We start from the raw sequence: 72,089 nt of genomic DNA, 5'->3' as shown, positions 1-72,089 counted from the left end.
CGCATTGGTTTCACTCCTAGAGAGGGTTTGGTTATATATTCTATTGCATATGTTGATGGTAGTCGAGGTCGAAGACCTGTGGCCCACAGGTTGAGTTTCGTGGAGATGGTTGTGCCTTATGGAGATCCAAATGATCCCCATTACAGAAAAAATGCCTTTGATGCAGGGGAAGACGGCCTTGGAAAAAATGCACACTCACTTAAGAAGGTTTAGAATTGTAATTCATTATATTTGATTTTTGACTACTTGCTGTCCCATGGAATTTAATGTGTGAAACAAAACTACCACTCACAGGGGTGTGATTGTTTGGGATATATCAAATACTTTGATGCCCACTTTACAAATTTTACTGGCGGTGTTGAAACAATTGAAAATTGCGTCTGTTTGCACGAAGAGGATCATGGAATATTATGGAAGCATCAAGACTGGAGAACAGGCTTAGCGGAAGTTCGAAGGTCTAGACGATTATCAGTGTCTTTTATATGTACTGTGGCTAATTATGAGTATGGATTTTACTGGCACTTTTATCAGGCAAGTTGAAGACTATTTTGTTTGTATGTAATAGTATGCATTCATTTCTATAACTGTCAATTTGCTGGCCTGGAAAAAGTTTTAGATAAAAAAAATGTATAGGCTCCCTTCATAATTATAATAGGATTCTACCTATCATTAATGGTTAACGCATTCTGCCTTTACTGTCCTCAGGGCAATTTCAAGGTTTTCATATATTGAAACTTCTTTCGGCTTCCTATGTAGGAGCATCTGTTTATCTCATTTTTTTCTTTAAAATAGTGGTAACTGATTGTCAGCTCTCTTAACTTGTATGTTATATGCTGTTACAGGATGGAAAAATTGAAGCTGAAGTTAAACTCACAGGAATTCTCAGCTTAGGAGCATTGCTGCCTGGAGAATTTCGAAAGTATGGTACAATGATTGCCCCAGGTTTATATGCACCTGTTCATCAACACTTTTTCGTTGCTCGTATGGACATGGCTGTTGATTGCAAACCTGGTGAAGCTTTCAATCAGGTACACTGCTTTGATGCTTAAGAATAGCATAGGATCTTAAGATGCTTAAGAATTAAGTAGGGGATCATCTTTCCCACAATTATTTCTCTGTCACATCATCAGTAGCTGAGACAGAAGGTTTGGTGGCCTGGAAGCATTAGGAGGGCAGCATTTAAGGTGCTATTTGTGTGTGTGTAATTTTCAATAATGAAGACCAAAAATAACAATAGTAGTAGTTAAAAAGGACTTGTCAATTAAAGAAGTAACAAAAATTGTGATTTTGGATAGAATAGAATGGAGGAAAAGAATATGGATAGAATAGAATGGAGGAAAAGAATACATATGGCCAACTCTAACTTATTTGTGGAGGATCTATCGTCAACCATAAAAAATTTGGAACTAAGGCTTTGTTGTTGTTGTATCATATTTAATAAGGGGAACCTTTGCAGCAACTCTTTAAGAGTTGTTCTCCATGGTGTTGGTGTGGTCCTCAAAAATTCAGAAGCCTTTAACGTGCAATGCTTGTTGGTTATTACCCATTCATTTTCTTAGAAATAATGCCTTGTAATCCATAATCTATAAAGGCTGGAAATAGTCCATGTAAGTTGTAGAGGAGGATGTCTGTTAGAAACAAGGACTTGATTCCTAGAAATGAAATTATCTCTAATGGATTCTTGTCCTTGATTAATATTTGGTTAACATGAAATGTCTAGTTGCTTCTCTGTTGTTTACCTCATAATATCATATGGTTGTTTTCTTTCCATCATTTGTAGGTTGTAGAGGTGGATGTCAAAGTTGAGGAACCTGGAGAGAACAATGTCCACAATAATGCATTCTATGCTGAAGAGAGACTGCTCAAATCTGAGTTGGAAGCAATGCGTGATTGTAGTCCTTTGAGTGCTCGCCATTGGATTGTAAGGCATCCCTATCCTAGTTATAGAGCTGTATTATTAGTACTTTCTATTCATGTGACACATCTATGGTCCATTATTCCTTGTTTGAATTCCTTTAGTTGAATGTGATTTATATCAGCACTTTCTGACACAATTTATAAGTGAGATTTATTTTGTCTAGAGCAAACTTAAAGACAAATCAATCTTGTGTTTCCTTGCATTCAAAGTGATTTTTTCCCCATCTATGTAGCATGATATAATCTGTAGGGTTTAAGAAATGACTTGTCTCATTACAGGTTTATGTGTTACTTAAACAAATTGTGTGAGCTATGTTGTGCAGACCAGAGGACTGATTGGGCTTAACACTCCATAGTTTGCTGGCAAGCCCAGGTGAAGGCCCAATCAACCAACATAAAGTAATTCATTTTTGCCTTGGGTAATAGCAATACAGTATGTTACCAGGTGCAATTATTGACATTACAAATTCTTGTAAAATATGTTGGTCCATTTAGCATTTAAATTCTAGGTAATAATATATGACAGAATTGTATCAGTTGCGGTTGTTGTCATAATAAATGCATGTAAAATATTATTCTACCTTATTGATTTTACTGACTAAATACTAGATAACAGCATGGCATCAAGCACAAGTAGTCATAGCAATTGCTTGTAAAATGTTTTAGTCCAGCTGTTTGACCCAGCTGACCAAATGAGCTCGTTGAGCTTAAATGGGGTTTGGAACTTTTTCTGCACTTGCTCTAAGTCTGGGCTGACATAAATTTCACTGAAAAACTCTTGCATAATTTTTTCATAGAGTTGCTTAGTCCCTATGATTGACAATGTGTGCAATTTTACACTCCAGGTAAGGAACACAAGAACTGTTAATCGCACTGGACAGTTAACGGGTTATAAGCTTGTGCCTGGTTCGAACTGCTTGCCGTTAGCTGGTGCGGAAGCTAAGTTTCTCAGAAGAGCTTCTTTCTTGAAGCATAATCTTTGGGTTACACCATATGCTCATGATGAAATGTTTCCTGGAGGAGAGTTCCCTAATCAAAATCCACGTGTTGATGAAGGATTGGCTACATGGGTTAAGCAGAATCGATCTCTGGAAGAAACAGATGTAGTTCTATGGTTTGTCTTCTCTCTCTTTAATGTTATAGAAGCAGCTCTTCCTGTGTGAATAAGCCTCTATGTTATATTCTCTTTCTTTCTTTTTTTTCTTTTTTTTTTCTTTTTGTGTGTGGAGAAGATCTATATTATATTCCATACGCATACTTTTTCATCTCATACAATTTCTGGTTTCAGGAATTTGCCTAAGATAGAATCATAGAAAGCTACCAATGTTGTTTAATGTTGATTTTTGCATATTGTTGCTTTTGGAAAAGTACTAACATGAATTGTCTCTAAACTTTACCCCTTTGTTCCTATATAAGTGACATTTCCTTTAAAATATGATCGAGAAAGTTCACCAATTGTAATATTTAAATATGTTTTTCCTTTTTATTCCCTGCATTCTTCTTTCTGTTTCTAGGTCCAATTCAGTATCATGCCTGATTGCAATTTTTTCTGCTAGTTAACAAGTAATTTCATTAAATGCAGGTATGTATTTGGAATCACACATGTCCCTCGGTTGGAAGACTGGCCTGTAATGCCGGCGGAGCGCATTGGTTTTATGCTTATGGTATAACTTATTAATCTAACTTTTCCCTTCAATTTTCCTTTTTTTAGTGACACTCATATATACAGCATGGTCTTAAGGATACTAGCCCACATTTATTTAAAATGGTTGTATATGCAGAATTGATGTAAATATGGCACTTTCTTGTTAGTAGAGTAATCTGAAATCCAAACCTATAAAGGAACAATTTTGGATCACTATATGCCACTTTGTTAATTATAGTATGCCACATTTTCTATTTATAACCTTCTTCTAGAAGTGCAACTAGTAGCTGCTTTATTCCGCACATAAATGTGGATATTTTATGTCAATTCTCTTTCTGATCATGCTTCCCGAATCGTCCTTTATGTGGTCTCATACTTGATACTGATTCTGATGGTGTTTGTGGATGCAGCCTCATGGGTTCTTCAATTGCTCGCCTGCGGTAGATGTTCCTCCCAATGCCTGTGAATTGGAAGCCAAAGACAATGATGTCAAGGACAACGGGGTAGTCAAGCCAATTCAGCCTGCGCTGCTGGCAAAGTTGTAACATCTTTTCTTCCTAGTCAAATTTGTCTTCCAATTTAATAGAGAGGACAATAAGGTAGCCAAAGCCAATTCAACCTGTGTTGCTGGCAAAGATGTCAAAGTCTTTACTTCCAAGTCAATTTGTCTTTCAATTTCATAGAGAGATGTCATAATGGTTCTTCCCGCTTCCTCTGTCTAGTCTTACCTTCCAAGTTAAGCTGATGAGTTTATCCCCACCACCCTCAATGTAGAATTTCAAATAATTTACAGACTACTTCAATCTTTTATAAATCAGAAAGCCATTCGTGCTATGTGATTTCGATTTGCCTTTTTACTTAATGACTATGGTCTTAAATGTAGACTAGCATGTAACCTGTGCAATGCACAGGATTTATTAAACGTTATTAATATTTTTTTAAATCTAGATTGTCACTTGTCAGTCCATTGAAAAACTTCTATCTATAATCTTACTCTATGGTTCAGACTGTTAAACATGTAGATGCATGGTAAGTATGTTATCTTAGAATTATACGGCGACAGTTGGGAGTGGGTGAATTAAAAAGATTTGAATGAATAATTTAATATGCTTAAATATGTGCACAAGTTTAGCAAAACATTTTCGTGTGAAGGAAAAAGGGAATAAAGGGAAAAAGGACACGGAAATTTCCTTTGCTTTCTTATAAGTCGAATGATTCATGAACCATTATTTCCCTTTCGGCCAATCATTATCTTCTTTCTTGTTCTATAATATTTTCCTTAACCCAAAGATTCGTATACATGTACGATCCTTGTCATCAGGCCGACCCTAGGCCGAGGCCATGGCCTAAGGCCCCATAACAAAGAAAGGCCCCCAAATTAATATGGGGCTGTAAGAGCATTAGCATCAGCAGATGCTAAAGCCATATCTAAGGGTATTTTAGCATTTTAAGCTTCAAAACATGCTACATCCCGGAATGCTAAAGGCAAGTATTGTAAAAAATTTACAATACTTGCTACAGTGCAATTCTATCTTTAGAATTGCACTGTAGCAGAATTCTAAACATAATAATAATATTTTAATCTATTTTCCCCCGAAATTTCTCTCTCTCCCTCATTATTTCTGTTTTCTTCTCTCTCTCTTCCTTTCTCTCTTTCTCATCTGCTCTCTCCTCTCACCGAACATCTTCCTCCTCCCACCATCAACATAACACATCACAGTGGAGGAAACATTGATCTGGGTTGATCAACGATGGAGGAAACGTTGATCTAGCGGCGGCAGTGGCGGCGGTTTCTGGGTTTTGATCGGGCTTGATTTGGGTTTTTTTTTTTTTTTTTTTCCTGTTGTGATCGGGGTTGATCGGCGGTGTCTGGGTTTTTGTTCCGGTGGGATTTTGATGGTTGATTTGGGTTGATCAACGCGGCGGTGTCTGGGTTTGGGTTGATCATCGCGGCGGTGTCTGGGTTTTGATCGGGTTGATCTGGGTTTTTTTTTTTTTTTTTTTTTTACTGTTGTGATCGGGGTTGATCGGCGGTGTTTGAGTTTTTGTTCCGGTGGGATTTTGGTGGTTGATTTGGGTTGATCAAGCGGCGGTGTCTGGGTTTTGATTGGGTTGATCTGGGTTTTTTTTTTTTTCCTGTTGTGATTTGGGTTGATCGGCGGTGTTTGGATTTTTGTTCCGGTGGGATTTTGGTGGTTGATTTGGGTTGATCAAGCGGCGGTGTCTGGGTTTTGATTGGGTTGATCTGGTTTTTTTTTTTTTTTTTTTTTCTTGTTGTGATCGGGGTTGATCGGCGGTGTTTGGGTTTTTGTTCCGGTGGGATTTTGGTGGTTGATTTGGGTTGATCAAGTGGCGGTGTCTGGGTTTTGATTGGGTTGATCTGGTTTTTTTTTTTTTTTTTTTTCCCTGTTGTGATCGGGGTTGATCGGCGGTTTCTGTGGTGGTGTGGTGATTGATGATGGTGGAGCCGTGGAGGTGGTGGTGTGGTGATTGATGATGGTGGAGCCGTAGAGGTGGAGGTGTGGTGTGGTGTGGTGTGGTGGTGGTGGTGGTGGTGGTGGTGGTGGTGGTGTGGTGATTGGTGATGGTGGAGCCGTTGGAATCTGAAAAAATGTGACGGTTGGAAAGTAGTAGTAGAGAAAGATTAAAAAATAATATTTTAATAAGAATAGAGTTTTGGGATGTGGAGGTATTGTAAAATAAGATGGTATAATGATAAAGTGAGTTTTTAGAATGGTAAAATAGGATAGCATTAGCATTTTCCAATGCTAATGCTCTAAGGTTTCTTTTTTTTTAAATGAGTTACTTGTACCTTTTCTTAAAAAAATAAAATAAAATCTTATAGGTCTTATAAATTGATATTCACCGATTACAATTAGTAATTTAATACTTTTTTTAATTAAAATGTTACATTAGTTTGTAAGTTTTTTATAGTAAAAATTTGTAGTTACTTTAGCATCTTTTCCACACATAAAAAAATTATGAATTAATAGAAATACAATACAATCACCAATTCACCATTAAGTGAACGAAAAATGCTAAAATTAATACAAATTTTATGACAAAAAACTTAACTGATGTGGCAGGAATATAGTTGGTGCCACCCAAACAATATAATAAATGAATGTTTTGAATAACTTTTTTTATTAGTGACAAGTCAATTTGTAAAACCTATATAGTAAGTATCTCTAGCTCACTTTGGGTGAATTAGACTTATCAATTAGTAAGAATTAATAATAGATTCGAAATAAAAAATTATAATATAAAAAATAAACTAAATATTATTTAAGTGATATTTTTTATTTATAAGATTTAAGTGATATTTAGATATAAAAAGTTCTCTTTAAAATTTTCATTTTAGGTCTTAAACTAACTTGAGCTGGCCTGCTTGTCATAAGATTTTTTATTTTATTTTTTTTAACCTGTTTGCTTTTCAAGGATTATCATTCATAGATGCTGACACCTCATGCCATTAAAAATTATAAAAATTAAGAGTAATTTTAATAATTTTTAGGTACTCTCAAAGCACAAAGAATGATGCTCCATCTTTTTATATTTATGGTGGAATCCACTACAAACATGAGAGTAGGGAGCACCATTTCACCAACCCTCGAAAATATTTAAGAATTTTTCAAAAAATAAACGTGCAAAATGATGTTTAACACTACACAGCATAGATTTATTTACTTTATTCATTCCCTTTAGCTCATGAGGATGTTCCATTATATAAAGTATACTTTCCAAAAATTAATATAGTAAAATTTAAGGGACCTTGAAATCTTCGCCCCAAATTTTAGAGCACTTTTCTTCCTAGAAACTAGTCATAGTTGATTTGTCGTCACTCTTTGTTCACATTTTTTTAATATACCCAGACCAAACATCCCCTTAATTAAATAGAGAATTATAAATTATTAGTTTACTATTTATTAATCACACACAAACACAAACGCAAACAACTTGGTTTCTATACTTTCTATTATTAGGGGATGTTTGGTAATATTGTTCTAATAACGTTGTTTATATTTTTTGAAAATACATGTGGGTGAAAAAGTATGTGAAAATACGTGTAATGTTATTTAAATACTGAAAACTTTTGTTTGAAATACACTACCAAACAACAGTTTGTCACTGCTAGTCTGCCACTGAAACACTTAGAGGGTGTTTGGATTGGGAGCATCTCAAAACTGAAAAATCATAACTCAAAACACATAACTTAAACTCATCACTCATATCTCAAAACTCTATCTCACTAAAAGCCCAAAACTGAAAATTTTTGTTTGGCTCCAATATCTCAAAACCGTGCCCCACATGTCAGTACTCAACTTTTTCACTTTTTGGTGGAGCCCACGGCCTGCACAGGTGAGAAGGGCAGTTTTCTCTCGTGCATGTCCTCTTCTCTCTCTTTTCACCCAAAATACTGTTTTGTCTTCCTATGTACACACAATCACCGAATGTTAGAACAAAGACCATTGTTTTTTCCTTTTCCTTTTCCTTCTCTACACTTCTGCCTCCATATCCCAAAGACCCATTGCCTGCAAACAGCCAACTCGATTTCTGCTGGTGAGTTCCTTTTCCTTCTCTGTTTTATAGGCTATGGTGGACGAGATTTGCTCTTCTTCCTCTGTCCTGAAAGAACCCCTAAATCCCCCAATTTTGGTTGAAACCCATCTCAATCAAACACCTTTCTCCGTTTCTTCTAGGCCAATCGTTTGTAGTAGTGCCCAAACCCCATGGGTTTTTCCTTTCCTTTTCAACTCTAGGCCTTTGTTGTGTCTGATTTCCACTTCTTAATCTGCCCCCAAAGAACCTGAAAATCAACCAATGGGTTATCCATCTTAACAATATAATAGGTATATTTATTCTCCCCACTCATCTATTTTCCCTCCATTTATTTATTTGTTACTACTAACTCTATGTTTTATTTTCGTTTGTGTAGGATTGAGTTTGCTTAGCTTAGCTTTTTGAGAGTATAAGCTGAGGTGAGCAATTTGGATATTTGGTTTCTTCTTAATTTTGAGTTTGCTTGTGGTTGTGATCTGTTTAGTTAATACAAATTTTTGTTTATGATCAGAGATATTACACCTGAATTCGAGTCAAATGCAACTGAAATTGTTATCTTGCTATTAATTTGAATTGGTTGTGATCTGTTAAATACATCTAAATTGGTTGTTATCTGTTATGTTTGATAAAGAGTGCAAGGTGTGGAAACTTTAAACTTGCTGCTTTGGCTTGAGTTCTTTGGATCAATTCTCTCTCTAATATTGGTGCACTGCTGCAAGATATATTACTTTGTAAAATTATTTGATTTAAAATCTGTACTCAAAAAACAATTTTGGCTTGGTTGAATACTTGTCAACATAGCCTGGGGTTGCATTTCATGGATGGTTTTCATGTTATTGCATTCTACTGGTTGTAGACAAAATAAGTATTTTACTCAGAGCACTGATGTTTTGAGTAAGCTGTTTGGTGTTTTTGAACTTGTTAAAAATGGTTCCATGAGTGGAGAGGATAAGTGTGGCATTTATTGGTGACAGGACAGGGTATCTAGCCATGATGTTGATATCCAATTTGCTTTCACCATTCTATTTTTTGTGCAAGTTTTCTTTTGTAGTTGAAGTACCAGAATTCTTATAAGATGTTAATTTCTATGCAGGAGGAACAATAGCCAGAAGATAATGACTGAAAGTGAATGCATTTTGACTTCTACGTGGGTCGTTCAATTGGAATGGAATGTGGATTGTTTGTGTCCATACTCTTACAAGTGGTGCTTTTTGAAACAGCAAAAACATTTGGCTTTGTTGTTGCTATGATATCTTATTACTTTCTTAATTAAGACTTTATTAGAAGCTTCATGTTTAGTTATGGTATTTTTAGTTATGTTGGTGTGCATGTTATGGGTTGCGATGAGTGAATGGGGAAGTTGGGTTATGAGTAATGTCATCTGAAGGAAGAGAGCAAAAAATGAGGGAAAAGGTAGTGTAAAACTCAGTGCTTAAGCTAGGGAGAAGCCGAAAAAAGGGAGAGTTCCAACAGTTTGAAGGTGATGTGACTACACACTACATCGGGTCCCACATAGTTGAAACTAATAACGAAAATGCCATCAAACTCAGTTTTTAAAAATTGAAAACACCAGTAAACCTGTTCTCAGTTTTCATTCTTATATTTCAAAATTTTGAGTTATCAGTTTTGGAAACAAAGAATGAAAACAAAGCCAAACAAAATTTCACTCAATGGGGCCCACGAAATTTGAGTTTTGAGTTATATAACTCAAAACAACCCAATCCAAACATCCTCTTATTCATTCCTTTCCTTATCTAATGGCTGAGGAAATGAGTCTGCAGGAGGTACTCTCACTGCCAATCCTACTAGCTGATCAAGTGAGCAAGTCAACTCAAGAAGCCTAGTCATCAAAACTCGAGTGTCTCGACTTAGCAAAACAAGTCGATCGACTCTCACAGATGCTTCGATCCATAGTTCGACTCCTATTAACAACTTCTCAATCTCACCACCAAACTCTGTAAAAGCAGCCCATCCATCGAATCGTCTCTGACGTGGTGAAGAATCTCGATCGAGCCCTAACTTTGGTTCGAAAATGTAAGCACAATGGTGTACTTCGACATGAAGTGGCTGCCCTCAATCTTCGATTCCGACCGTGGAACCAACCTTTCTTTGCCTCCAATAGCAAGCAACGACCCGTTTATGTCGTGGGTTTGGGCCCACACCGCTATGGTTCACATGGGTCAGCCGAAAGATCAAACCAACGCGGCTCACGAGCTTGCTTCTCTGGCCAAAGACAACGATCGGAACAAGAAGATCATCGTCGATGAAGGTGGGTCCCGCTGCTTCTCAACAACAACAACAACAACAACAGCTACGAACACAATTTAAGCCTAGTTCTCCACCTACTAAGGCAATGTTGGATCAACTTTTGAGAGTGATTCAAGATGGTGATAGTTGGACATTGCAAATTTCGGCGATCAAAGCTATTGGGTGTTTGGCGAGGACTTTTCCGACTAGGGAGACAAGGATTATTAGTCCTTTGATTTTGCAGCTTGGGGATAAGAATGTGGATGTGGCGACGGAGGCTGCTATTGCGTTGGGGAAGTTTGTGTGTCCTGAGAATTTCAATTGCTTGGAGCATTATTTTGGAGTTCGATGGGGTTCCGTTGTTGATGAAGCTTTTGAGGGCCAATGATTGGGCTCAAATGCACTCAGTTGTCTTGTTGTGTTATCTTGCATTGAATGTTGGTAATAGTAAAGGTCTTGAACAAGAGCGAGCATTGAATGCACTTGAAGGGGCTGCTCGTTCTGTTGTGGCTCAAATCCTAGTTTGAGGGACTTGATTGCTCAAGCCATGGATCATCTCACTCTTTGTCAGCCTGGAGTTCCTATTAAACTAACATACAATTTTTCAAAGTATCAAAAATTTCAAAATACAGTTATAAACTTATACTTCTACACCATAAACAAACAAATAAAAAAAGAAATAAGTTCATCTAAACACAAATTTTTATCAAAGTTTTTAACTTCTTGTACAATAAAATGAAATAACTAGTCTGTTCTTATTTCGGAGGGGATAACTTGGGTGTTAAGTATGATGATGTATAATCTTAAGTAAGCTACTTGTCTAAATATAGAGCTTTGGAAGACTTGCAAGAAGAAATTCCTATGAAAGGCCACCAATGAGGTACTGGCCTAAGTGTTTTCAATGCTTAAGTCATAAACTTCTCAAACTAAAGTAAAAAGGTGTAAATATAGAATAAGTGGGACTTTTTCTCATACCTATGCAATTGCATAAGGCAGTGTTGTCTTTATATTGGCAACCTAAGTGATGTTACCTTTATAAATGTTTCATTTTATAATTGGAATGCAGTTATTACATTGGTTGTAACTGTTGTGATGTTGTCGAGATACATGATTTTTTGAAACAAACATAAATTAATAACATATTAAATGTATTTCATCGGTTACATTTTTATTTTCTAGTTTAGCGAATTGCATGGTTGTCCATTTAGGCACATGAGTATGATTGTAAATAGTGACTGTGAGAATTGTAGGTTATAGTCCATCACAATACATTGATTGAAAATCATGGGGGATTATTTGGATAATTTTAGTCTAAATTGAGTGATAAGAGATCCAATAAAAGTATTTAGTTCTTAATACATTTCTCTCACTTTCAAGTTTCAAAACTTATATATTTCTCTCTCCATTGGAAGTCAAACCCCGAATCACAATTATCACATTGGTTGTTCAGGCACATGAGCATGTTTGTAGATAGTTACAATGAGAATTGTAGGTTATAGTCCATCACAATACATTGATTGAAAATCATGGGGAATTATTTGGATAATTTTAGTCTAAATTGAGTGATAAGAGATCCGATAAAAGTACTTAGTTCTTAATACATTTCTCTCACTTTCAAGTTTCAATACTTATACATTTCTCTCTCCATTGGAAGTCAAACCCCGGATCACTATTATTGCATTGGTTGTAATGGTAGTGAGATCACTAGGATACATGATGTTTGGAAATGGTCATGAATTAATGACATATTAAATATATCCCGTTAATTACGCTCTCTTGATAGTCATGAATTAATAACATAATAAATGTATTATGTCAATCACGCTTTCCTTATTTAGTTTAGCTAACTGCATGGTTGTCCATTTAGGTGAACAAGCTTGGGTGTAGATAACTACAACGAGAATGGTTGGTTATAGTCCATTAGAATACATTAATTAGAATGTATTATTTGGATAATTTGAGTCTAAATTGAGTGATAAGAGATCCGCTAGAAGTGTTTAGTTCTTAATACATTTCTCTTACTTACAAATTTCAATACTTATACATTTCTCTCTCTCTATTGGAAGTCAAACTCTAGATCACATATATCACGTTGGTTGCAATGGTAGCGGGATTGTTGGAATACATGATGATTAGAAATTATCATAAATTAATGGCATGTTAAATGTATCCCGTCGATTATCATGAGTTAATGGCATATTAAATGTATTCTATTGGTCACGCTTTGCTTATCTGGTTTAGCTAACCACATGGTTGTCCATTTAGGTGAATGGGCCTGGGTGTAGATAGTTACAACGAGGATGGTTAGATATAGTCCATCAAAGTACATTAATTGGAATGTATTATTTGGATAATTTGAGTGTAAATTGAGTGATAAGAGAACCACTAAAAGTGTTAAATGCTTAATACATTTCCTTCACTTTTAAGTTTCAAAACTTACCTTTCTCTCTCTCCATTGGAAGTCAAACCCAAATTAGAGTATTTAGATTGATTGTATTAGTAGCAGGATCGCTAGATACATGACGGTTGGAAATGGTATTATGGTCATGAATTAATGGCATATTAAATGCATCTCGCCAGTTACGCTTTCAAATCAATCATAAATTAATGACATATTAAACGTATCACACTTTTAGAACAATCATGAATTAATGAAATATTAAATGTATCCTGCTGGTTACGCTTTTATGACAGTCATGAATTAATGACGAACTTGGGTGTAAATTGTTACAACGGAGATGGTTGGTTATAGTCCATCAAAGTTCATTAATTGGAATGTATTATATGGATAAGTTGAATATAAAATAAAATAAAATAAAAGTTGAGTCTAAATTGAGTGATAAGATATGTGTTTAGTGCATTATACAATTCTCTCTCACTTTTAGGTTTCAATACTTATACCATTTTCTCTCCATTTGAAGTCCCCCTTGATCACAATTATTATATTAGTCATACTGATAGTGGGATCACGGGGAAACAGTCATGAATTAATGGGATATTAAATATATCCTGCGAGTTACAATTTCATGATAGTCATGAATTAATGATAAGTGATCTACTAATTTACTGCATAAATACATGGGTCTGGCTTACCTCCAGTAAAAATTTAACATCACCCATTACTAAACCAATGGTGGAGATTAAAACCCAATGCCACCTCATTAAATTTCAAGCAAAAACTAACAGAGCCCCACCCACAAGATTAACACTGCTTCTAACGTTTGCTGCTACCGTGAATATTAACATTTAAATTTTAACCAACACATCGTTCTCTTCACAACACAGCAATATCATCCTCTTCACAGCACACCAGTGAAAAGAAGAATGCTCATTGACTCTTAAAATTTAAAACATAGCGCCAAAATTGAAAACTATGAATAAGAAAAATATGTTTTGCCGCCCAAGTTCTCCCTCTCTTTTTATTTATTTTTCTTTTTTCCAGCCTGCCAAGCAGGAATGACAAATCCTCATATTCCTTTTCCATGTTCTAAGAATCCTAGTGATCTTGAAGGGGATGATATCAGTTCATTGCTTACAAAGTCTACAACTGGTAGAATTGAAGCTTTTTCTACCTATCTTTGAATGGAGCAGTGAATTCTTAGTTTTGATTGATTGTAAATAACCACTATTTTTAATTGTTAGAGCTAACAATTTATGCTACTTTTTGGAGCTCAAAGTTTGTAATTTTTAGAGCTCATAGTTTATGTTTTGTTTTGGTTTTTTTCTATTTTTTATTTTTTTGTGTTGGATCTTGAAGATTGTAATTGTGGAACTCACATTTTATGCTATTTTGTTGGAGCCCAAAGTTTGTAATGGTCAAAGTTCTTTTTATCTTTACTGCTACTCAAACAATTTATGCAAATTAGAAGAATAGTATCTTTTTGAAGGAAGAATAGTATGTTGTTGTGCTATTGGCTTGGAGGAAGAATATATATATATATATACATATTAATCTATGTTGTTGCTATTATAAAATCTCTAATAGGTGCCTAGTGCAGTGTTGTAGCTGCTGCATAACTAGTGCAATGGTATAGTTGTTGCATAACTGGTGCAAGTGTTGTAGCTGTTGCAGTGCTGAAGCTATAGCGTACCATTAAGACTCTTCCAAGAACTATTCTATCAAATGTTTTTGTTAAAGCTTTATTAACCTCAAATATGCATATACACCATAGCTGGATTAATCCAGCAATTTTGTAATTTGCATCCTCTATATCCTTGAACTATGTTATCCATGAAGAGACTTCCAACATTAATGAAATTTTTTTACTGATCTAAAAAGTATATTGACCAAGAGGTAAATATAACTAACTAAACTTTTGACATAAGTGAATCCACTGTAATTGCTAACAAAGCATTTTCATAAGATACATTTGTCTTTTTTTCTTCTCCAAAGAAACTTAAAAACAAAAATACAAAAACCAGATAACACAACAATCAGTTGCTTCAGTTTGCTAGTTGGCTCTGGCATGCTTCCTTCAAATATAATACTTCCTTCACAGTTTATGCTGTGTTGTGAAGAGGACGATGCGTTGGTTAAATTTTAAACGTTAACGTTCACAATAGCAGTAAACGTTAGAAGCAACGTTAGTCTCGTGGGTGGACTATGTTAGTTTTAATTTGCTTGAAATTCAATGAGTGGCATTGGGTTTTAATTTCCACCCTTGGTTTAGTAGTGGGTGATGTGGCAGCTTAAGTTTAAAACAAAATGAGATATCTTGTTAAATTTTTATTGGAGGTAAGCCAGACCCTAAATACATTTCTCTTACTTTCAAGTTTCAATACTTTATATACCTTTCTCCATAATAAGTCAAACACTAGATCACAGTTTAAGGATAACTCTTCGATAATACCAGTGATACATAGTAATTGATTAACCTCTTGGAGACATGATTCAATCCCATGTCTCTAATAAGGGCATCTTTAGGGTCTGGCACTCGTGTAGGCATAACATTATTCTTGTTGCATTGGACCTATAAAAGTTAGCATTATAAAAATCTAATTAAATAAAGTTAAGCAAAAAATTGTCGGAACGTACAACAAGAATGAAAATTATACAATAATGCAAATTAATTAGTAAGTTAACTAATCTAATTATGCTTAGTGGAAGTTGGTAAGGGAGGTCACTCATGACTCAACTTTGATTAAAGGAAAGCATCAAAATCAAGTGGATAACTATTCTTTTCCACCTCCACCACAAACAATGACCTCGCAAACACGTTGGTATTAGTAGGATTGTCACAAGGGTCATTGAGAAAAAAAAAATGATAACATGTTATTTAGACTATGGAAGACTAAATAAATAAATATATTTAAAGTTCTGCTTCACTTTCATGAACCAATAGGTGTAGATGGAAAATGTATTTTCAAACTGATAAGATTTGGAAGATTGAGATTATATGATGACCAGCCTATATGGCTATATTTAGTATAGTCACAGTGGCTCTCAATAGTCATAAATACCAGGTTATCAAAGAAGATAGACATAAATTCCACAAATGTGTTAACCAATTGTTAATTAACCACCACGAAAAATAAAAATTAAAGAAGGGAAAAAGGAATAGGATGCACTTTTAAATAAATCTTTATAAACAAAAAGATGTGTAAAGGATGATTTTAAGAAAGGGAAAAGCTAATAGATGTCCAAAGGTATTGGTTTTAAAATTTTTTATGGGAAAAAAGTTACTATATATTCTTTGTTTTAAAAAAGTTACATGCCCCCCCCAATTGAAATTATATATATAATTATTTTAATATTTTTAAAGTTTAGTCTATAAAAATAAGAGTTGGCCCTCCCAAATATTTGAATTAATCCAATGATGCTCTTAAAAAAAATAATTGGTCTAATAGTTATAGAGATATAATTTTATTTTTCGCAATTCTATTTTTTATTGTAAAATATGCTTTTACATCTGTTAAATATTTGATAAAGTTTGGCATCAAACATGTTTAAATTTATCTTTTTTAATCCATTATGTGGTGATTAACAAGTTATCGACTCATTAAAAAAATCTTTTCACTAAAACTACACATGAAATGTGTCTTTAGTTGACACATTATAGGTTTGAGCAAGATAGTTTTAAATATGTTTGAAGCTTAACTTATTTTAATGTCTTTAGTTACATATTTTTGACATTTTCATTAGTTCAAATGTAAGATTTTTTACTTTAGTATAAAATTTGATAATTTGTATTTAAAATGAAACATTTTAAGAATTTCACTATGAAAATGAAAAAAATGAATTTTATTTTATAAAGATCATCATCAAACATAACTTTGATTGAAAATACTACTTTTTTTTTTTTTTTTGGATGAGTGTATATATATAATTTATCAAATAAAAAAGTGTGTATATATGTGTGTATATATAATAAAAAAATGTATATATATATATATATATATATGAGAGTTGTCTTTATAAATATATTAATGTCATAACTTAGTCCCCTCAAACAAAAATTTCTGACTCCATCCCTGCTAGAGCGCACTAGGACAAGAGGTTGTGGAATAAACTATGGAGATTGCACGTACCACCGAAGGTGCTCAGACGTTCTTCCTACTCAAGCTAATATTGCGCGACGAAGACTCCCTATTTATCCTAGCTGTGCAATCTGTGGTCAGGCAGAAGAATCAGTTTGTCATGCATTATGGGAATGTCCGTTAGCCACCAATGTTTGGGCACTGGTTAAAGGAAAATTGCAGAAAAGCTCGGCGGTAGTACAGGATTTCCACTCCCTCGCCAGACAAATGGAAGACAAGCTCACGGGTAAGGAAATGGATCGTATGGGCAATGGTTGCTTGGTCCATTTGGAACGCTAGAAACTGTTTCTGTTTTGAGAAGAAGCAGTCCCAACCTGGTGACATTCTCCACAGTGCCATGTCCCTATTACAAGACAACCAACGTCTGACTCAGCACCTAGCCGGACAGACTCACCCAACGTGATGGGACCTCAGTGTTTTATGTAATGTAATCTCCTTATATGTTAAAAGTGGACCACGGAAATTGTAAGATACTATGGGGTTTCCCCTGTTCTTTCATTAATAAAATTCTATCTTCGGTGTCAAAAAGAAAAAAGAAAAAAAGAAATCATAATCCAAAAATTTCTTCAAAATGCTAATTAGTTACTGTATAAAAATCCACAACATAAAGAAAGATCGAACAACTCCTGACGGAGAATTTTACACAATAGTATGCACAAAGAAGCAATAATATTTTATATTAAAAATATGGGGAAAAAAGTTGAATAATGAAAGTTGTTTGACAAGGTGATTATATTAGAAATCACCATCAAAAGATAAATCAATTAAGTGTGTAGATTTAAGTAAAGCCCAATCAATTTGCTCTAATTAGGAATGATGATGACTTATTTAAGTGCAGAAATTTAAGTAAGGCCCAATCAAATTTTTCTAATTAGGAATGATGACGACTCGGGTTTGGATTTGGACAGTTTGCCCAAATCTTCTAAATATTTTAATTACTAGGCCTATTGAATTTAGGACTTTCATCCAAAACCCATCTCAACTATATCTAAACAACTCTTGACTAATTAATTCCTTAACATCATGATTTGAAAAATGAATCATACTTTTCAAGAGGAAGGCTAAAAACTAAGTCAATATTAGCAAATATGATTTGAGAAACTTTATTACATTTTTTATTCAAATAATCCTTGAACAATGAGATTCTCTTCATTTTTTTTGAAAGACAAATCCTAAATAGCATTTTGACCTGTTTAGGGTTGTCCTAAAGTGTATAGAAAATGAATGGAGCCTTTTGACTGCAAAGGAGAAGGTATCTTATATGCCCATCTTATGGAGCGCACCTATCACATAAGACGCATGTATAAGATAATTTTTTTTAGCTCAGATTCTCCCTCTCTTTATAGCATCTAGTGTACAAAGAAAGTGGAATATTCTTGCAATATTGCTAAGGACAACCTATAATTAAGCACAATGGTGGCTCTATGATTTTTTTTTTCTTTTTTTTCTAGGGGGTTAACAGTGGTGAAGCTAGAAATTTATCATGGGGACAAATAAAAAAAAAAAAATATATATATATATATATATTTTTACATGTGCAACTTCCATATTATATACATTATACAATAATCTAAAATAGTATTCTAAATATAATTTAGTATAAATATAGGTAAGAAAACAACCATTGAATGCATAAACAAATATAATTAAATAACTAATAATACACGTGGTCAGTCTCTTAGAGTCAGACTAACGGTAAATGTGAAACTAAGAAGAAAAAAAATAGTAACTGATATAAGTTTTAACTTTTGAAGTGTATGACTTCTTAACCATACCGTGGTCAGCCTCTTGAAATTGGAGTAAGCATTAAAAGACTTTTTGGATTTGGAAATCTATAGAGCATTTATCAAATTACTTGATCAAATAGAGAGAAAAACTAAGAAAACATAGAAGGGAAAAAGAAAGATAGAGAGAATGAGGAAAGAATTACAGATATAGATACAGATCTATTGGTTGTAATAATGGTGTACTTTTTTGTTGATGAAGAAGAAAAATGCAGGAAAAAACAAATTTTTTTTTGTTGTCAATGGAAAAGTAAGCCAAAGTCTTGGAAATTTTTTTTTTTTTTTTAACGAATGAGCAAAAATTTGAAACATTTTTTTCTTCTTATAAAATTAAATATTTTAAGAGTAGTGCTATTGACACAACACTTTCACAACAAACCCTATGACTTAAGTTAGGCTATGACTTAACTAAAGTAGTGTTTATGGGTCCCCTACTTGGATCCCACATTTTGTAGGTGGAGTTGTAATTTGGTTATGACTTAACTCATCCAAGGTAGTATCTACATATCACCATTTTAAATCCACACATTTTATGGACATGTCTAGTTATTTCATACAATTGGCTGCCAAGTGAATAAAAGCCGCTATATATGATCATGTCCATTTAAGGAGATGGTATCTCCTATAATATATATATATATATATATCTTTTTTTTTTTTGAGAAAGAGTTTCAACCTATGGCGTCCACTTCTGATGATAACTCTTTATTATCAATCCAAGACACCAATTAGTTTTTGGTGTAGATAGGGATTGAACCATTTCCTATAATATATACATATAGTGAGTCTCTTACAATAGGTGGGTCCACACACCTATAAAAGGTTGTCATAACTAGTAACCCTTATCTATTTTTTAAAATAATAATAGTAATAAAAGATGTTCTAGATAATACATAATATTCACTTTTTTTTTTTTTTTTTTTTTTTTTAGAAAGAGTTTCAACTTATAGCGTTTGTTCTTGATGATAGTTTTTTATCATTACACTAAGACACTAATAGATTTTTGGTGTAGGTAGAAATTGAACTTCAAACCTCTTATTCAACTACCAAAGAATTTACCAGTCCTTGAATTATCATAAAATATAAGAACTTATAATAAATAAGATAATAAAAGACCGCCCATAGATTGGAGCCTAAGTTGGGCTGAATAAACTATAATTTAATTCAATCAAATTAGTGCGTATGGATTGAAGTTAATCTATAACTTAACCCAAATGAATTACTTGGTGAATAAAAGTGGCTATGATCATGTACTTGTGCTCATATATATCCTCTTAATTTCCTTTTATTTATTTATAAACTCTTAATTTTTTTAATTAAAACGGCAGTGATAAACTCAAAAAAATAAATACGAACCCCAACTTCAAAGAAAACTTTCTAAATGTCAATGAATGATCCCTTGACTCAGGCTCTGTTATTTTGTCACACCAAAAAGCAAAAGAGTAAACATCAAATGCAATAATTCTCATAACTTTGGCCTTTAGCCACTGTACGAAAAAAGTGAGGGCCAGCCAAGACATATTTACAAGAAGGAAGTCCTTATACGAAAATAACACAAATCTTTGGTTGGCCTTATCGTGCTAATATCAAAACAGTATTCCTTTTTGGCCCTTCATCTCCAATAGGCTCTTTAAAATCATATTTGGAGAGCAAACACACAAAAATCAATCCTCAATAGTCTCTCTAAACTCCAATTATTATTATTATTATTATTATTATTTTATTTTAGAGTTGCTACTGTAGTTTTCTTGATCTGGAGAGCACTGTAGCAACTCCAAATCATTCTTCTCTATTAAAAAAATACCAGCTAGATTAAAAGATTAGTTCTTTCTCTTTTTCCTTTGTTTCGTCACTCTCTCTTGATTGTAATCAAAGAACAAAGCAACTCTCTCTCTCAGAGCCTTGAAAAAAAAGAAAAACCAAAGGAAATTAATTTCCGCTTGATCCACTACCAAAGAAAAGCCAAAGGAAATTGAGATCAAAATAAAAAATCAGGGGATTTTTTTATCCCAGGAAGAAATTTGAAGGCAAAGATCTCAACCTTATAGAAGTTTTAGGAACAAAAACATGTAATTTATTCCTAGATCTACACAAATCATACCATAAAAGAAGTTAATTTCTTCTTGATTCACTGCCAATCGTCCAGATTAATTTCCGCTTGATCCATTGCCGATCTCCACTAGCCATTGTCTTGAACTTATGATTTTTTGCTTTGATAGCATGTTAAATTATCAATTGTCCCAAAAGTTTAAACTATTGGGATACAATAAATTTAATTATTTAACCACATATTTCTAACACACTCTCTCTCTTTTTCTATCTCTCCCTCTCTATTTTAGACGAGAGCTATTGTTTGTGTGGTGAAGAAAATAAGGGTAAACTAAAACAAAGATAAGTTATGACTGATTGTTTGTGTGGTGAAGAAAATAAGGGTAAATGGGTAATAATAAATGGGTGAGATCTTTCAATAAATGGGTTAATAAATAAAGGGGTAATCATAATAATAATTCAAATTAATTTTGGTGATAAATTAATAAAAATAATAATCAAAATTCATTAAAAACGAATAATAATAATCCAAAAAGGTAAATTTTAAAATTTTTTAAAGAAAAATTTAATGAATAGATTCATTCCATATTACATAGTGTAGGGACACGGTTCTCAAGCGGCCCAACAATGACGTTGGGCTCGCGCGTGATGGATCCCTCACAATAAATTTTGTAGAGAGTGGGCTTGAAAGGCTGGAGTTGGGTCACGGGGCGTTGGTACAGACCGGACATTAGATAAACCTAGACCAGAAAAGGCTTTGGTCCGGTTATTAAGCCCATTAACTTTATGAATTGAGGGATTGGGCTCCATGGATCGTGTCCGAGGAGCACTAGTGTATTCTCCGGTTACCCGTCGATGGGTTCTCCCTGGTGGAGCGCGTATACTCTCCGGGCATTCTCATTCTTAGAGTATTTTCCAGGAAGTGAGATGGAGGATCCTCCTCCTTTGTTACCTTGTGTTTTCTTTTATACTAGCCTACGTTCATTATCCCCCGTCCACGTGTAGGGTCGACTTTCCCAGGACAGAGATTTGTCCCATCAGTTTAATCCCGAAATTGTGGGAGATGGTCAATAAAGCCTAAGAATCCGGCTCTGTTAGGTGCGGTGTCATGTCAATGAAGGGTATTAAGGACTATTTCCCTGAGATATTTTCTGATCTCTTAAGTTTGCTTGTATTCCATTTTCGTCAATGGGATTCTGGGTCTTCCGAGGACTGAGCGGTCCTCGGACATATCTTTGGGCCACTTCGGGCTCACTATTTTTGGGCTTGGGCCCTGGCCTCCTTTAGTTTGGGGCCTGTGGACTCCCTATAAGCGAGCGAGCCGGGCCCATAAACTATTGGGCCCCACACATAGATTTGATCAATTTCAAGTTATATAGTTTGAAAAATATAGTTGTTGGGAATGAATAAAAAAATATTAAAAAATGATTAAAGAAAGAAAAAAAAAATAATGAAAAAACAAATTTAAATGGTATAGAGAAAGGGTTTAGGAGTCTATTGGAAGGTGTATTTGAAAAGTAAGTAGACAAAATGTAAAAGTAAATATTCACTCTTCAAACAGTACAAAAATTTAAAGAGACTGTTGGAAATGCTAATACATGTCCATTACCCCCCTCTCCTCTTAAGCTGATTGCTCTATTAATCCCACCATCTACGTACTTATCTTATTCCCCCCCCCCCCCCCCCCGGGGGCCGCCGCCCGATAAGCCCACATAACTTTACATTTATTGTTTAATATAAAATAAATATGAGTCCACCTCTTTAATCAATAAAGATGGGTCAAATTATTAACTAGCGTGAAGCATATTGGTTTAAAGGCGCATTATTGGCGTGATGATCACTTTACAAGTATAAAGATGAGTTCGGTTCAGCTTTTTGATACTATACTTTTTGAAAAAGTGGTGGTTTCAAAAAGTGCGATATAAAATTGAGCTTTTTTAAAAAGTAAAGCGTTTGGTAAAGGTTGTGAAAAAGTACTTTTTGAAAAAGTTAAGTGTTTGGCTAACATTTATAAAAGTGACTATTTGAATGGTAATTACCAAAAAAGACAAAATGTATATATAAGGGAGTTTATTTCATACTTAGTATCAACTTCTTAATAATAATAATAGTAATAATAATGATAATAATTACTTCTTCTTAATAATAAATGATTCTCTTAATAAAAGATTTTGTAAAAAAGTATTTGGCTTTAGCATTTCTCTTTTCAAGAAGTGTTATATTCATAATATTTTTGTAATATTTTCACAATAAATCTTATATATTAAGTTGTTATTGGTTTTAATTTGAATTTATCGCTTAAACTGCTTGTTTACTCATCGATAACAACTAATAACAACCTATCACTTATTTCTTAAAAAAATAAAAAATAAAACAACCTATCACTTAAAATGTTGTGAAATAATTTGTATTCCTGCTTTTTATATTTTCTTCAAGGTTGCTTTACCCAAACCCAAAACCTTCTTCTTCTTTTTTCATTCACTTGTTCACTTCTTGCTCATCTTCTTTTGTCTTTTTCTTTTACTTTCTTCCACACTTTTCATTTCATCCAAATTTTATCATCTCTCACCAGCCTTCCTTTAATTTCTAATTTGTTCTTTTTCTTTTCTCTATTTTCCTTCACAAACACACTCTTAATCTTCAGAGGGCAAATAGATGGATATTCTTTTCTTTCCAAAATTAACAAGCTTATTTGGAGGGTGTGGACATGAGAGAGAGAGAGAGAGAGAGGCATGTTTGGTGAGTTAGGCTTGGCAAGTCCGGCAAAGAGTTTGGTCAATAACAACATTGATTTTCTAATGGTAATATGTGTTCAATTATTGAGTTTTTTGTGCTTTATGTCTTTAGAATAGAGGGGTAAAGTTGGGTTTTTAAGAAAAAGCTGTGGGCAATTTAGAAAAAAGGGTATATTCAACGATAATATTTATGTTTAAACTAAAGTGCATTTTGCAATTGCAGCTCAAAGGTAGCCACACGAATACCCAGAAAAACACGGTTTGGGGGAGAAAACATGCTTTTAAATTTTTTTACCAAACATATTTTTTCACTTTTTGGGTTGATAAATGCACGTTTTAGGCCAAAACGTTGAACCAAATGGGCACTAAGTGCTTGTGAGGTGTGGGGGCAAAAGTCGAGATTCAAATCTCCAAGAGGGAGTTTCACATACATATACACTTCGATTAGGCTAAAGTAGAATTTCTATCTTGTAAAAAATAAAAAAATAAAAAAAATAAAAAAAAGAGAGGAAAAGTTAACCACTGTGCACCCTTAATGCAGTGGTTATTTCACAAGTATAAGTACTTATAGGATAGGAGACAAGGGTCAAAGTTCAATTATAAATATTATTTTAAAAAATAATATTAATAAATTTAGAATAATCAAGTATTTAAATTCAATTGGAGACTTCAATAAACTTAAAGAATTGTAAAGTATCTTATCGTTGAATAAAATATTTGAGATTTGAACACAGTCTACACAAAAAATCAATTGATATCTTGACTTAATGATAAAGAAAAATCATCATGAAAATGATATTATAGGTTAAAATTGTACCATATATATAAAAGTATTGTAGTAAAAGTTAACCACTGGTAGGACGGATCGTTGCTCGTGGTTGTTCTCGTTGGTGTGGTTTCTTTCAACGTTGGGGCGATAGGTTTTTTTTTTGGTAGTAAAAGTTTTTCTACCATGGCTGGCTTAGAGAATATGTGGTCTCGTTTCACTCTGGATGATGAGGAGGAGTATGGGGCGGAGGTGCCAAAACCGGTGGAGGCGACGTTGCACCGGTTGGTTGGTCGGTTTTTCACGAAGCGGACTTTGAATGTAGAATCTGTTGCACGCACCTTTAAACCTCTGTGGAAACCAAATGGTGAACTAAAACTCCGAGATCTTGGTGAAAACATCATCTTATTCGAATTCTCAGATTCGCTGGATCTTGCTCGGGTTCTTGAGTTTGAGCCGTGGACTTTTGATAAAAATATAGTTGTGTTCAGAGAAGTGACTGAAGTGGAGGAAGTTCCTTCATTGGAATTCTCTATGGTCAATTTTTGGGTCCAGCTGCATAATCTCCCGCACACAAGTCTTAACCAAGCTACAGGGGAGGCTATTGGTAAATCTATTGGGCAAGTTATCGATGTCGCTGACCCAGAGGATGATGGGGAGGGCGGTGAGTTTCTCCGGGTCCGTATCTCCATTGACATTACTAAGCCATTGCCGAGATGTCGTAGGCTTTGGTCTGAAGGGAAGCAGCTTGGTTGGGTGGGGCTCAAATATGAACGCCTTCCCAATTTTTGTTATTGGTGTGGGCGTCTATCACATGGAGAAAGAGACTGTGAACTGTGGCTTAGGGGTAAGGGTCGTTTGAAGAAGGATGAACAACAATTTGGTGATTGGATGAGGGCGGAGATGCTTCGAGCTTCGAAGAAATCAGTTGCAGTTATTCCAGGGCGTGCTCGGAGTCAGGCACAGTGGTGGAGGAATCCAGGCAGTAAGGAGAAAGCTTCATCCACAAACTCCGGTCATAGAGCAGAATCAAGTTCGGAGCATGAGGCTGTGGTTGGGGAAGTGGGTTGTTCTCTTCAGGAAGTAGTCATGGAAGATGCTATCTCATTCAAGCCGGTACAAGAAGGTGAGGTTGTCGCAAAAAGTAGTGGGGCCGTGACTAGTATTTCAAATGGGGTAAGCACTGATGGTTTGGCTAGAAGTATTAATGGGTTATGTGTGGCTAATCACGTTGCTAGGGAATTTCCCCAGGGACATTTGACCCCACCCACTTTTAGTGGGTTGGTGGACTTTAATAATAGCCATGCAAAAGGGGCTCACGTAAAGGCTCCCTTGGGAGATTGCACAAACCAGCAAAGTCCTTTTTCTCAATCTGCTTCTCTCAAAACTTTTAAGAAGCTTGCCCGTAATATTGTGCCTAGTAATGAGGGGATGTCAAATGAAAGTGTACTGGTAAAACGCTCTGTATTGAATCCTGCAGAAGTTCAGGGGGGTAAAAGACAGCGGGTGTTGGCTGAAGGTAAGCATTCCAAGGAAAATATTCAGGTGGAGACTGGTTCCCAGTCCCACCCAGCCCAATGAGTTGCCTTAGTTGGAACTGTCGTGGGCTTGGGAACCCACAGACAGAAGATGAACTGGTTGCTCTGGTTGGCAACAAAGATCCCAAAATGGTTTTCTTGATGGAGACAAAATGTGAGAAGTCTACTATTGAGAGAATTGGCAAAAAAACACAGTTTTCAAATAATTTTGTAGTTCCACGGGTTAACAATGGAGGAGGTTTAGCTCTACTGTGGAAAACCGACCTTCAGGTGGATGTTCAGTCTCATTCTGAGCATCATATTGATGTCATTATTGACCATGGAGTTGATGACGCCTGGTGATTTACGGGTTTCTATGGAGACCCTGAGACCGCCAACCGGGAAAACTCCTGGTCCCTACTCCGAGAGCTGAGTAATCGGTTCTCTCTCCCTTGGATTTGTTTAAGTGATTTTAATGAAATTTTGTTGGCTGAAGAGAAGCAAGGCTGGCTTGTTAGACCGGAAAGACAAATGCAACTTTTCAGAGATGCCTTGGATTTTTGTCGGTTAAAGGATTTGGGGTTCAATGGGTTTCCCTTTACTTGGTGCAATAGGAGGCCGGGAGATCATAACGTGTGGGTTCGGCTGGATAGGGGTGTAGCTACTGTGGATTGGATACTGCTCTTTCCATCTACCCGTGTCCATCATCTGGATGCCTTTCACTCTGATCACAAACCTTTACTGTTATGCACAGATTCAGAATTTAAACGTTTCTACCGCAAAGGTCGTCCATTTAGATTTGAAGCAATGTGGATAAAAGAGGAGTCTTGTGAAAGTGTGGTTCGGGATTCTTGGGGTGTTAGCAATGAGGCTGTCTTGGCCTCGGTTTTCAACCAGAAAATTTTTATGTGTCAAGAAAAATTGAAGGAGTGGAATCGGTCCACCTTTGGTCATGTCCGAAGCACCCTATCAAAAAAACTGAAGGAGTTGCAATTTGTAGAGGAAGCAGGTGGGTACACTACAAACCCAAACCGGGTGTATCAGCTGAGGAGTGACATTGACAAGTTGAAAAGGAGGGAGGAATGCATGTGGAAGCAACGGTCTAGAACAGCTTGGCTGAAGGAGGGTGACCAAAACACTCGGTATTTTCATTGCAGAGCTAGTCAGAGGAATAAGAGGAATTACATTACAGGGTTAGAAAATGAGGATGGTTTGTGGATGGAAGATGAGGCTGAGATGGGTCGGATTGTTGAGAAATATTTTCAGGAGATGTTTACTACTTCTCAACCTGATAGTTTTGATGCAATTCTAGATGGGATTGAACCAGCAGTGACAGTTGAGATGTGTGCTGCACTTGATCGTGAATTTCAGGCTGAGGAAGTGGACCAAGCTCTTAAACAAATGGCACCTCTTACCGCCCCGGGCCCTGATGGTATGTCTCCTATTTTTTATAAGACTTATTGGCATATAGTTGGTAAGGATGTAACTACTATGGTGTTAAATGCTTTAAATTCTGGTGTGGTTCATGAGTCCCTAAATCCTACTTTCATATCTCTCATTCCAAAAATAAAGAACCCAAAAAAAGTCTCTGATTTTCGACCTATCAGTCTCTGCAATGTGGCTTATAAGTTGATTTCAAAGGTGCTGGTTAATCAATTGAAAAAAATCTTGTCAAATTTGGTTTTTGAATCCCAAAGTGCCTTCCTATCTGGTAGATTAATTTCAGACAATGTGCTGGTGGCATTTGAAACATTGCACTATCTTAAGAGAAAAACCCAAGGTTAACTGGGCTTTATGGCACTAAAACTTGATATGAGTAAGGCATATGACCGAGTAGAATGGGTCTTTCTGGAGAAAATAATGAGGAAATTGGGTTTTACTGATAAATTGGTGACTCTCATTATGTCTTGTTTGACTTCAGTTTCTTATGCTGTCTTGCTCAATGGCCAACCGGTGGGGAACATTAAGCCAACTAGAGGGCTCAGACAGGGTGATCCATTATCACCCTACTTATTTTTGCTATGTGCTATGGGATTACAGGGTTTGTTAAAAAAGGCAGAAGCAAATGGGGATATCAGAGGTGTGTCTCTATGCAGGAATGGTCCTCGGGTTTCCCATTTATTCTTTGCTGATGACAGTGTCTTGTTTTGTCGAGCAAAGGTGGAGGAGTGCCAAAATATTCTTGATTTACTCTCGGTCTATGAAAGAGGTTCAGGGCAAAAAATAAATAGGGATAAAACAACCATTTTTTTCAGCACCAATACCCAGTCAGATATGCAAACCCAGATTCAAAACATCCTAGGTGTGCCTGCTATTCGCCAATTTGAGAAATATTTGGGATTATCTGCATTGGTAGGCAGAGCCAAGAAACAAAGCTTTGCCTATATCAAAGAAAGGGTGTGGAGAAAGTTACAAGGGTGGAAGGAGAAGCTCCTCTCTCAAGCTAGTAGGGAAATATTGATTAAATCTGTCATTCAGGCCATTCCTACATATACAATGAGTTGTTTCAAACTCCCCAGGGGGTTGATTAAGGAATTGGAAACACTCATTAGGAAATTTTGGTGGGGATATGATGGTAACAGTAAAAAGGTGCATTGGGTGAAATGGGAAAAGCTATACGAGGATAAGGGGAACGGAGGTATGGGGTTTAAGGACATTGAGAAATTCAATGATTCTTTATTGGTGAAACAAGTTTGGCGTATGATAAATCACCCGGATTCCTTGTGCCATAGAGTCTTTAAAGCTAGATTTTTTCCAGATTGCTCGATACTTGAAGCTAAGGAGTCTAATACTGGATCCTATGCATGGAAGAGCATTTTAGGTGCTTGGGATGTGATTCGAAACGGAATGGTTTGGAGGATAGGGAATGGGAGCTCTGTTAGAATCAAAGAAGACAATTGGTTGCCGGACAAAACTCACAGAGGTGTTGTATCACCTATGCCCACTATTGAACCGGGTGCAAGAGTGAATACACTCATCAAGACCGAGACAGGGGAGTGGAATACTCCTGAAATCCAGCGCTTATTCTTGCCTCATGAAGCAGCCATTATTTGTGGTATTCCATTGAGCACCAGACTTCCACCTGACCGGATCATATGGGGCCTCACTCCTTCTGGTACTTTCACAACTAAGAGTGCTTATAAACTTTTAGTTTCCCATGCTTCAACTAACCTTGCAGGTACATCCTCGTTGGTGCAACAAAATAAATTTTGGAAAGACCTCTGGCAGCTAAGAGTCCCTAACAAAATCAAGCATTTTGCTTGGCGGGCGTGTAACAGCTCCCTCCCAACCATGGTCAACCTTCAACGCAGGCACATCTCTGTTTTGAGTACATGTGAAGTTTGCGAGACTCAGCCGGAAGATGAACTCCATGCACTTTGGTCCTGTTCGAAGCTTGCTGAGGTGTGGAGCTCTCTCAACTGGACTCAACAGGCTACCGAGTTACAGGTCTCCAGCTTTAAGGACTTGATGGAGCATTTTATGAAAACTGACGAAGACTACAGGAAGGAGATTTTCATCACTGTGGCATGGATGCTGTGGAATCGTCGTAACGCTTCAAGAGTGGGGTGGACCACCCAGCCCCTGCATAAGATCACCCAATTGGCGGGAAGCTTACTCCAGGAGTTTCTTCATGCTCAATAACCCACCAAAGCTAATCTTGAGCCTCCTCCGATCCAGCAATTTCAGCAATGGCGCCCACCTGACGCGTTCATTTACAAGGCCAATTTCGATGCGGCAGTGTTTAAGTCGGAAAACAGAGCTGGCTTAGGTGTGGTAATTAGGGACTGGCGTGGGGAGGCTATTGGTGCATTAACCACATCAGTCCCACTAGCACAGACAGTGGTTCAATTGGAAGCGCTGGCGTGTCGTCGAGCAGTACAGTTTGCCAAAGAGATAGGCCTTTCTCAGGTCATTTTTGAAGGTGATTCATCCACTGTCATTCAAGCAGTACAGGAGGGGTATTCAGATGTCTTACCGTTCGGGCATGTCATCGAGGATATTCGCGTGCTAGCTTTGGATTTTCAGTTTACTAGTTTTACTTTTGTTTCTCGTGTTTGTAATGTTGTGGCTGATGCTTTAGCCAAAAAAGCTAAAACTTGTAGAGGCACCCAGGTTTGGCTTGAAGAATTACCTGCGGACATAGCCTCCTTAGCTAGCTTTGATGTTCATTGACGTTTTTGTTTCTTTCTTTATGAATAAATTTCCAGGCACTGTTAGTCTGGTTTCTCAAAAAAAAAAAAAAAAAAAAAAATTTTATGTGCTAATTAATTTTTTGTTACTTTCTAGTTTCTAATGTAATGAGACCAATTTAATTTCTTTTTAATCTTCCCTAAAAAATAAAAAAATAAAAATAAAAAAACTTTTTAACTAGTGCAACTGCAATTAACATATTTTAACAAAAACATCAAATGATTGACTTAGTGGTTATGGAGCATTAACAGAAAGGACCACACGTGAGTAAAATGTCAAAATCAAATCACAAATAGGTAGATTAAATTTCAGACAAACCACATGTTGGTAAGTTGTTATTTGGCTATTATAATTATTTTTTTTTTTGAGAGAGAGTTTTAACTTATGTCATCCGTTCCTGATGATAGCTCTTTATCATTAGATTAAGACACCAATCGGTTTTTAGTGTATGCGGAAATTGAATCCCAGTTCTCTTTTTCAACCATCAAAGACTTTGTCAGTTGAATTAACTAGAACCCACATTTGGCCATTAATTTAAGTCACTACAAATGCTAAGCTAAATAACAAAGATTAGGTTAAAGTAGAATTTCTATCTTAAAAAAAAAAAAAAAAAAAAGGAAAAAAAAGAAGAAAAGTTTACCACCATGCACCCTTAACACAGTGGTCATTTCACAAGTATAAGTTCTTGTGAGATAGGAGACAAGTGTCTGAGTTCAATTATAAATATTATTTTAAAAAATAATATTAATAAATTTAGAACAACCAAGTATTTAAATTCAATTGGAGACTTTAATAAACTTAAAGAATTATAAAGTCTCTTATCGTTGAATAAAATATTTGAGATTTGAACATAGCCTACACAAAAAATCAATTGATATCTTGACCTGATGATAAAGAAAAATCATCATGAAAATGATATTATAGGTTAAAATTGTACCATATATATAAAAGTATTGTATCTAAGTTTATGTGTTAATTAATTTTTTGTTACTTTCTAGTTTCTAATGTAATGAGACCAATTTAATTTCTTTTTAATCTTCCCTAAAAAAAAAAAAAAAAAAAAAAATTTTTAACTAATGCAACTGCAATTAACATATTTTAACAAAAACATCAAATGATTGACTTAGTGGTTATGGAGCATTAACGGAAAGGATCACACGTGGGTAAAATGTCAAAATTAAATCATAAATCGGTAGTGTAGGGGTAAGGGCCCAAGATCGTATATTGGGCCTTAGGTTTTATTCGAGAATACAAATGGGTCTGAGGAGAAGTAAATAATCATGAGATACTCCCGAACCAAGTCCCATTAGCACAGAGCAAATGAAGGGTCGTTCAAGGAGTACATCCTCCTCGGACTTAATGAATAGGGTTCAAAATATATAATCCAGCAATTAAAGTAACTTTCCGAGAAGCTTCAATGACATAGATGTACTTTGCGGACTCATGAGAAGGAAGAAAACCTGAAAATATCTAAGAGAAGGCTGTCACCATCACATTAAATGTACTGCAGCTACTTTTCTAGCCGTATTTATGTGGAGAAGACCTCTGAACAGTACTACCTTGGCTACCGTAACTCACAGAGAGTTAGAGAGGATGTTTGATGGGACAAGTACTCAAGTAGAGTTTTGGATGATCAATAAGTGGAGGATAAAGATTATTCAAAGGAGGATATATAAGGTGAATGACTCTTTCATGGAGAGGGAGGAAAAAAGAGGGAGAAAAAAAAGGATAGCAGTTTGGACCATTCTAATATTCTAGAGTGATCTTCATATACAGATTTAACCTTCTCGGACTGAAAGCTTATTGATATCAGCATCCTTGGTTCGTATTTGATTGCCATACATTCAATACTAGCAGTTGTCCAATTCATTAGGACCTAGTTCTTTGACCCATTCTCTACAAATTCATTGTATTGGGCTCATTGGACCAAGACTCCATACATTTTGGGCTTGGGTCTTAAATTGTGACCCTACAGGTAGATTAAATTTCGGACAAACCATATGTTGGTGAGTTGTTATTTGGCTATTATTATTAATTTTTTTTTTTTGAGAGAGAGTTTTAACCTATGACATTCGTTCCTGATGATAGCTCTTTATCATTAGACTAGGACACCAATCGGTTTTTAGTGTATGCGGAAATTGAATCCTAGATCTCTTTTTCAACCATCAGAGACTTTATTAATTGAGTTAACTAGAATCCACATTTGGCCATTAATTTAAGTCACTACAAATGCTAAGCTAAATAACAAAGATTAGGTTAAGGTATAATTTCTATCTTGAAAAAAAAAAAAAGTTAACCACCATGCACCCTTAACACAGTGGTCATTTTACAAGTATAAGTTCTTGTAGGATAGGAGACAAGGGTCAGAGTTCAATTATAAATATTATTTAAAAAAAATAATATTAATAAATTTAGAACAATCAAGTATTTAAATTCAATTGGAGACTTTAATAAACTTAAAGAATTGTAAAGTCTCTTATCGTTGAATAAAATATTTGAGATTTGAACACAGCCTACACAAAAATCAATTGATATCTTAACTTGAAGATAAAGAAAAATCATCATGAAAATGATATTATAGGTTAAAATTGTACCACATATATAAAAGTATTGTATCTAAGTTTATGTGTTAATTAATTTTTTGTTACTTTCTAGTTTCTAATGTAATGAGACCAATTTAATTTCTTTTTAATCTTCTTTAAAAAAAAAAAAAAAAACTTTTTAACTAGTGCAAATATTTGAGATTTGAACACAGCTTACACAAAAAATCAGTTGATATCTTGACCTGATGATAAAGAAAAATCATCATGAAAATGATACTATAGGTTAAAATTGTACCATATATATAAAAGTATTTGTGGGAGGACGATCACACACACTATGGTACACCTTTCCTTAGGCCAAAGACTTATAAGGCAAGGGCGGGAGGCGTCTCTCCCCGATGTGGGATTGAGAAAATTTATGCGAGTGGGACATAGGTCAATCCTTACTCATCCTAAAGCGAATAATACCTGATTGTGGGCCGAGACGAAAGTCCTCCCACAATATTGTATCTAAGTTTATGTGTTAATTAATTTTTGTTACTTTCTAGTTTCTAATGTAATGAGACCAATTTAATTTCTTTTTAATCTTCCCTAAAATTAAAAAAAGAAACTTTTTAACTAGTGCAACTGCAATTAACATATTTTAAAAAAACATCAAATGATTGACTTAGTGGTTACGGAGCATTAACGGAAAGGACCACATATGGGTAAAATGTCAAAAACAAATCACAAATAGGTAGATTAAATTTCAGACAAACCACAAGTTGGTAAGTTGTTATTTGGTTATTATTATTATTATTTTTTGAGAGAGAGTTTTAACTTATAATGTCCGTTTTTGATGATAACTCTTTATAATCAAACTAAGACACCAATTAGTTTTTAGTGTATGCGGGAATTGAATCTCAGAACTCTTTTTCAACAATTAAAAACTTTATCAATTGAGTTAACTAAAACTTACGTTTAGATATTAATTTAAGTCACTACAAATGCTAAGCTAAATAACAAAACAAATAAATAACCCAAAAAAAAAAAAAAAAAAAACCAGGCCACAAGTCACAACTACAAATGCTAGACAAGAACAAGAACGAAAGTAAAAAAAGCAAGAGAGAAAACCCAAACGCAGAAATCCAAAATGAAAAAAGAAAAGAAAGAAGAGAAAACCCCGGTTGAGCGCCAGACCCAGGGCCAGATGGTGAGAGAGAAACTAACCGGCGGAGCCTCAGTGACGTTAGAGGGGCTTCATTCATCGCCGATCTACATCGGAGGTGCTTCATTGGTCGCCTATCTACACGTGTCCGACACGGGTACTTGGCCAAATTTAGCGTGTCCGTGCAACATAGAATTTGAAACTTCTTTTGGCTTCCTATGTAGGAGCATCTGTTTATCTCATAATTTTCTTTTAAAATAGTGGTAACTGACTGTCAGCTCTCTTAACATGCATGTTATATGCTGTTACAGGATGGAAAAATTGAAGCTGAAACTAAACTTACAGGAATTCTAAGCTTAGGAGCATTGATTCCTGGAGAATTTCGAAAGTATGGTACACTGATTTCCCCAGGTTTATATGCACCTGTTCATCAACACTTTTTCGTTGCTCGTATGGACATGGCTGTTGATTGCAAACCTGGTGAAGCTTTCAATCAGGTACACTGCTTTGATGCTTAAGAATAGCATAGGATCTTAAGATGCTAAAGAATTAAGTGGGGGATCATCTTTCCCACAATTATTTCTCTGTCACATCATCAGTAGCTGAGACAGAAGGTTTGGTAGCCTGGATGCATTAGGAGGGCAGCATTTAAGGTGCTATTTGTTTGTGTGTAATTTTCAATGATGAAGACCAAAAATAACAATTATAGAAGTAATTAAAATGGACTTCTCAATTAAGGAAGTAACAAAAATTGTGATTTTGGATAGAATAGAATGGAGGAAAATAATACATGTGGCCAACTCAACTTATTTGTGGAGGATCTATGGCCAACCACAAAAAATTTGGAACTAAGGCTTTGTTGTTGTTGCTGCGTCATATTTAATAAGGGGAACCTTTGCAGCAATCCTTTAAGAGTTGTTCTCCATGGTGTTGGTGTGGTCCTCAAAAATTCAGAAGCCTTTAATTTGCAATGCTAGTTGGTTATTACCCATTCATTTTCTTAGAAATAATGCCTTGTAATCCATAATCTATAAAGACTCTAGTATGGGAAATAGTCCTTGTAGGTTGTAGAGGTGGATGTCTGTTAGAAACAAGGACTTGATTCCTAGAAATGAGATTATCTCTAATGGATTCTTGTCCTTGATTAATATTTGGTTAACATGAAATGTCTAGTTGCTTCTCTGTTATTTACCTCATAATATCATATAGTTGTTTTCTTTCCTTCATTTGTAGTTTGTAGAGGTGGATGTCAAAGCTGAGGAACCTGGAGAGAACAATTTCCACAATAATGCATTCTATGCTGAAGAGAGACTGCTCAAATCTGAGTTGGAAGCAATGCGTGATTGTAGTCCTTTGAGTGCTCACCATTGGATTGTAAGGCATCCCTATCCTAGTTTTAGAGCTGTATTATTAGTACTTTCTAATCATGTGACACATCTACGGTCCATTATTCTTTGTTTGAATTCCTTTAGTTGATTGTCATTTATATCAGCACTTTTTGACACAATTTAGAAGTGAGATTTATTTTGTCTAGAGCAAACTTAAAGACAAATCAATCTTGTGTTTCCTTACATTCAAAGTGATTTTTTCCCCATCTATGTAGCACGATATAATCTGTAGGGTTTAAGAAATGACTTGTCTCATTACAGGATTATGTGTAACTTAAACAAATTGTGTGAGCTATGTTGTGCAGACCAGAGGACTGATTGGGCTTAACACTCCATAGTTTGTTAGCAAGCCCAGGTGAAGGCCCAATCAACCAACATAAAGTAACTATTTTTGCCTTGGGTAATAGCAATACAGTATGTTACCAGGTGCAATTATTGACATTACAAATTCTTGTAAAATATGTTGGTCCATTTAGCATTTAAATTCTAGGTAATAATATATGACAGAATTGTATCGGTTACAATTGTTGTCATAATAAATGCATGTAAAATATTTACTCTACCTTATTGATTTTACTGACTAAATACTAGATAACAGCATGGCATTTAGCACAAGTAGTCATAGCAATTGCTTGTAAGGTGTTTTAGTCCAGCCATTTGATCCAGCTGACAAAAAATGAGCTCATTGAGCTTAAATGGGGTTTGGAACTTTTTCTGCACTTGTTCTAAGTCTGGGCTGACATAAATTTCACTGAAAAACTCTTGCATAATTTTGTCATAGAGTTGTTTAGTCCCTATGATTGACAATGTGTGCAATTTTACACTCCAGGTAAGGAACACAAGAACTGTTAATCGCACTGGACAGTTAACAGGTTAAAACTTGTGCCTGGTTCGAACTGCTTGCCTTTAGCTGGTGTGGAAGCTAAGTTTCTCAGAAGAGCTTCTTTCTTGAAGCATAATCTTTGGGTTACACCATATGCTCATAATGAAATGTTTCCTGGAGGAGAGTTCCCTCATCAAAATCCACGTGTTGATGAAGGATTGGCTACATGGGTTAAGCAGAATCGATCTCTGGAAGAAACAGATGTAGTTCTATGGTTGGTCTTTTCTCTCTTTGTTTTGCCCTTGCCACTAATGTCATAGAAGCAGCTCTTCCTGTGTGAATACGCCAGAACTTCTATATTATATTCCATACGCATACTTTTCTCATCTCATACAATTTCTGGTTTCAGGAATTTGCCTAAGATAGAATCATAGAAAGCTACCAATGTTGTTTAATGTTGATTTTTGCATATTTCTGCTTTTGAAAAGGTACTAACATGAATTGTCTCTAAACTTTACCCCTTTGTTCCTATATAAGTGACATTTCCTTTAAATTATGATTGAGAAAGTTCACAAATTGTAATCTTTAAATATGTTTTTCCTTTTTATTCCCTTCATTCTTCTTTTTGTTTCTAGGTCAAATTCAGTATCATGCCTGATTGCAATTTTTTCTACTAGTTAACAAGTAATTTCATTAAATGCAGGTATGTATTTGGAATCACACGTCCCTCGGTTGGAAGACTGGCCTGTAATGCCGGCGGAGCGCATTGGTTTTATGCTTATGGTATCAACTTATTAATCTAACTTTTCCCTTCAATTTTCCCTTTTTTTTAGTGACACCCTATATATACAGCATGGTCTTTAAGGATACTAGCCCACATTTATTTAAAATGGTTGCATATACTGAATTGATGTAAATATGGCATTTTCTTTTCAGTAGAGGTATCTGAAATCCAAACCTATATAGGGACAATTTCAGATCACTATATGCCACTTTGTTAATTATAGTATGCCGCATTTTCTACTTTATAACCTTCTTCTAGAAGTGCAACTAATTATCATCACAGAAGATCACTCTTCTCTGGGTGATCGTTTTTCAGTTCGTAGTAGCTGCTCTATTCCGCATATAAATGTGGATATTTTATGTCAATTCTCTTTCTGATCATGCTTCCCGAATCATCCTTTATGTGGTCTCATACTTGATACTTATTCTGACACTACAACAAGTATGACTTTTTTCAAGGGTCAAAACCCTTAAAAAAAAGTATTAAAAAACCTTGAAAAAAATTATTTTAAGAGTCCAATTGACTCTTGATAACCTTCGAAACATATACCTTCGAAAAGGAAATTTTGAAGACCTTCGTGGCCCTCAAAACAAGTGCTCTAATCTTATTTTGAGGGTCAAGAGACCCTTAAATAACCTTTTACCAAGGTTTAAAAGATTTATATTTATAACCCTTGATAAATAAGGTTATTTAAGGGGTCTCTTGACCCTCAAAATAAGATTTTATTTTATTTAAAAAAAAAAAAAAACCACAATCATGCACAATATATATATATATATATATACACACACAAAAATTGACAATTGTTGAGATGATATGATATGATATTAATGTTTAGCAAAAATGGTATATTACTACAATTACACTTTCTTTGATCTCTAAACTCAAACTTACAAATTAACAGATTAGGGGCCGCATACAAACTGCCGATATGTCAATTATTGTTTAAGAGAAAAGATAGCAACAACCACACTTTGTACAATGACCAAATCTGTCCAAGTGTTAAAAGTTTTGATACATTTTATTCTTCATCATCATCTTCAAAGCAAGAAGTTATTAGCTAGTACAATTGAACATTTTAGCCATTATGGGTGCCCTCAAGTTTCTGAAGAGGAGAGAATGATACCAAAAGTTTGTTAATTTCCCAGCAAATATATCTACACACCTTTCCACAATATCAAATTCAAGATACCCCCAATTTCAAAAAGAACAAAAAAGACACAACAGAGTTCATATATCTAAATAAAACGTGCTAATTAAAGAAACGTCATTTACCAAAAAGAAGAAAACAAGATAAAGTGCAACTGTAATATAAGTACTCTAAAATAATATTTTAATGTTATAATACATTCTAATTTAAAAATAATTGCTAAAATCAAAGTAAATGCACATACCCAAAGGACCGTTCCATCCCCACCAAGAGTTACTACAAGGTCAACTTTTGTATGCAGGAGCAAAACTTCTTTGTCTGCAATAAGAGAATAACAAATATTAACTTTAAATCCATAGGTAATATTGAAAAGAATAACCATCCCACATGAAAATTTAGTAATTAATGTAGAAGTAACACTTATCACTCTACTGTTGCCTGAGTTGAATGAGTATGAAAACAGATGTTAACTTTAAATCCATGCAAAATGTTTCCACTTAACCATTGCCTGGAACAGAAGGCACTAGCATGCAATAATTCAGGCACTCAATTTGGCAAGAAAAACTAGTATCACGTCAACCCTTTATTGCAACATAAGCTGACAAAGCATCAAAGAAGAAACCAAAGTTACAGAGTTTATAACATCTGGTCCAAATTGAAGAAACCAAAGTTCCAGAGTTTAAAACATATAATCCAAATTGAAGTTTAATCTTTGCTTAGGTATAGTGACTAGCTTGAGTTGATCTTCATACCTTAGTGATCACTACTAGATTGGGCTGATTGCGAGGTTATATAACTCAACATTTGCATCATCATATTGTCATAATGTGCTCTTTGTTCTGCCATTTGACTAGCTTGTTGTTCCTCAAAATGTCTTCTTTGTTTTGCCATTTGAATAGCTTGTTGTTCGAGCATGCTTTTGAGGTGCTTTACTTCTTCTTTCAACTCTGCATCAGCCTCTATTCGTTTGTGTTCAGATTCTAAGCGTTTTTGTTCAGATTCTTGGTGTCGCTTCTCAAGATCATACATTCTAGATGAGGAAGAACCCCATAACTTGGTAGGAGTGACTCCAGCCCCATAGCCACGAACTCGTCCATGACGCTCATGTCCAAACACCTCCACAAACATTTGATTTTGAGATATTTGCAATGCCCCCTCATTCACTTGAGTAGTAAGATTCCTCAATGCCACCTAAAAAGAAAAGTAACTTGCAGCAAAATCACATAAAATACACTATCTATATTAATATAATTAGAAGATTTCATACCAATGCATCTTGTGTTGGTTCATTTACTGCTTGCCCATTTGCTTGCACATGGTTGATGTCAAATAATTCAATTCTACTAGGGCTATGACCTGTCTTCTCTTTCTACCATTTGACAAAACAAATAGAAAGCACATAGTAATTAAGTATTGAAGATGAATAATGCAATAACTCAGCAAAACGAAGTCAAATAACAACAAATAGAAACCATTCACAGAAATAAGAAACAAATACAAAGTCAAGAAACATGGTTCTAAAATATTTTGGTACTGTCCAAGGGCTATACAACTGTAATGCAGATCTAGTGACAGGGGCTATATAACTGTAAATAGGTCCATGCAATAACTCAGATGGGCTGAAAAGGACTAGCACAATGAAAGGAACCAAGAGCAAGCCCAAGGTTGATGTATGTGTAACTCAATTCCAGCCCAAGTACTGTTTATTTATACATACATACATGTTAAGTTGTCGCATAACTTTTTGACACTTTTTAAGTCCTTAACATAGCAAATAGAAAAACAAAATCAAGAAACATGTTAAGTTATTTGACTTTGTATTTGTTATTTGAATTACCATTCCGATAGTGATAGTAATAGATAGAAAAACAAAATCAAGAAACATGTTGATTACAATATCATTGGCAGTGATATTGTAGTCATTGGCATATACCTATTCTGCACTACGTTGTTGGAAACTTTTTGAACTAGAAGTGTGGATAATATTGTTTTTGTCCCAATTTTCCTTGTTTTTCAAACACATGTCCTACATTTAAGAATGATAAGTCAGTCTCATAAACCAACAAATCCACAAGACAATAGTTAAGAATAAATTTGATAATAAATTCTTTGTAATGGTACCATATAATCTTGCTTGCTCCACAAATCCACGAGACAATTCCAATCATCCTTCTCTGGTCCAGGTGGAACATTTGCTCGTGCCTCTTCTGTTGCTTCACCATATGTCTTAAACTACTTTTTTTTAGGGAGTCACGATAATTTGAGTAAGAACTACCCATTTTTCACCAAACCTCTTACTCTCGACCTCAACTTTGAAATACTCCTACAATAGAATGAAACATAAATACACAAATAAGAACATAATAAAAAAATCATAGAAGCTGCTACTAGATTTTATTATACTACTTACCAATACTTTATCAAAAAGCTTCCTTTTGTTGATATACGGTACTTTTTTCCAATCTGTGAACTTTAGAGGTACATTTTGTTGTGTCCTAACAAGTTTTGTACATTCATTTATTAAGTCACGAGCATGAGGCCCTACAGGTCTTCCATTCAACTAACCAATCTCATATCTTTCCCCTCCCTTGAACTCTTTGGCCAATTTAAGATTCCGAGTAGGCCCTCACCCTTTCTTCTTCCCTATGGGGAAAAAAATAAAAATAAAGATCACCTCAACTTACTAGAATAGTATCTTCAATACAGTATTAAAAAACTTGAAAGCATAATTTAAAACTTACCTTGATGAGCCAGATCATTTTTACTTCCATTAGCATCACTTATGCCAACTCCTCCTTTGCTACCTCCGTTTGCCATTAGTAGAATCCCTTGCTTTGATCAATCCAATATACGTTAGCACTATTCATTATATGCATATTTAATTAGTTTAGTCAATACACGCATATTACTATATAAATGAAACATATACATAAATACATGATATAAAACAAATGAACATGTAACTATTTAGATAAGTCAAGAACATAACTTTCAAGTAAATAAATTACATTCATTTTGAAACGTTTAGACTGTGTTTGGTTCATGTAAAATATTTTCTGGAAAATAAATATTTTCCGGAAATGCTATTTTTGGGAAAGGAAAATATTTTCAAGTGTTTGGTTGCATTTCAAAAAATGTTTTGGAAAATATTTTTTGGTGTTTGGTTGTGTTCTTGAAAATACCATAGAAAACACATTTTCTACTTGTTGCTCACATTTTCTCAGCTACCAAACAAATATATAATATCATTCCTCAATACAGAAACACAAAAGAAACAAAATCCAGAAAAAAAATTCATCAAATCCGGTCAAATTGAGAGAAGAAGGAAGAGAGAGAGGCAACTGGGTTCGATCTAGAGGCGAGATCGCGTGGCGGAGGCGAGATCGAGCAGCGTTGGAGTCGATCTTTGCTTGATCGGCGCGGTGCTGCGATTGACGAGATTGGTGCGGTGCTGCGATCGACGCTGCGATCGACGAGACCGGTGGAGTGTGGGTCGTCGAACTGGAGCTCGGTTTGAGGAGTGCGCTACTGTGAGAGAGCTCAGACTGTGTTGTGTGAGGAGTGGAAATGGTTTGAAGTGAAAATATGAACGGAAATGATTTTACGGGTGTTTTGGGTTATTTTGCGGTCAAAGGGAAAAAGCATTTCAGTTGACTGAATTTACTGGTTCAACCAAACACTCAAGTTTTACGGAAAAACATTTCTAGAAATAATTTGAAGCCAAAACAAACACAGCCTTAATCTCATTAATTCATATTAACATCATCCATATTCACAAGTTTACTAGGTATGTCAACCCTATCTAATGAAATAATAGCATCATCTTGATCATCAGTACTTATGAAACCAATTTGATGACCATGTGAATCATTCTGTTGGTATGGCTCTTAATCATCATCTTCTTCTTCATCATCATTTTCCTCCTTCGGAGATGGCATATTGTAATAATTTCGAGGTTCTGTTTTTATAACAAAATGCCACTGAAGATTCCTTATGCTTTTCACATAAAATACTTGCTCGGCTTGACATGCTAACACGAAAGGTTCATTACTCTTTAATGAACGTGTTACATTCACAAGAGTTCGACTAAACTTGTTAACCATAATTCCTCTACCACAATGGTTAACATCCCTCCATTCACATTTAAACATTGCAATCTTATTGCCTCCCATATAGTGTAACTCAATGATATCAATTAAAACACCGTAATAATCACGATTGCCCATGCTTGCATCTCCTTTTACCAAGACTCGACAACTTTGAATTCTTTTGTTACAATCGATTTCATTTTTTCGAAATCTAAAACCATTGACAATGTACCCATTATAACATACAACTTCTTCTAATGGTCCATGAGCCAGATCTAAGAGTTGCTTGCTCACTTTCCTTTCATCATATCCCCTACCTAAAGCACGACCAATTGGAGAAAAAATTGGCAATACTTCGTATGGCTGTAAATGATCTCCATCCCAATTTCGTTCAACTCGATTAAATCGAGTCTCAATACCATGAAAGTATTTTGAGCAAAATGTCAAGCATTCATCTATCAAATACCCTTCTGCAATAGAACCCTCTGAACAGGCAGGATTACGAACATAGTTCTTTAGTGTTTGCAAGTATCTTTCTATCGGGTGCATCCACCTATATTGGACAGGTCCAGCAATCATAGCCTCACTAGCTAGGTGAATTGGTAAATGCATCATAACATCAAAAAATGATGGAGGGAATATCATTTCCAACTGACAAAGTGCTATTGCAATTTGAGATTCCATTTTCTCCAAGTCATCCACACTTAGCACCTTTGAGCACAGTGCTTTAAGGAAATTACTCAGCGCAATTAGTGGTTTAGACACTTTTGTAGACACTTATCTGGCAACAATCCATCTATTGCTAAAGGAAGTAAGGTCTCTAATAAGATATGGCAATCATGGCTCTTAAGTCCATATATCTTCCGATCTTTTAGATTCACACATCTAGCAATGTTTGAGGAATAACCATCAGGAAACTTTACCTCCTTTAAGAATCCACAAAAATCTCTTTGCTCGTCGACAAATAAAGTATAACATGCAGATGGCAGCTTTAAATATTCCCCACACGGTATTGGATGGAGTTCCTCCCTAATGCCCATGGCTTTTAGATCAAGATGAGAGTTCAAGTTATCTTTTGGTTTTTTTTTTTAGTACTCATCAATGTCCCGATTATACTATCACACACATTCTTCTCAATGTACATAACATCTAAATTATTTCTCAATAATAAGGTTCTCCAATATGGTAATTTGAAAAATATACTCTTCTTCAACCAATTATCTTTTTCATTTAACTCATCATGCTTTCTCTTCTTCGCACCGTTCCTAAATATCAAGAATTCAAGATCACATAATTGACCAAGCACATCATCTCCAGATAGTTGTTTAGGGGATAAACCAATCTCTTTCTTACCATCAAATTTCTTAGATTCCAATCTCCATCTATGCTTGATTGGCAAGAAGCATCAATGCCCCATGAAACAAAACTTTCTTCCATTTTGCAAACAAGAAGAACTTGTTTCATTACAACAAGAAGGACATGCCAAAGCACCCATTGTATTCCAACCAGAAAGATTCCTATATGTTGGGAAGTCATTAATTGTCCATAAAACTGTTGCACGCATATTGAAAATTTGATTTCTAGAGGAGTCAAAAGTAGTAACACCAACTTCCCATAATTTGTTCAGCTCATTGCAAATAAATATCAATTTTAATTCCTGGACCTTTTGGTCTTGGAATGAGCAATGCTAGCATAAAATAAGATTGCTTCATACACATCCATAGTGGTAAATTATACGAAACAAGGACAACAGGCCATGTGCTATGACTGGTGCTCATGTTTCCATATGGATTAAACCCATCACTTTCTAAACCCAGCCTAACATTGCCCTTCTCAAAAGAAAATGACTTGTGTATCTCATCAAAATTTTTCCATGCCTTAGAGTCAGCTGGATGTAGACATCATCAACACGTTTATCATGATGCCAAGTCATGTAGGAAGCTGTCTTTTTTGACAAGAAAAACCTCTTGAGCCTTGGCATTATTGGGAAATAACGCAATACCTTGTGAGGGACTTTTTTACCCCTTACACTCCCTTCACTTGATTTCCATCTTGAGATGCCACAAACTTGACACTCAACTCTGTTGGAATTTTCCTTCCAATACAACATACAATTATTTTCACAAGCATCTATCTTCACATAATCAAGACCCAAATCCCGAATCATCTTCTTTGCCTCATATAATGAATTTGGCAACTCTACAATAACTTTAGAAAGCGCATCATTCAACAATTGAAGCAATAGAGTAAATGATTTGTTTGTCCAACCACTAAGGCATTTAATATGAAGTAACTTCACAATGAAAGATAGCTTTGTATACTTGCAATCTTGAAAAAGTTTTTGCTCGTTATCTCCTAGTTTCAGAAAAAAGTTAGCTGCATCATCATTAGGCTCTTCAGGAGTACCATTGCCACTCGAATCTCCAGCTACACAACTGGCTGCGTTAAAGGCTGCACAATAATCTTCTACCATCTCACTCAAGCCATCCCCGTCTGACTTATCATCACAATCCAAACTATCACATGTTTGAAAATGTCTCTCCTCACCATATCTAAACCAATGAAAATAACTTGGGAGAATACGAGTAGTAAGCAAATCAACCTCAACATCATCTTTGGTCTTTGCAAAGTAGTTCTTGCATTTCTTACATGGACAATAAATTTTATCCCCCATTGTTGTATGTTCAAATGCAAAATCAAGGAAGTCTTTAATTCCTTGTCTATGCTCAGGAAGAGCTCTATTCCTAAGCTTTACCCAATTCCGTTCCATCTAAAGTTGGATTAAAATTTTTTAAAAATCTTCAATGAGGGACACACCTTAAGTTGTCCTCAACTGGAAAAGAGCACTAAATCCAGTGGAAAAGCCTGCATAAAAGAATATTTCAATGTACTTGATGATCTTTAGCTCTAAGGATATGATAAAAGAGGAACCAGAAACAATCTACCAGCCCACTGTTCCTATGACTAGAAACAGTTTTTTTTTTTTTTTTTTTTTTTTTTTTTTGAAAAATTATTTGGTCATTTAGAAAGTGTATTTACTATTTAGTGCATATACGTGTTAATGCAGCAAATCAGAAACTCATTGGCAAACTGAGCAGAAACTTTTCAAGAACTGTCAGAAACTAGACAACAAGAACAGCCCAAAAATGGTATAAGTAAATATCAAATAATGGGAGATCAAGGGGATTCTAACAACAAACATCCAAAGTGCATAAAACAAACTAGTAGTTGACTTATGTACATTTTTTAGATCAAGGGGATTCTCCTTGTTGCAGCATCATTGTCATCAATCAACTTTATGTTGCTGCCATTTTTAAGTTTATTTAACTTGTTTATTTATAGTTTCATGTTTGTTAGAACCTCACTTTCTCAGATAGGAGAGATCCTAATGCTTTAAGTGAATAAACAAACCCAAACCTTGACATATCTTAATACTTCAAGTAAATAAGCAAATCCAAACCAACACTAACAATGAAAATTATTGCATTCATTTACTTATGTAGAAGCCCACAGTCATGTCCTAACAGGTATTTATGGATGTAGTGTAAGACACACACACAGAGACAAAAACATTGTATATCACAAGAATAGGGATAACTCACCTGCCCAGAATGAAAGAAATAATTCTCCCTGGCCAATTTTGTTGGTGTTGACTGATGAAGTTGCAGCAGTTCCAAGCAAGCTGCAAAAGAAGAAATAATAGAATCTAGTCAACTGCCAAAAGAGTGATAGCTGTACAAGGCATGACATAGTGGCATAATGATGTGCTTTGAATTACTCATGCTATATTTACTTTTGATACCAGTAGCAGCCCAACGGGCCTATGAGCTGCCTATGAGCTATATGATGAAGGCATTCTCTCCTATCTTTCTAACCTCAATCCTGGTTGGGACTCTCAATCTCTCTCCTCCCCCCCCCCCCCCCCCCCCCCCAAAAAAAAAGAAAACAGAAAAGAAAAAGAAATCAAGTTTCATTAAAAACGGGTCCTTAGAGTTCCTTTCAAAACTTATATGTTGTGTGGATTAGCACTAGAAGTTTTCCATTAATTCCTTTAGAAAGACCTCATCTTAAACAGTTACCAAGTAGCATTTGACTATTTGCTTTATTGAAGTTGGTGCTGAATTTCCAGTTTCGTTGGATTTGCTAAGACCCCTGATGCTCACTCAACATAAACATGCTAACTCATCCTAACCATCTAGCACAGCCATTTTCTGTAGGTTTGCAAATTGATTCACACGTTTACCTTATGTCAATAGATGTATCCAGCATGACTAACACAAGAAGCATTACAAGTAGATGCAAATATATCCCAATCTTTCCTCTCACCCCAAGCCTAGAAAAGAAGAGTTAATTCTGGTAGGCTTTAGAATTTGTAACCTATTTATAATTAGATGCTACAAGTCTGTTTTCACAGGTGGTGTCAAAATGCTCTGTTTATGAGTACAAAGAATTAGACAGCTATTAGCACGGATTAAAGGAGGCAGGATCTCTTCGTTGGCAATATTTCCCTCAGAAAACTCAGAAGAATAAAATATGAACCAAAGAACTGAAAAAAAAAAAAAAAAAAAAAAAAAAAAAAATCTAAATTTGCCTCAACCATTCTGTTATCTAAACAAAAACCCAAACCCGTGTCCATTCCAAATTACCATCAAAAGAAAAACTGATAGCATTTCAATAAACCCATCATCCCAAACACAATGTTTAAAATAGTAAATTACGAATTAAGGTCCTTGAGTCTCCAAAGTTTTAGGGTAATTCCACTCTGGAATTGTTAAAATACTACTATTTCACTATAAACCCAAGTAAGCTTTAAGCACTACTAAATTGCATTCATTTACTTATGTAGAAGCCCACAGTCATGTCCTAAAACAGGTATTTATGGATGTAGTGTAAGACACACACACAGAGACAAAAACATTGTATATCACAAGAATAGGGATAACTCACCTGCCCAGAATGAAAGAAATAATTCTCCCTGGCCAATTTTGTTGGTGTTGACTGATGATAGAAGTTGTAGCAGGTCCAAGCAAGCTGCAAAAGAAGAAATGATAGAATCTAGTCAACTGCCAAAAGAGTGATAGCTGTACAAGGCATGACATAGTGGCATAATGCTTTGAAGTACGTTCTGGGCTATATTTTTAAATTTTTTTGTGGGCTTTTTTCAAGGGCTGAAAAATTTATCATATTTTATCAAGGGTTGTGAGCTGAAAAAGGTAAAAGTTTTGGTACAAAACTGGCGTTTTTTTTTTTTTCAAGGGTATTTTAACTTATTTTGAGGGACCAAATAACCTTTGAAATAAAGTTTAGTAATATAGCTATTTTAGTAAACCCTCAATAAAAGAGGGTTGAAATAACTAAAGTTTGTTGTAGTGTGATGGTGTTTGTGGATGCAGCCTCATGGGTTCCTCAATTGCTCGCCTGTTGTAGATGTTCCTCCCAATGCCTGTGAATTGGAAGCTAAAGACAATGATATCAAGGACTACGGGGTGGTCAAGCCAATTCAGCCTGCGGTGCTGGCAAAGTTGTAACATGTTTTCTTCCTAGTCAAATTTGTCTTCCAATTTAATAGAGAGGACAATAAGGTAGCCAAAGCCAATTCAACCTGTGTTGCTGGCAAAGTTGTCAAGTCTTTACTTCCAAGTCAATTTGTCTTTCAATTTCATAGAGAGATGTCATAATGGTTCTTCCCGCTTCCTCTGTCTAGTCTCACCTTCCAAGTTAAGCTGATGAGTTTATCCCCACCACCCTCAATGTAGAATTTCAAATAATTTACAGACTATTTCAATCTTTTATAAATCAGAAAGCCATTCGTGCTATGTTATTTCGATTTGCCTTTTTACTTAATGACTATGGTTTTAATGTAGACTAACATGTAACCCGTGCAATGCATGGGGTTTATTAAACGTTATTAATATTATTTTAAATCTAGATTGTCACTTGTCACTCCATTGAAAAACTTCTATTTATCATCTTACTCTATGATTCGGACCGTTAACATGTAGATGCATGGTGAATATGTTACCTCAAAAACATACGTTAATATTTACTCAAAAAAAAAAAAAAAAACATTGGTAGTTGGGAGTAGGTGAATTAAAAAGAATTGAATGGATAATTTAATATGCTTAAATATGTGCAGTGTGCGCGAGTTTGACAAAACATTTGCGTGTGAAGGAAAAAGAGGATAAAGGGTAAAAGGACATGGAAATTTCCTTTGCTTTCTTATGAGTTGGATGATTCATACCTATCCAAAAAAATATGTAAGTTGGACTTGGATGATTTCTGAACTATTATTTCTCTTTCCCTCTCGGCCAATCATTATCTTCTTTATTTTTCTATAATATTTTCCTTAACACGAAGATTCCTATAAATGTAAGATCCTTGTCATAAGATTTTTTTAAAAATATAATCTGTTTGCTTTCCAACGATTACCATCCATAGATGCTAACACCTCGTGCTATTAACAATTACAAAAAATTAAGGGTATATTTAGTAACTGTTTTTTTCTCTTATTTTTTATTGTCAAAAACAATTTTCTATTTTTGAGATTAAAAAACTTTTTTGGTAACTTAAAATGGATAGAAAATAAAATCTGTTCTTAAACTCAATTTGTAAAGGAAACTGAAAACATGCAAAATGCTGTTTTCAGTTTCTAATTTTCAAAAGTCAATGAAAATACGCATTTAATTTAATGAGTTAACATTAGAATTCAAATCCTAGTAATAACATATTTTAGTATTTTCTATTTTTTTGTTTTTTTTTTTTTTGTTTTTTCTTCAAAAAACTATTTTTTTTTTATTTCAACTAGCCAAACATGTTTTTTATTTCAAAAATACAAGAAAATTATTTTTTCTTTATATTCCCCAAAACAAGTTTTTGAAAATAAAAAACAAAAATTATTACCAAACATAACCTAAGAGTAATTCAAGTAATTTTTAGATACTCTCGAAGCACCAATTACAAAAATTAAGAGTAATTCAAGTAATTTTTAAATACTCTCAAAACACAGAGAATGATGAGGTATACTATGAATATAAGAGAAGAGAATATTATTTTACTATACTCTGAAAGTATCTACGAACTTTCCAAAAATTAAACATGCGAAATGATGTTTAACACTACGTGGCATAGATTTATTTATTTAATACATTCTCTATAGCTCCTTAGGATGTTCCATTTACATAAAGTATACTTTCCAAAAATTAATATAGTCAAATTTAAGGGACCCCGAAATCTTCGCCCCAGATTTTAGACCACATTTTTTCCTGGAAACAAGTCATTAGTTGACTAGTTGTCACTCTTTGTCACTCTTTGCTCACAATTTTTTTAATATACCCCGCACCAAACATCCCCTTAATTAAACAGAGAATTATTATTTTATTAGTTTACTATTCATTAATCACGCACGAACAACCTGGTTTCTTTATCTGGCAGTGTGTGTCACTGAAACACTTATAAGCTTTCTCGATCTGTCGAAAAAAGCTAACATCATCATTCCTTTTCCTTATCTAATGGCTGAGGAAAAGAGTCTCGAAGAGGTACTCTCACTGCCAATCCTACTTGCCGATCGAGTGAGCAAGTCTGCTCGAGAAGCCGAGGCATCAAAACTCGAGTGTCTCGACTTGGCAAAGCAAGTCGACCGGCTCTCCCAGATGCTTCGAGCGGCAGTTCGACTCCCGTGGACAGCTTCGCAGTCTCATCAAACTCTGTACGAGCAGCCCATCCGTCGAATCGTCGCCGACGTGGCGAAGAATCTCGACCGAGCCCTAACCTTGGTTCGAAAATGCAAGCACAGCGGCGTGCTTCGGCAGGTGTTCTCGATCACCACCACGGCCGACTTCCGCAAGGTCTCGAACCTTCTCGAGTCTTCCATTGGCGACATGAAGTGGCTGCTCTCGATCTACGATTTCGATAACGGGACCAACCTTTCTCTGCCTCCGATAGCGAGCAACGACCCGATTCTGTCGTGGGTTTGGGCCCACACCGCTATGCTTCACATGGGTCAGCCGAAGGATCGAACCGACGCGGCTCTCGAGCTCGCTTCTCTGGCCAAAGACAACGATCGGAACAAGAAGATCATCGTCGACGAAGGTGGGGTCCCGCCGCTTCTCAAGCTGCTCAACAACGCCAACAGCAACGAACCCAATTCGGCGATTTCAGTTGAAGCTCAAATCGCGGCCGCCACTGCGCTTTTCAATATCGTCACGAACCGGGACCGTGTCCGATACGTGGTGGACACGCATGGGATTCCGATAATTGTTCACGTTTTGACTGAGTCTACAATCAAAGTTCAAATCCCAGTTGCGAATTTAGTAGCTCGAATGGCTGGGCTCGACCCTTTGGCTCAAGAGGAGTTCGCTAGAGAAAACGTTACCAGACCTCTCGTGTCCTCGCTGGCAATGGATACGATTCTCGACGACCCGAATTTTCTCCAGTCGGGTAAGACTACAATTCACTCTTTAGTTCAATTAGCTGGGAAAACAACACAACCATTGAAAAGCAATCACACGGGGTCGTTTTCGTATAATTCAGATGGAAGTGGTAGAAGTGGTAGTGGTAGCGGTGGTGGTAGTTCTACTACTAATTCACATTATCATTATAATAGTAGTAATATTAGAAAAGAGAGGGATAATGAGACACCTGAAGTCAAACAAAAAGTCAAAGTTAGTTGTGCTCAGGCTTTATGGAAGTTATCCAAAGGTAGTTTAGTGAATAGTCGAAAGATCACGGAGACAAAAGGGTTGTTGTGTTTGGCGAAAATGATTGAGTACGAGAAGGATGAGTTGCAGTTGAATTGTTTGATGACAGTTATGGAAATAGCTGCTGTGGCAGAAAATAATACTGATCTCAGGCGTACCGCGTTTAAGCCTAGTTCTCCGCCTGCTAAGGCAGTGTTGGATCAACTTTTGAGAGTGATTCAAGATGGCGATAGTTGGACATTGCAAATTCCGGCGATCAAAGCTATTGGGTGTTTGGCGAGGACTTTTCCGGCTAGGGAGACGAGGATTATTGGTCCTTTGGTTTTGCAGCTTGGGAATAAGAATGTGGATGTGGCGACGGAGGCTGCTATTGCATTGAAGAAGTTTGTGTGTCCCGAGAATTTTAATTGCTTGGAGCATTCCAAGGCGATTTTGGAGTTCGATGGGGTTCCACCGCTGATGAAGCTTTTGAGGGCCAATGATTGGGCTCAAATGCACTCGGTTGTGTTGTTGTGTTATCTTGCATTGAATGTTGGTAATAGTAAGGCTCTTGAACAAGCACGGGCATTGAATGCACTTGAAGGGGCTGCTCGTTCTGTCGTGGCTCAAAATCCTGGTTTGAGGGACTTGATTGTTAAAGCCATGGATCATCTCACTCTTTATCAGCCTGGAGTTCCTCATCCCCATATGCAGCCTCATCTACTTTAAATGCGGCAGTTTTGGCTGCGAGAACAATTAGTCCATGTGTGTCTTAGATTGTAAGTTGTAACATAGAAATGATTGTTTTTTACAATGTGAACACATGAAAAACAAAATTTGACTATGTAAGAGGTGGTTGTTCACGATATGAATAATCATCCCCAAGTAACTGTGCTTCATATGTGGATGGATGTTTTCTGATGTACATGTAATTAGCTATTGAAGGAATTTAGCAATTGAATTCTTAAAGAATTGCCAGCTTTTGCTTCTCTGTTTTTTCACCCTTGATATGCGTTTGTTCTCTTGCAATAACAACGGTTTTTATTTAGTGGCTGGAAACTTTTTCAACAAGAGAATCTTTATTTTACGGTTCTAGTTCTATTTTGTGCTCTTTGCAGACTGACTTGGATGGGCTGATAACAGATAACAATCTCTGTTTCACCTTTTGAGCAATGTTCATTGCAAGCTTGCTGATTGTTTGTATCAGGGTCGTGTAGAAAGTTTGAAGCTTATCTTATGTTATTGCATGTGACCAAGGCAACAATTGTTGTTATTCTGTTTTGCTCTGTTAAGCTGCCATCAATCGTTAAAGCATAACTGCCAAGCTTGATATTTTTGTTAGGCATAGTTCTGATAATTGTTCCTCTCCTCTTGTTGATATAATGAGCAATTGTTTGCATTTCTTCAACTAGTATAAATTGTGGTCACTTGTGAAGTTAGTTTCATCACAGCTTGGTTTAATATGCAAATGATGTTCCACTACAATGTCATTTGGAGTTGGGCAAGAAATGAACCAGCTGTTTTTCAATGAGCTACAATATTTTATGGCATATATGCTTGTACTTCCATAGCTTACTTCCAAGTATTTTGTATTTCATGACAGAGATTCTATCAATATTATTCTTGTGTTATGCCTATATATCTCTGGTTTGTATGGATCATGTCGTGTGCGAATTCTTTGTTTATCATGCTCATTGTGTCATCTTTGCCAGTAGCTAATTTTCTACTAATATTTAGTGGTCTAACCATGTTGAACACTGTACAACTAAAGTTGATGCTTTAATCATACTTTTTGCACTGTCGGAGCCAACTCTTATTGGCCAAGGATTTTCTTTTTCACTCTGTACTAATCTCATAAACACCAATCCAAAGCTACTATCTTGTGATGTTGTAAATTCACTGGCACTGACCAGATCGAGGGAATTGATTGTGAAGGAAATGGACCACCCACCTCACTCTTTATCAGCCTGGAGCTCCTCATCCCCCATAGGCAGCCTTATTCACTGTAAATGTCAATATGTTTGCTGCAGGAACAATTCCTCAATGAGAGTGTGTACTACATTGTAAGTTGTAAGTTGTAACATATGAACGATGCTTTATTACAGTGTGAAAAAAAAAAAAAAAAAAAACGAAATTTGACTATGTAAGAAGTGGTTCATGATTCACGGTATTAAATCATCATCCCCATGTAACCGTGTTAACTAGTTGAGTTTCATTATAGGAGTTGATGTTTTCGAATGTACATGTAATTGTTTGTGGATAATTTGACGAATTTAGCTATTGAATTCTTAAAGAATTTCCACATTTTTTTTCTCCACTGTTTTCTGACCCTTGATATGTGTTTGTTCTCTTGCAATGAAAATGATCTTATTTAGTGGCTAGAAACTTTTTCAAAGTGAGGTTATAAGTGATTGATTTTGTTATTATGGATCTGGTTCTATTATGTGCTCTTTGCAGACTGACTTGAATGGGCTGCTCTCAGATAACAATCTCTGTTTCATCTTTTGAGCAATGTTCAATGCAAGCTTGCTGATTATTTGTCATGGTCATGTAGAATTTTGAAGCTTATCTTACGTTAATTTCATGTGACTGAGGCAACTATTGTTGGTATTCTGTTTTGTTCTATTCAGGTGCGATCAAGCATTTAAGCACGATACTACTGCAAAGCTTGATATTTTAGTTAGGCATAGTTCTGGTAATTTCTCTTCTTATCTTATTAATATAATGTGCAATTGGTTGCATTTCTTCAGCCTGTATAAATTGTGGTTACTAATGTGGTTACTAATGTAGTTAGTTTCATAAAAGTTTAGTTTACTATGAGAATGATGTTGTTCCCTGGTAACTACAATGTCATTCGAATTTGCCCAAGAAATGAACCAGCCGATTTTCAACGAGGAACAATATTTTATTTCATATATGCTTGCACTTCGAAAACTTGCCTCCACCTATCTGACTAGATTTCTATCAATATTATGCTATCAATCTCCAGTTTGTAGGGATCATGTTGCGTTCTGATTCTTTGTTTACAGTGCTTAGTGTGTTGCCTTTGCCACTGGCTATTTTTCTACTTTCACCTTTAGTGGTCTGCCTATGTTGAACATTGTATAACTAAAGTTGATGCTTTGATAATACTTTGTGCATTGTCGCAACCTACTCTTTTTGGTCTTGGATCTTTTTCATTCTGTACTTCTAACACTCTCATAATCATCTATCAAAAGTTGCTTTCTCTTGATCTTGTAAATTCACCGGCACTGACCAGATCGAGGAAGACTGATTTGAGAAACTTTGGGTCATGCCCTTTCCTGAAATATCTCAAAGAACGGTTTAAAGTTCATTTGTCTTGGCATAGAGTGAGCGGTGTGCAGAAGCTTAAAACCAAAATGAGTGGCGTAAATGCCATTTACATTTTTTTATAGGCAGTTCGGTTTGTTGCATTAGAGGGGTACACAGTTTCATTCATGGCTAATGAAGAGGGTTCCATGTGGTTCACATTGGAGTTCCTGATTCATATTATTCAATTCTTTTTGGGTAAGTTGATTCATGTGGTTCATGCCATATGCAATAGTTTGATGAATTTGCCTATGACTAGGGAAACGCACTTTATACTCTTGAAGACCTTGGTGATTCTCAAATTCTGTAAACTGAAGATAGAGAACTACAATGATTTTGAACTTCAATTTTATAGTTTTGTATCCATGATGGCCCGACTCCAAACCTGATGTTAATTGATTGATAACCTAGCTTCTATTTGTAACCGGTAACTAACGTAGTTGTTAATATAGCACGATACACGATGCATTCTGTATCGTAGCCAAAAAATTATGTGTTGTAAGTGCGTATTAGTAGTGCTTATAAATCGTTTGATATGAATTGTATTTGTAGAGAGTGAAAATTTTCACATACTAAGTCTTTAAGTGTAATGAGTGAGTAAGTCTCAAATATTATATGGTAAGAATCATCTATATTAGACGATATAAACATATGGGTTTGAATTGAGTTTTTTTTACTAAAAATTGGGCCTTAGCTTGAGCCCAAAAGTTGTTTTACTTGTTTTTAATCAAAATTATTAAGCTACTTTAATTTAATATAGTAAAGTGGCTTATAAAAAATTAATTTAATAGAACTATATATATATATATATATATATATTTTATTTGTGTGATTCTACAAATGAGTTTTTCTAATTTTTCTAGGTACATAAAAAGTAGTTGATTGATTATACAAATTCATGTGTTCCTATCTGTCGGGAAAAGGATCTCACTTGGGATCATTGTATCCGTGCTATGGATGATAAGACAAGTAGGCTAAAGCTTAAATGCAACTATTTGTGAAACAAATATTAGAGTTGAGTTACACGAATGAAGAACCATCTAGCACAAACTTGGAAGGATGTTAAACCATGCTTGAAAGTGTCAGATGATCATATTAAAAACTATTTTGCCAAACTTTTGGAAAAAGTTAAGAAAATAAATGAGCAGCTTGATGATGATTTTGATGTTGAATGTCTTCAAGAAGATTTACAGAATATTGATGGTGATAATTAAATTAGTTATTAGTTGCATGTGTTTCAAATTCATAATAAGTATTTCATTTATATATGTGTATCTATAATTTTTTCACAAAACATCAATCAATCATCAATATCAATATATATATATATATATATATATATTTATATATATATAAAAGAAGAGACCTCATGCAAGAGTGCATGAGCTCTTGCCATGTGGCGCTTTAATTTTGCATTTAGCTTTTTTAACCTCTTTCATTAAGCTTTTTTAACTGTTACCCAATAAATCACAATAACTTATTTTTACTATTACATAAAATATGGGCTATTATTGACAATTACCCTAAACAATGGACTACCTTTTAAAAATAGACTAAAACTTATGAAAAGCTCAATCATATTTATTACCTTACATATTTTGACCTAGGCTTGACCCTCCCCACGTGTAGGTGAAAGGCTTTGCATGTTGTAAAATCTATTCTTTTATATATCCCCGTCTTCTTAGGAATCAAAAAGTTATGTGTGGGGCCCAATAATTTGTGGGCTAGGCCCATTTATTCGTTGGGGCCCAAAGGCCCAAGCCGAGGAAAGTTATGGCCCAGGCTCTGTAATACAAGTACAAAATAGCCTTGGGATACCGCCGAGGACGATTCAGTCCTCGGCATGTCCGAGATCTCACTGGAAGGAAGGGCAAAAACGGTATAGGACCAGTTTGGAAGAAAATCTAAAGTATCTAGGTCAATAGAGAAGGATACGCTGGAAAGTATAAACGACCAGGGAAAGCTGCCCTTACTGCCATTCAATACTCTGCACCTGACAGAGCCATACTCTTCAGCTTTTACAACCACCCCCAACCACTCTGAGTATGGGCTGATGGGACAAGTATCAGTCTGGAAAAAGTCGATCCTACACGTGGACGAAGGATAAGGAACACATGTGAGTATAAAAGGAAAAGAAAGGAATCCAGGGAGGTGGCTGGGAAAAAGGGCCAAAAACCAGAGCCTCCCAGCCCGCCTCCAGGAGAAAGACTCCTAGGGGGAAAACGACTTGACCATGTCTGAATACCATGAAAAACCCACCGTCTGGTGACTAAGGCCTAACCTTTCAAACCCACGCTCTACAAATGATATTGTTTGGGCCTTTTTACGTACGAACTCAACACTGTTACGGGTCGTTACGAACTGTGTCCTTACAATTGGCGCCTTCTGTGGGGAAGGCTTGTGTGTTGGCATGGACGGTAGGTCGAGACAGTTCTCTTGTCATGTCTAACAGCCGGTTGTAGTGTTCTAGCGTAAAGTTCCACTAGGGGCTATGTTTCTTTACTAGGTGCAACGCTTCGTAGCGTCAGCCGTACGGATGGTTCCAGGGGCTGGGCCGAGAAGCTAATTCCCCTAAAACCAAGGTCCCAGGCCATAGCTGAGGGGTTATTTCCCCCAGAAAACTGAGTTTTGGACAGAACCAAGGTATTGCATGGTCCTCGGACTCAAACCTATGGGGAAACCAACTACTTAGATGAGAAAACTGAGTTTTGGACAAAATCAAGGTATTGCATGGTCCTCGGACTCAAACCTATGGGGAAACCAACTACTTAGATGAGAAAACTAAGTTTTGGACAGAACCAAGGTATTGTATGGTCCTCGGACTCAAACCTATGGGGAAACCAACTACTTAGATGAAAAACTGAGTTTTTGACAGAATCAAGGTATTGCATGGTCCTCGGACTCAAAACTATGGGGAAACCAACTACTTAGATGAGAAAACTGAGTTTTGGACAGAACCAAGGTATTGCATGGTCCTCGGACTCAAACCTATGGGGAAACCAACTACTTAGATGAGAAAACTGAGTTTTGGACAGAACCAAGGTATTGCATGGTCCTCGGACTCAAACCTATGGGGAAACCAACTACTTAGATGAAAAACTGAGTTTTGGACAGAACCAAGGTGTTGTATGGTCCTCGGACTCAAACCTATGGGGAAACCAACTACTTAGATGAGAAAACTGAGTTTTGGACAGAACCAAGGTATTGTATGGTCCTCGGACTCAAACCTATGGGGAAACCAACTACTTAGATGAAAAACTAAGTTTTTGACAGAATCAAGGTATTGTATGGTCCTCGGACTCAAACCTATAGGGAAACCAACTACTTAGATGAAAAACTGAGTTTTGGACAGAATCAAGGTATTGTATGGTCCTCGGACTCAAACTTATGGGGAAACCAACTACTTAGATGAAAAACTAAGTTTTGGACAGAATCAAGGTATTGTATGGTCCTCGGACTCAAACCTATGGGGAAATCAACTACTTAGATGAAAAACTGAGTTTTGGACAGAACCAAGGTATTGCATGGTCCTTGGACTCAAACCTATGGGGAAACCAACTACTTAGATGAAAAACTGAGTTTTGGACAGAACCAAGGTGTTGTATGGTCCTCGGACTCAAACCTGTCCTCGGACTCAAACCTATAGGGAAACCAACTACTTAGATGAAAAACTGAGTTTTGGACAGAATCAAGGTATTGTATGGTCCTCGGACTCAAACTTATGGGGAAACCAACTACTTAGATGAAAAACTGAGTTTTGGACAGAACCAAGGTGTTGTATGGTCTTCGGACTCAAACCTATGGGGAAACCAACTACTTAGATGAGAAAACTGAGTTTTGGACAGAACCAAGGTATTGTATGGTCCTCGGACTCAAACCTATGGGGAAACCAACTACTTAGATGAAAAACTGAGTTTTGGATAGAATCAAGGTATTGTATGGTCCTCGGACTCAAACCTATGGGGAAACCAACTACTTAGATGAAAAACTGAGTTTTGGACAGAACCAAGGTATTGCATGGTCCTCGGACTCAAACCTATGGGGAAACCAACTACTTAGATGAAAAACTGAGTTTTGGACAGAACCAAGGTATTGTATGGTCCTCGGACTCAAACCTATGGGGAAACCAACTACTTTGAAGAAAAATTGAGTTTTGGACAGAACCAAGGTGTTGCATGGTCCTCGGACTCAAACCTATGGTAAGGTCGGCTACTTAATAAAAATTCTAAGTTGCTCAAACCTCGGCTCAAATACCAGAAAAGGTTAAAGCTATGAAAGTTGTTAGGAAGATGGTGAAACACCTTATTACTCAACAACTTGGAGGGGCTGTTCATTTTTGGGTTATATGTCTTCGGATGACTACCTCCTGCACCGCACCGAGCATTCAGTTGTCATCTTGGCTATTTTGGGGTAAGTGTTGTTTTCTCAGGTCGGCATCGTTGTGCCAAACGACTCTATTAAATTCATGATAATATCTTTTCCTTAGCAAGAGTTTTGACCCTAAGTGTCATTTGTTCAAGTCGGTATTATTGTGCCAAACAGCACTCGCATCGTTGTGCCAAACGACTTTATTAAATTCATGATAATATCTTTTCCTTAGCAAGAGTTTTGACCCTACGTGTCATTTGTTCAAGTCGGTATTATTGTGCCAAACAGCACTCGTAAGTTCATAATAGCACCTTTTTCCTTGATAAGGGATTTTGGCCCTAAGTGTTGTGCTCTAAGGTCGGCGGTATTGTGCTAGACGCCCCAATAAGATCATCATAATATCCTTTCTTTTTCTTCTTAATATGGGTCTCAGCCCTAAGTATCATTTGTTCGATTCAGTATTATTAAGTCGGATAGTTTCTATAGACACAGAGTAAGATCTTTTTATTAACTAGGATTTCGGTCCTAGGCATCGGTCAAAGTGTAAAAATAAAAATAATTCACAAGATAGTATGTCTATTCACGACGTAACCATTTCAGAAATAAAGAGATAGAACATGTGAAATAAAGCAATAACGACTTTTATTAATATAAAGAGGTATTACAACGTACAAAGAAGAGCTTAAACAAGCCTATACAGAAGGTGGATTACAAAAACAATAATAATAAAAAAAAAACAACAACAATAAGACAAATAAACAGTCAGATATCTTTTTAAACTCGTCTCCGAAGTCCTTCCAAACTTTGCCCCAGTAGCGCTCATATTGAGAGGAGGACCTTCTTTAAAGAAAGAAGGAGGAGAAGAAGAGAAAGAAGGAGGAGAAGAAGAGGAAGAAGGAAAAGCACCAGGATGGATCTGGTGGTGGAAAGAAGAAGAAAGAGAGGCAAAAGGAGGCACTAGTGAAGGAAGAAAAGAAGAAGCATGGATACTTGGTCCCTGCGTCAGTCTTGACTCCTAACACGCTGGTGCCATGTTAGATATGCTCATGAGAGAACGGTTGGTACTGATAATGGGTAACCCCAGCTCAGTCGCGCCAAAAGCTTAACGCGACGAACCCCTGCTTCGGATTTTGGCTGAAAGGAGAAGAAGAGGTATCTTGAGTCTCTGCCATCCCTGCCCTGACCGAGCCATTTTTAGCTTCACAAGAACATGGTATTCCTGGGAAGGGTATGGTTCCTTTATTACTTACTCCTATCTCGAACGTATTACAATTTAAAGTGTAAACTAGCGAATAAAGTAAACTCTGGGGGGGCTAAGGGTTTCAGATTTCAGAAGGATTAATTGGGTCTCTGTACAGGAGAGATAACCTCTTGCTTTTTCTTCTTATATGAAGGGCGAAATGGAAGGTATTTAATTTGTTCAGATTTCCAAGAAAATCTGTAAACAAGAATATACCCGTTCCACTTCCCCACACCGTCAATAACCGTCGAATTCAGATGGTCTCGTAAAGGGAAATCATTAAAGGCATGTTTTGGATAACCAAATGGCAGGAACGCATTGTGAATGAATTCAAAGGAATGTCTCGTAGATCGGTACATTTCTTGGGCAAATGAAGAAACGCCAACATTAATGAAAGGCTGAGTTAAACGAGCCGTAATAAAGGCTTGATATTACCAAAACCCTCCTCTCCAACCAAGAGGTCGGACAGTAGGGTTTTGAGGGGCTATTGTGGGGCCCAATAATTTGTGGGCCAGACCCATTTATTCGTTGGGGCCCAAAGGCCCAAGCCAAGGAAAGTTATGGCCCAGGCTCTGTAATACAAGTACAAAATAGCCTTGGGATACTGCCGAGGACGATTCAGTCCTCGGCATGTCCGAGGTCTCACTGGAAGGAAGGGCAAAAACGGTATAGGACCAGCTTGGAAGAAAATCTAAAATATCTAGGTCAATAGAGAAGGATACGCTGGAAAGTATAAACGACCAGGGAAAGCTGCCCTTACTGCCATTCAATACTCTGCACCTGACAGAGCCATACTCTTCAGCTTTTACAACCACCCCCAACCACTCTGAGTATGGGCTGATGGGACAAGTATCAGTCTGGGAAAAGTCGATTCTACACGTGAATGAAGGAAAAGGAACACATGTGAGTATAAAAGGAAAAGAAAGGAATCTAGGGAGGTGGCTGGGGAAAAAGGGCCAAAAACTAGAGCTTCCCAGCCCGCCTCCAGGAGAAAGACTCCTAGGGTGAAAACGACTTAATCATGTATGAATACCACGAAAACCCCACCGTCTGGTGATTAAGGCCTAACCTTTCAAATCCACGCTCTACAAATGATATTGTTTGGGCCTTTTTACGTACGAACCCAACACTGTTACGGGTCGTTACGAATCGTGTCCTTACATTATGCTTCTATAATTTCCCTCCCAATATTTACATTTCATTTAAAAAAGTATGATCATTTTCAAAATTTCATGTTCCTCTTATATAGTTTATTTATTTATTTATTGTTGAATCCCAAAATATTTAGTTTAGCTCTCTAAAAACTATTTATACTTCAATAAAAAAAAACAAAAAAAAAAAACAATTGTTAACCCACAGAAAAAATATTGATTTGTTGTTCAATCCCATAATATTATGTTCATTTAAAGTATTTAGTTTAGCTGTCTCTATAAATTGTTTGTAATTCAATAAGAAAGAAAATTAAAAAATAATAATTGTTAACACACAGAAAAAAAAAATTGATTTGTTTGTTGAATCCTAAAATATTATATTCATTTGAAGTATTTGGTTTATAATTTAATAAGAAAAAAATTATTAAAAAAAAAAAAAGTTGTTAAACCACAGAAAAAAAAAATTAAAAAAAAACAAAACAAAGGAAGTATTTTTCAAATACCTTTTCCAAAGAAGGCGTATGATCATGTACAAGAAAAAGATTGCATAGATGTATTATACAAACATAGAGTTGTCAAAGAAATTTGGAGGTGGAAGTCATAGGAGCAAAAAGCCTAATGACATAGCAATGATCCATGATATTGATAGTTGTAATAGAGAAAGACTTAATAGGCAAATGGTACTAAACCTTAACCGTGCTCGGGAAAGTAGTTCAAATGATAAATGTTTACGGTGATCAACCCCTTCACTTATAAATGTTTTTTTCACACTTGGTTGTTGGGCTTAATGGTGATGTTGCTACTACAACTACTATGCAAGAATTTGGGAGACATCTTCCCAGCAAATGTCAGTGCCTTGGATGAGCATACAACTGAGCTTACAGGTATTAATTTAATAATTGTTCATGATTGTACTAATTCAACAATTAGCTTGGTTAGAGTATCTATATGTATGACTGTGACATGCCTAAAAGTGTATTGAATCTTCGCTTAGGCTAAAGTATAGTCACCCTTGATGTACTCATAAAACATGATAGTGATTAAAAAGAAATATTTTCTTTGATAGAGGTTTGATCAAAATAAATTCTTAAAATTACCCATATGTGTTTTTCTTTTTGATGTTTTGTCAAAGTTACATTAACACTTACGATTTTTGCAAACTCAACAAAATGACTAGTGTAGAGTTAAGGGCCTAAAGTGTATATTGGGCCTTAGGCCTTGTCCGAGGAGGAATAAATAGTTATAGGTAATTCCAGTCTAAAGCCTCATAAGTAGGGAATGAGTGGAAGGTGGTCCGAGAAGGAGCATCTCCTCGGATAAACTGGGAATAGCTCCAATATGTATCTTGATAATTAAGGTGACATTCCAGGAAGCTCTAGTGACAGGAACGTGCATCATAAACGTACTAGGGTGATGGGAACTTAAAAATATCTAAGGGAAAACTGTTACCACCGCATTAAATGCACTACAGCTACTTTTCTGGCCGCATTTATGTGGAGAAGATCCCTGAACAGTGCTGACTTGACAATCACAACTCACAGAAAGCTAAAGAGGGTGTTTGATGGGACAGGTACTCAAGTAAACAAGTGTAGGATCAAGATGATCCAGAGGGAGCTATATAATATAAGAGACCTCCCATGAGGAAGGGATCTGAAAAATCAAGAAAGAAACATTGTAGCAATCTAGAATCAGACTTGTAACATTACCTAAGAATAATATATATAAGAACCAGTGTCCTCGGACTTCGTCGAGAACGTTTTTTCTTCAGTTTACACTTGTGTATTTTCATTCTTTTGTCATCAAACCTACCTAATTTGTTGTTTGGTTAACTAAAGCTCAGTTTTCTAACCCATTCTCTATAAATTCATTGTTTTAGGCTTTTTGGGCCTAAGTCCATTTATACCTTGGGTCAGGATCCCAAATCTGGTCCTTACAACTAGGATTCGCAATTTTGAAGCCCTGTCAACTATATGACTTTTTTTTTTCAACATGCATATCAATATTTGATAGACATAAGAGCACTGATTGAATTTATTTTACTTTTGAAAATATGTTGCAACGTTTCATATTAGCTTTTTATTTATCTTAACCATGTAAGGAAATAATCAATAAAGGAGGAGCTTATGTTGCATGGTCATAAAATAATTTCTTATATAATATTTTAAAATAAATTTATATCGTGCCCATGCATCGCATGGGACATCAACTAGTTTTATTAATGTATGCGTGTCGTAAGATACACGATACATTAAAAAAAAAGATTCATGATACGTATGATTCAAGTTTTGACAACTATGGTAACTAAGGCTTGCATTGTAGGTGCAAGTTGCAGATTCGAATTTATTTTTAAGTAAAGCTGATTTGAGTTGCAGACTAATTGCAGCCACTATGGGAAATGTTTGAGAACTAATAGTAAAAAAACACTCTTGGCAAATTTCCCTTGAGCCCAATTTGTTATGTTATTGGTACTTTGCATTTTTTGTATACTGAATTCCTAGGATTTTGTGGCTGAAGGCTGTGATGTTATGTCATTAATGAGTCAAAACAAGAAAGGACCTTTGCTTTCCGGATGCTGCATAGAGCCAAAGAAGTTTGCTGTTGAGGCTGCTACTTAACTTTTCAATAAACACAGTCCTATCAAAATGTTAATCATTTTTTCCATTTTCAGTTAGTATCTCCAACCATGTTCCATTGTTGGAAACATTCAAGTTAGAGAAACTGGTGAAATACATACAATACAACTTAGATGTTGTTAGTTTAATTTCTGTTTTGCTTATTTGGATTCTTCTCAGTGTTTTGCCTTGCTTTGATGCCGAAAATATAAGCAAGAGACTGGGAACACAGTTATTAAAAAAACTATGAAATGCCAGTTCCACCTAACTTAGTTAAAACAAAGTATTAAACTAGATGTGTAATGGAGCAGAAAGCGATTCCCGTGTCTTAATTCATCACAATGGGAAGCACACAATCATTAAACGTGTAATTAATAAGATATATTTATTCGATTGACGAATGGGGCAATCAATCAATTGGGATGTGAAAACACTTTCCTTGAGTTGTCAGTAGGTAGCTTATATATCTTTGATGAGAAGCTATAATAAAAACTTTCAAATTAAGAAACAGCTTTATGTACTCTTAAGTTTCTCTTCCCTTTCACCCTTACACGTTTAGGGTCATTATTATTATTAAGCCACATTGCCAAACTGCAAAATCTGGTTGAGAAATGCTTTCGTAGAGGCCTTAAAGAACCATGAATGTATGTCCATCCAATCCTTCATAGGTTAGAAATTGTAAAACTGTATTGAACAAAATCATTACTAACAAACCATTATTAAAAACCTTGAACATGTTTTTATTCCTTTCATTATAGAATTTATTACTACTCTTAGGTTTGGATTATAATTCTTCTTGAAGTCTTTGTTTTCTGTAAAAAGTTAAATTTTTGTTTATTTCTAATGAGTAATGACCCATATGATTGATTCCCTTTGACTGAGCTCCCAAGGTACATTATGCTATATAGGCGGCAGGCCCTGAATGTACTGAAAAAGGCAATTGACATAAGTAACAATCCCTTTGTGTGTATGAACCTCATAATATATATTGGTACAATTGTAGAAATATATTCACATCCTACCCGCAATTATAATCCCAATTATTTTTTTGGCCTGTTATTTCTCAGAATCAGGTCCACATGTGATCTTAAGTTCAACCAATGAGTAGAAAAACTTTTTTTTTTCCTTCTGACTTTTTATGCCACAGAATTTATTACCTGTTAGCTTCATCATTAGGGGTGTTTGTAAGTATCTCATTGTTTTAAAGTTTAAATTCACACTCTTTGTACATTCCAATGTTAGTGTTTTGCAACTATAATGGGGATTTGATAGAATTCTCTTTTGTTTTCACAAGCTTTGGAAGGAGATGGCCCTCGGATCTGTGTAATTTTTGCTCAAAGAGTCAAAGGTGAATTTGTCTTGGCCAGATTTTAAGTATAGCTGACAGACCTAACTTGGGCGGCAGGTACATCAACGAATAGAATCGCATTCATTTTGCACTCAAATTTTGTATGCTAGGTTCATTGGCCCTTAGATGTTGGCCAAGGAAATTATTTGTGCCGTGTGGGCCAAATTCTTCTTTAAGAAAGATGTGGGCCAATTAAGATGGATGTCAACATGTACGGTGAACCTCGTCATCACTGCTTTTTTTAATCTTTAATTTTTTTCTAGCAGTAATATTAGAGATATGATAAATTTTAAAAATAAATTGGTGCCTCAAAAATAATGTAACGAAGACATTTATTTATTATAATGTTAAAGTGGCATTGTCAAATTTATTATCACTACGCACTAATGGTAGTTCACGTGTAAGAATTATACTTCTATCATAAATTAACAAATATGCAAGTTATGACAAAGTGTGTATCCATAAAAGAATTATAAAATTAATGTTAGTTTTATCTAGCTTAGATAATGAAACGTTAAGCTGAAATCATGATTTCAGTTTAGAAAAAATTTACACACAATTTTGTGTGTAACGGCTTGACGGGCGGTGTGTGTAACAGACATTTCCGTGCAGAGTTACTAAACTTGAACCTTGTTTGCGGTATAAACTCAATATTTTGGATCTTTCTCCAAAAAAAAAAAAAAAATGATGAAAAACTCAGTCATGCTGTCGGTGATGAAGATGGTGAGAAAAATCTCAAACAGCTATCATTAGGAAAACCATGGAAAAATCACTCATTTGTCGGGCACCGTTATTAATTTGACCAAGAAGGAAAACATGCACCACAATCTGGTTCTCTTTATAAAACCTTTCACTTTTAAAGTTGAAGTATAATTTGGCAAACACCACCTTTTTTTCCAGGTTCAAAACCTCAAATGGTATTATAAACAACCTTTGCTTTATAGCAATGTCGGCACACTCCAAGTTCTTAAAAGAAGTTTCCTATGAATTTCTATTTAAGCACATTGGTTTTGGACTTTTGCGACTTGCAAGCATCTTTTACAGTCGTTAAGATGTTCTTGTATGCAATTTAGACCAGAAATTTTTAAGAAAAAAGTGTGACTAGACTGTTACTTAGAACATGGTGTTTTCAGCATCAAACAAATTAGTACCACCTCAATTATAATGAACCTCTTGATTGCTTCAATGGAGGTCTATTATAGTGGCCGTGCAGGACCATTAATTTGGTATCAAAATATATGAACACGTTTATGAGTTTTGTGTGACTTGTTATTGTCCATCATATCGTATTCCAACTTTGGAAGCCTCAAAACCTTTTTTGGCTGACTCATCACGATTCCAAAACAACTTGTAAGGTTCATAAGAAGCAGTGGTACTAATAGAGATCAAAGATTGGTAATTTTGTTAGGTATTATATTGGTCACAAGAACTAAAAGTTGTATTATCGCATCCAACAATGACCTCCTTAAATGGACGTCTTTGGAATACATATCAATTTAGAACCATCATTGGTCCTAAGCATATGGTTAGGAGTATTGGAAGATTAGGTCAAGCATATAACACCTAGATCCACACTCTGTTAGAATGATAGTCAAATAATTAAATTCATGTTTTCTAACCGTTTAAACTTTTGGGATAAGTGGTCATTTATCACAATTTAACCGGTTTTTTTTCAAGTTTATGCTTTAGATCGGATAAGTCATTCTTTTTGGCTGTCTTTTGGGACCAAATTTGATGCAGCCTTTTGTGATTCACAACTAGTGAATAGGGAATAGTGATCTAAAGTGTGATACATCGTTGTAGTTCTGATAAGTCTTGGTCCTCTTTTTCTGTTTAGATATCTTTTGCGAAAGGAAACAAAGGACATTAAAGTTTTGGAAAAGCTATATAGACTTTGAAGTTATGGCGCTGACTATTTTTATATCAAGTTTAGGACCCATTTTGCAAGCCCTGTGTGTGGAAAGCATCCAAATACAATTGAAACCAAAGATGATTAATCCAATTGGGACTAATCCACATTTACTGTTTTTAGACCCCACTTTGCTCTCTCTCCAATAATGCAAAGGACAGGACTCTCTAATGCATGGATGAATCTGGAGCCCGCAGTTGGATCATATGCTAGAAAATCAGCATAATCTTATAGACAATAGGCCCGGATATTCTTATTAATTAAGCTCTGCCAGCGGTTCAATATATCACAATCTGAACCTACCCCACCTATCTCATATATGTACATTCAACATATAATATATGTTTGTACAAAATAACAATGATTAACTTCATATGGGTTTAGGGTCAAATTCAAATACACAAAAAAGAGAGAATAAAAGAATGCAAGCCTTTGCTTCTGTTTGTGGGTACAGATAATTTTTGCCGGGGACTAAAAAGTGGTTTAGGTTAAACAGTAGTAAAATGAAAGGCATGGAAAAGCACTATATAACTGTAAATACCAACGATAAATATTAGTTAAGACAGGGTGGAAAGATTAGGACCGCAAAACCATAATCTGCAAGAACATTATTTCAATTTGCTGAAAACAAATACAAATCAAAGCTCAAAGAAAGATCAGCTGGATTATTATTATAACCTACTTGGAAACCAAAAAAAAAAAAAAAAAACAAAAAAAACAAAGACTTCCATCTCAAACTTTAAGTTGAAATTCCCTGTACTATCAACATGTTTGTGTATTGTGGTTTATGTAGGGAAAAAAAAGTGAAAAAAAAAATTAAAATAAAAAACAAAGAATTTACAGTTCATATCTGCTGGAAAACATCAAAATGTGCTCCTGTTAGATCTTCTGAAAGTGACGTTAATGGATAGCTACCGAAATCTACTGAATTGTGAGCTTGAAGCTGACCTTCTTGCCAAGAACCTGCCTTCAATTCCTCAGTTTTTATCTCATTGGCCGGAAACTGAAACAAAGACTCCAACTTGGTATCTGAATCCCATGAATAGGCTGCATTTTCTAACATAATATCATTCACTGGGAACCCTGCGTAGCTGCTCATGTTTGAGCTGTTGCTAGAGCTTTCTTTCACCTCATTGTTCATGAAAAAGGAGCTCATTTTTGAACCTGAATTATCAGAAAACTCTGCGCCGGATAAGTTTCCATGATCAGAATTGGTCAGACTTGGCATTGAAGTGAAACCATAGTTGGAATTTGTATCAAATTGGCTTTGGTCAATGTCGGGTTTGATATTTGTGTGATGATTCTGATCAGGTACAAAAGTTGAAGTATATCCATTTGAATCGACACCCGCTTGGAACTCAAAGTAGGACATTGGATCAAAGCTTGGCTTGTACATGAAAAGCTCTCTTGAAGCTTCTGTTAGTCCATTATGATCATAGTAATTTGAGTCATCAACTAGAAATGCTGGACCACCCTGTGAAGCCATAGTTGATACAGTAGTACTTGGAAGTCCTCGAGACTGAAAGCATGTTGTTTCTGTACATTTTTTCTCATCCTTTGGTTCAACTTTGCTTAGTGGCTTGTGAGTGGATGGATCAATCCCTTGCTTCATTAGCTTCTTCTTCAAACATGAATTCCAGAAGTTTTTTATCTCATTGTCTGTTCGCCCAGGTAGCTGTGCTGCAATTTGAGCCCACCTGAAATTCACCAAAATAGTTTATTAAAACTCAAATTATTGAATACCCATTTCCGTTATTGTCTCAAAGAATAAAAATCTGATGCCTATTTGAATGAGAATAGTCTTATATATATACCTGTTGCCAAGAACTTCATGTAGACTCATAATGAGATCCTCCTCTTGCTGTGAAAACATTCCTCTCTTCAAATCAGGTCTCAAGTAGTTTATCCATCGCAACCTGCAACTCTTTCCACACCTTTGCAATCCTGCAAGAAACCAAAACAGTTAAGATTGTTTGAATACCAAAAGGCTTGGTAACTATTTAGGTACCATTTGAAAAAGATGTTACAAAGTTGATGTAGAATTGAAATATTACCAGCTTGTTTAGGGACTGAACTCCAGCAACCAATACCAAATCTTGTTATGTGATTGAACAGTTTCTCATCTTCTTCAGGAGACCATAAACCTTTCCTTAACTTTTGTTTCAAGCAGCAAGAATGGCGCCCCATTCTGCTAGCAGCTAAAGACTATTGCAAGGATTGTGTACAATGTTATGTAAGGCAGTTTGCAAGTATATATATATATAATCACTTCTTGGACATGGGAAATGTTTTGAGAGGTGTGGGAATTAATATATGTCTATGTTTCAAGAGTGGAAAAATCAAGAATAAAATCTTATAATTTAAAGGGAAGAGGCATAAATCATACTTAGAGTTCAAGTTATGAAGAGAGAGAGAGAGAGAGGCTTGAGGAAGGTGAAGCAATCAAGTGGGTTTTACGCAAATCCGGTGCTCTGCTTTTGCATTGGACTGGATTGGTTTTTAAGATATCTCTCTGTAGAAAAATTAAAAAAGTAATACCAACGAGAACCATTCCATAAACGTGTAGCTGTGAGTTAAAATACAGTTATATGTCTATGTTTACATTAATAACAGTAACAAGTACACTAAGTTCCTTGTGTCTTAAAGCTTAAACCTCATAGCAGATGGTATTTTTTTTTTTTTTTAATCTCTTTCTGTGTCCATTTATTACTGAGTAAAAATAATTTGAACACATTAATTTAATCATATTTGTGGTGCATGCTACTAATTGTTTAGAACCTCCAACTTAATTAAATGAGTCCTAACCACCATTAATATTCAATATGATTTTGGAGCTAATATTTGATTAGAGAAATAATTGGATGCCGTTAACGCTGAAATACAAATCTCTGGTCAATGTCTTCAATGTTTAAAACAAAAATCAGAGCTTGAATGACATTTTTATAATTTCCCTCATGGTCCCTATGGCCTTTTAGTATATGTGTTTTCATACTTTAAAGTTACCCTTCTTGGCAGCTACCTTCCATGCTGCAATGCAATGCATTCTGATTGCCTTTAAGTTTAGGAAAATACTCAGTAATTTATAAATAATATTTTTCACAATTATTGAACCGGTAAATTATGAAAATATATCAAAGTGATGTAAGTGATGAGTTAATGTAAAAATCAATAATAATTTGAGTTCGAGGACATGTAAAATTTTTGAGCTACAGATTTCCCTGTAATGAGTATTTCAACGTCGACCGACACAGTGTGCGTGGGCTCCATGCAAATGTTTGACTCTTGTAAGATCAGGGCTGCGTTAAGGTTGTATCGAAAGATACAATATAGAATGAACCAATAAATAAATAAATAATAACTTTCCAAAAAACATAAATAAATAATAACTTTCCAAAAAAACATAAATAAATAAAGAGGACTGGAAAGGTTTTTTTTTTTTAAAAAAAAATTTATGAGGAGGACTGGAAAGTTTTAATATTCATTGTTTTCTGTTTTTAGTAGCTTTCCTTTTGGGTTTACCATAATAAGCTTTGTATTGTAAGTGCATTCTATTTTAGCTAGATTAATAAGTTTTAATATCTATAACAAGTAACAAGCTCAATCTGTCATGTAATAATGAGCAATGATCATACTTAATCTGCAAACACAATTTACAAACTGGCACTGTTAGGTAGATGAGATTTATGGATTGAAGAATGTATAATTTATCAATAGGTTAATCAAAAAGATAGGATTACAATATTCCTAATACGTACAGTTCTTTGTATTGAGTAAAACAGAGTTTTGTTCTTTAGCTTTTCACTAAGGATGAATTACATAACATTTCACTACGTACTTAGGTTATTGCCGCTGCATTGAACATAGGTTCTTAACCGCTGTTGTACTTATAAGTAAACTAAAACGCTAAATGGGTCCTATCCAAAAAAAAAAAAAAAAAAAAATACCAAATGGGAATTAAGTCGTAGAAGAATGAGGTGCATTTTTTAAGTCAAAAATGTATCTTGCCAAGGATTTCCTAGTGCTCCAAATACGAGTATCTCGCATTCTCAAATGTGAGAACAAATTTTTTTCAGAAAATGAATATTGGCTTATATAGGCAATTTTTTTTTATAGGGTAAAAAGTCCTCGAGACCCAATTATAATTCTTACACATGTGTAACCACCTTTAGTACCTAGTGATTGAAAATTTGACAGTGTTACTTTAATATTATAATAAATAAATGTCTTCGTTACATTAATTAGGCACCCATTTATTTGTCTGTCCCTTTAACCCAAAAAAAGAAAGAAAGTCCTAGAGGCCCAAGTCTACACCTAGGGTTGTACATTGGTTGGTTAGGGTTGGGGGGGGGGGGGGGGGGGGGTGTGGTTTGAGGCGAACTATGAAGATTGGTTTCTCAACACCCGTGCCATGAATGGTCGGAATTCAAGCCATAATTTTACATTTATTTGTCAAGTTCTTTGTAAATCTTGGCATTTGAGCATTGCGAAGGTTAATCGATACCAAAAATCAAATTGGACTATTTGAAAAATCTTCTTATTCCAAATTAATTAGTTTACTTTGATTTTCAATCATCAATCTAAAATCAAATCAAAGGATAAAAGTCTTATGAACATAACTGACTTGTGGATTAAATAGAACACCTAAAACTTCCTCTTTTCAATTATGTGATTAGACTCATAATGTGAAGGTTAATCGTGTATAACAAACTAGATGTCAACTTTATTTCTTTTCTATTCATTTTTTTGCCCCAATTTCCTTATTGATGAGACAACACTACTCTTGCTTATTATTGAATAACACATTTTTAACTTTTGTATAAGTGAAAAGTTGATACGTATTAATCATAATTATTCATAAGTAATGGTTGATTTTCCTTTTACTTTTTTGACCTCTTGCCCTTATTATTAATTAGACTAATAAACCGGACCCACATTGAGACTAGGTTAACCAAGAGCACTAGTGTGCTAAGCAAGATCCTTTTTATCAACGGTAAATACTCTAGCTGCCATTTATTTAAGGAAAAATTTAAGGGATGCTCTAAGAGCATTCGTTTAATAAATATTTATAAAAAAATTTTATGTGAAAAAAAAAGTAATAGATTTTTTTTGACAAATTTTTACATTTTACATAAAAATTGTATTTTTTTTTTAAATGATTCGTTAACAAATATCTTAAGAGAACCCAATAATGAGATCTTTTATTTAAAATGAAGGTGTAGGAAAAGTAAAGCAATAAAAGAAAATGAAGCCTTTCCCTCATTTAAAGGAAGAAATAAAAGAAGCAAAGAGGAAGGAAATTAATGAGGCAAAAGAAGAAAACGAAATCACATGTTTTTGCTTTTGACCTTTTCGCTTTCCCCTCCAATACGGCCTGAAAAGTGTAGGAAACTTTTGAATTTTGTTTTTCTATTCTCTTTTCTTTCCTTTTCCTTTTTTGTTTTTGTTTTTTCCAAAGTGCATGCAACCAAACATAATGGTATGGTCCCATTCACTGTATCACTACCCTTTAGTTTACATACTTAACAAATAACAATAATAGTAATAATAATAATATTATTATTATTTTAAAATTAACTCGTAATTTA

The 72,089-nt window shown here is 35.4% G+C and overlaps 4 protein-coding genes, 1 long non-coding RNA gene and 1 pseudogene across 20 annotated transcripts in view; 4 read left to right on the top strand and 2 right to left on the bottom strand.

Annotated features, from left to right (window-relative positions):
* The window catches only part of LOC126701604 (amine oxidase [copper-containing] zeta, peroxisomal-like), an 8,022-nt gene extending 3,505 nt beyond the window's left edge, over positions 1–4,517 (top strand). The window contains exons 6-12 of one of the 6 annotated variants that reach the window (XM_050399820.1): positions 1–207; positions 295–531; positions 843–1,028; positions 1,781–1,921; positions 2,763–3,031; positions 3,500–3,581; positions 3,973–4,517. The exon at positions 1–207 is cut by the window's left edge and continues 9 nt beyond it. In XM_050399820.1, coding sequence (XP_050255777.1) covers positions 1–207; positions 295–531; positions 843–1,028; positions 1,781–1,921; positions 2,763–3,031; positions 3,500–3,581; positions 3,973–4,107 — 1,257 coding nt within the window. In that variant the 3' untranslated portion in view covers positions 4,108–4,517. Of the gene's footprint in view, positions 208–294; positions 532–842; positions 1,029–1,780; positions 1,922–2,196; positions 2,363–2,762; positions 3,033–3,499; positions 3,582–3,972 lie in introns of those variants that run through there. The other 5 variants (XR_007647428.1, XR_007647429.1, XR_007647430.1 and 2 more) reach the window with 5 other exon arrangements.
* A 3,418-nt stretch (positions 4,518–7,935) lies between these two features.
* Positions 7,936–9,391, top strand: LOC126701607 (uncharacterized). The gene is made up of 3 exons (XR_007647442.1): positions 7,936–8,412; positions 8,499–8,541; positions 9,216–9,391. It is a non-coding gene; the product is annotated as an uncharacterized LOC126701607 (long non-coding RNA).
* A 16,426-nt stretch (positions 9,392–25,817) lies between these two features.
* LOC126704272 (uncharacterized) lies at positions 25,818–47,698 on the top strand (annotated as a pseudogene).
* LOC126701606 (uncharacterized) lies at positions 37,489–46,960 on the bottom strand. 11 transcript variants are annotated; one of them, XR_007647435.1, is made up of 10 exons: positions 46,819–46,960; positions 45,474–45,553; positions 40,525–40,642; positions 40,194–40,426; positions 39,905–40,106; positions 39,717–39,809; positions 39,051–39,152; positions 38,536–38,974; positions 38,028–38,101; positions 37,489–37,738 (listed from the first exon to the last, which is right to left on the bottom strand). XR_007647435.1 is itself a non-coding variant. In XM_050399823.1 (3 exons), the coding sequence occupies exons 1-2, from the start codon at positions 44,639–44,641 to the stop codon at positions 38,060–38,062; spliced, it is 810 nt and encodes a 269-aa protein (XP_050255780.1). In that variant the 5' UTR covers positions 44,642–44,869; the 3' UTR covers positions 37,489–37,738; positions 38,028–38,059. The 11 variants fall into 11 exon arrangements, 1 of the variants encoding a protein (XP_050255780.1); XR_007647434.1 differs by having other exon boundaries at positions 40,525–40,615; XR_007647437.1 differs by lacking the exon at positions 45,474–45,553 and having other exon boundaries at positions 40,525–40,615.
* A 1,572-nt stretch (positions 47,699–49,270) lies between the features above and the next one.
* Positions 49,271–51,518, top strand: LOC126701895 (uncharacterized). The gene has a single exon (XM_050400326.1). The coding sequence runs from the start codon at positions 49,380–49,382 to the stop codon at positions 51,273–51,275; it is 1,896 nt and encodes a 631-aa protein (XP_050256283.1). The 5' UTR covers positions 49,271–49,379; the 3' UTR covers positions 51,276–51,518.
* A 15,582-nt stretch (positions 51,519–67,100) lies between these two features.
* On the bottom strand, positions 67,101–69,024 carry LOC126702970 (transcription factor MYB86-like). The gene is made up of 3 exons (XM_050401855.1): positions 68,559–69,024; positions 68,319–68,448; positions 67,101–68,201 (listed from the first exon to the last, which is right to left on the bottom strand). Exons 1-3 carry the CDS (start codon positions 68,689–68,691, stop codon positions 67,349–67,351), a joined length of 1,116 nt encoding a protein of 371 aa, XP_050257812.1. The 5' UTR covers positions 68,692–69,024; the 3' UTR covers positions 67,101–67,348.
* Between the last annotated feature and the right edge of the window lie 3,065 nt (positions 69,025–72,089).

This window comes from Quercus robur, chromosome 10, assembly GCF_932294415.1.
Source record: "Quercus robur chromosome 10, dhQueRobu3.1, whole genome shotgun sequence".
Lineage (NCBI taxonomy): Eukaryota > Viridiplantae > Streptophyta > Magnoliopsida > Fagales > Fagaceae > Quercus > Quercus robur.
The sequence above is the reverse complement of the archived record's forward strand: the minus strand, read 5'-3'. Positions and strand labels throughout refer to the sequence as shown.

Coding starts and splice junctions, on each gene's coding strand:
- LOC126701606 (XM_050399823.1), bottom strand. CDS start 44,641: ATGGAACGGAATTGGGTAAAGCTTAGGAATAGAGCTCTTCCTGAGCAT. Junction 38,102..43,873: donor GTAAAAAAGTCCCTCACAAG/GTATTGCGTTAT, acceptor CTCTTATTGCAG/ACAAAGAAGTTTTGCTCCTG.
- LOC126701895 (XM_050400326.1), top strand. CDS start 49,380: ATGGCTGAGGAAAAGAGTCTCGAAGAGGTACTCTCACTGCCAATCCTA.
- LOC126702970 (XM_050401855.1), bottom strand. CDS start 68,691: ATGGGGCGCCATTCTTGCTGCTTGAAACAAAAGTTAAGGAAAGGTTTA. Junction 68,449..68,558: donor TTCAGTCCCTAAACAAGCTG/GTAATATTTCAA, acceptor GGTTTCTTGCAG/GATTGCAAAGGTGTGGAAAG. Junction 68,202..68,318: donor CATGAAGTTCTTGGCAACAG/GTATATATATAA, acceptor GGTGAATTTCAG/GTGGGCTCAAATTGCAGCAC.